This window comes from Myodes glareolus, chromosome 9 (genome assembly GCF_982192425.1).
Source record: "Myodes glareolus chromosome 9, mMyoGla1.1, whole genome shotgun sequence".
In the NCBI taxonomy this organism is placed as follows: Eukaryota; Metazoa; Chordata; class Mammalia; order Rodentia; family Cricetidae; genus Myodes; species Myodes glareolus.
This window is the reverse complement of record NC_142034.1, coordinates 64,867,580-64,939,320: the sequence shown is the minus strand read 5'-3', so window position 1 is coordinate 64,939,320 and position 71,741 is coordinate 64,867,580. Positions and strand designations below refer to the sequence as shown.

Here is a 71,741-nt window from a genome sequence, read left to right as displayed (position 1 = left end):
TCAAAAAATTGCAAATTCGGAAGCTGATAAGAGGGTTCAGTGTGTATAGGTGCTTGCTGCCAAACCTGACAGCCGGGGTTCAATCCCTGGGACCCCCATGATGGAAGAAGACCTGTGTAGATGAAAGTTTCTGTCCTTTCTTGCCCTGCAGTCATTCAGTCCTAAACAAACACTCAGAGGCTTATATTAATTATAAACTGTTCAGCCTATTAGCTCAGGCTTATTATTATTAACTAGCTCTTACAACTTAAATTAACCCATAATTCTTGTCTATGTTTAGCCATGTGGCTTGGTACCTTTTCTCAGTGCAGCATTCTCATCTTGTTTCCTCTGCACCTGGCTGACGAATGATTCTCTGCCTTTCCTCTTCCTAGAATTCTTCTATTCTGGTTGCCCCACCTATACTTCCTGCCTGGCTACTGGTCAATCGGTGTTTTATTAAACCAAAACGAGTGACAAATCTTTACAATGTACAAGAACATTCTCCCTACACTTCTGCATTGCTGGTGGGAATGCAAGCTGGTACAACCCCTTTGGATGTCAGTGTGGCGATTTCTCAGAAAATTAGGAAACAACCTTCCTCGAGACCCAGTAATACTACTTTTGGGTATATATCCAAAGAATGCTCAATCGTGCCACAAGGACATGTGCTCAACTATGTTCATAGCAGCTTTGTTTGTCATAGCCAGAACCTGGAAACAGCCTAAATGCCCCTCGATTGAAGAATGGATAAGAAAAATGTGGTACATTTACACAATGAAATACTACACAGCAGAAAAAATAACAACATCTTGAATTTTGCAGGAAAATGGATGGAGCTAGAAAACATTATTTTGAGTGAGGTAACCCAGACACAGAAAGACAATTATCACATGTACTCATTCATAGGTGGTTTTTAAACATAAAGCAAAGAAAGCCAACCTACAAACCACAATCCCAGAGAACTTAGACAACAATGAGAACACTAAGAGAGACTTACATAGATATAATCTACATGGGAAGTAGAAAGTAGAAAAAGACAAGATCTCCTGACTAAATTGGGAGCATGGGGACCTTCGGGGAGGGTTGAAATGGGGAGGGGAGAGGCAGGGATGGGAGCAGAGAAAAATGTAGAGCTCAATAAATACCAATCAAAACAAAAAAGAACAGTATCACTGACTCCTGCAGGTTGTCCTCTGATCTCCCCACAGGCATCTCTCACAAATAAATTTAATAATAATAAGCATATATATAATAAATAATAAAATGTTTAATGAAAAATTTCAAGATTTTGAGTTTTTTCAGAATTTTATTTTTGCAGTTTTGCTGTTTCAGAATTTTGGATTTTGGAAGACCTGATGGTAGGGACAATTGTGTTTGAGAATGTCACTTTGCTTCATGGTCCCAACCCTGCCCTAAAAGCTCATCTCCCGCTCTGGAACTTGGCTCAGTCCCAGCACACACTCCAAGGCTGAAGGTCTCAAGAGTTCTTTCTTCCTTCATGTAGATTTCAAAAACATAGCAGGGTGAGGCACAGAGCCCATGCCTTAATCTCAGCATGTGGGAAGCTGAGGCAGGAGGACCATCATGGGTTCAAGGCCAACCTGACAACACAGTGAAATCCTGTATCAAAAGACAACCAACAAAACCAAAGCAAGAAGGAAATTCCTGTTCAGCCCCATGTCCCTTCTTCTCTCAGGAGTGACAGCTGCCAGATTTGGAAATGCGGACACAAGTTGTGACACATATAAGGTGGGCTCTGGAGGAGACCTGACATGTGAGACCAGCTCTCAGAACTAAAAGTGGTTCTTAAAGCCAGCGACATTAAACTGAGGTTTGCATGTAAACCCCATCAGGGAAAAAGGCCAGCAATGGTGGTCAGGGATTTCAGACTCACAACAAGGAAACAAAAGAAATCCATATGCATGTGTTCCTGTAAGCCTCCATGCCCAGCGTTTATAAAGGCAGTGACGACGATGAATTGGCTCCAACCCCCACAAAAATGTGAAATCTGATATTAGAAGTCTCAGTTATGATGCACTCTGTTACATATTAATTCTCTTCCTCTGCTTCTTGGGGTATTTTTTTGCTGTTTGTTTTGGTATTTTGAGACAGGGTTTTTCTGCATAGCCCTGGATATCCTGTAACTCGCTCTGTAGACCAGGCTGGCCTTGAACTCAGAGCTTCTCCTGCTTCTGTCTCCACCACCACACAGCTATTTCTTGTTTTTAATGTTTTGGAGACCTGGGAACTGGCTCAGTGGGTAAAAGTGCCTGCGGCTGCAGTGACACACATACAAACATGCAGGCAAAGCATTCACGCAGACAAAATTAATCTGAAACAGTGGTCAAGTCACCGTGTGTTTTGTTCTACCAAACGGGAGGTACTAAACTGTAGTTCCCTTTTGAGGGCTTCATATAGAGTCAACATGGCATAATGGCATTTTAGTCAACGACAAATGGCGGGCATGAAGTTGGAGAATTCCCGCCATCTAGTGCCTTCATCAGTACCACACAGTACCCTTCATGCCGTGATGGCCACATTTGGGGGTCTGGAGGGTATCTTGGATCTGATCCAATATCCTTGCCTTCTTACCCCTCCAGGCTTTTCTCCAGGGCATCGAGATGTACAGTACGTGTGTGCATGCAATCCTCATGGGGCAGGGCCTGACTCAGTCACCCCTTTTGTTTATTTGAGACAGAGAATCACTACATAGCCTTTGGGTACTCTGGAGCTTGCAGACCAAGCTTTTTTTTAAAAAAACCAACAAAAAGCAGCTGTAGTAGCACATGCCTTGAAGCACTTGGGAGGCAGAGGCAAGAGGATCTCTAAGTTCAAGGTCAACCTGGTCTACAGAGCAAATTCTGGGACAGCCAGGGCTACACAGAGAAACCTTGTCTTGGAAAATCAACTAACTAGCTAAATAAATAAAATAAACTAGGCTTGCCCTCAATCCACAGCGATCTCCTTGCATGCTTGGGTTGAAGGTGTGTACCCGGTCCCTCGGTCACTTTCTGTTGCTAATCACAAAGCAAGCCAGCCTGGAGCCATCATCAGTGGGAATGATTGCAGCTCCTGCTTCCCAGGTTTCAGGACCAAGGTCAAGGGTTTGCCCCCAGAGATGCTGAAGTCTGGAGGTGCTGAAGGCGTCATTATGGCAAGAGCATGCACGGGGTCGTCTCAACAATGGAGGATATCCAGTCCTAATCACCTTCCGGAGCGCCCCTCACTTCAACCCTCACAGTGAGCATCACGACTCAAGTCTCAGGGACATTCAGACCGTTTCCAGGCAGCAGACCCCACTCTTGAGGGCTGAATGCTGATGCTGACAGCTGAAGTCCTTGTCACACTCAGTCAGAGTGCCGGGGAACTGCTGGCTGGCTGAGCCGATAGTGGACATCCCAGGGTGCTGGGCCCAGCCTCCCTCTGGGCACTGAGTGTGAGCAGGGTGTCCACCCAGGAGAATCCTGGAGAATAGAGGTGAGAGGTCCCCTCTCCCACTTGGACAGACAGCACAGTGTGTAATCCCTGGACTGTACAAAGCCCAGCTGTGCCCAGGAGTGGGGACTGGTGTGGGAAGTGGGTGTGTGGGAGGAGTAGCAGGCCATGGTCAGGGTCTTTTGTGGTTCTGAGCCCACCCAGATAGGAGGCTCTAGAGGAGGACCAAGGTTAAGCTTCCTGAGAGACAGCCACTCTGATCATCTAGAGCCTTCCAGAAGATGGAGGTGGGGCGGTGGGTAGGGTGGCTCTGGGAACTGAGGTGAACGGAAGTGCCCTGTGGTCAGTTCAGGAAGACATCCTGTCTCCTTGCTCTCAAGTGCATAACAGGGCTCCTTGAAGGTAAGATTTGGAGAAAGTGGCCTTTGGTCACCAAGGATTGGCATTATTTTAGTGCCAAAGTCCTCATGAAGTGAAAGTCAGTGTTTGAGAAACTATGTAAAAGCAAATACAAGGATTCCTCACTAGAGGGGGAAAGCAAGGCAGCATCCTGTGATACAGTGAATGCAGGTCCTCACACTTGACATGAGTGTGCAAGGCAGCATCCCGTGATACAGTGAATGCAGGTCCTCACACTCGACATGAGTGTGCATTTCCCACCCAAAAGCACACAGTGCAAATGTCAGAACACCTACACCCTGGTATACACCTAAGAACATAAACAGATAAACACACCCGAGCACACACAAAGGATACTACATCCAGTACACACTTGAGATGCAGATAAACACACCCTAGCACACATGCCTGAGAATATGGACAGGCTAACACAGCCAATCCTGAAAATCTGAGTACTCACACAGGAAGACACACCCAGACACACATATCTAAGAACACAAACATATAAACACACTACTGCACACCTTGAAACATCGAGTCCCAGGAGAAAGGAGCCTGGAGATTATCCACGTCTGCCTTAGATGACTGTCCCCTCCCCAGGCTCAGACCTGCCCTTGATGCCTTGATGCTGGGTTTGACAATGACCTTTCTGCAGTGACCCCAGAGCAGCAGTTGGGGAGAAATCCTTGGATGGCTGACTGTCCAGGGTGGGTCTAGCTCTGGCCAGAAGGCTGGGACCTACCTGTACTCATTCTCAGGTCCCATAGGGATCGGCAGCAAGAGCCACAGCAGCTGTCTCCAGATCTCAGTCTGGGCTCTGTAAAGAGGTGTGTCTCACTCCACACCACTGATGCCAATGCTGCCGCCCCTCTCCCCTCCACAGCTGGAAACAGCTGCTTAGACCTTCACTGCCAGATCACTGCAGCCTCACCTTGTCCCCGCCTTAGGCATTCTGCTCTCAGGGCCCCTATCTTCTCACCCTCCTACCATCCTACCCAGGGCCCCATCCCTTTGCCATCTTGTTCCCTAGGACCCCTGTCTCCCCACCCTTCCTCTTTCCCCTTCCCCGGGCACCTCTGATCACCAGCACCCCAACCCCCCACCTCCTCTGATTATTTCCTTCCAGTAGGCCCTTATCTCCCCACCCCTCCCCCAGGTTTTCTGTTTGTTAGGAGCTCTTTCCTTTAGTCTATCCACCCCCTCCCCTGCACGGCCTGCTCCCCACCTTCACAAGTGCTTCCCACCCCTCTGTGGCCTCGCTCCCACCGTTAGTGTTTGAGGGTGTTCCCCTCTCTGTGTCCCTGCCCCCCAACACCGCCCGACCCTGTCTGGGTGCTCCTGAGCAAGGGCCACACCAGTGCATTCACAGGCACTGCCCACAAACGACCCTGGGAACTTTTTCTGGGAACTCTTTCCCGTCATACACGTAGCACCATGGGACTGCGTTCAAAGGAGCCTGTTTTTATCAGGCTCCAGACATAAGGAAAGAATTAAGCGTCTTAGGAGGTATGAGTCCAAATCTGAAGAGTCTTGTTTTGGAAGCCTCTCTTGAAAAGCTGGGAAAGGCGATGCCGCCCCTCTTTCTTCTGAACCTGTGGTCATTCCTTTATTTGTTCAGGCTGCATGCTGTGACAGGGATCCAGAGGCGAACATCTGCTTTTGGTGAGAGGTAGAACCCTGGCCCAGATGCCATCAGTTCACCCACCTACCAGGGCATCTGTACTCACCAAGGGCCATGGGTGCAGAACTGAGGTCGCCCAGTCACCCAGGCCGGTTCCCTCACCCAGGTCTGATGTCTGACTTTAGGCAACCACACTCTAAAGACATTAATAAATATTCTCCCCCCAAAAATTGCTCTTTATTTTGAACTGACCCGCCCTATGGGCTCAGTACTGCCTTCATGGGTGAGAATCACCCCTCTGTCCGGGTTTTTACATTATCCACCCATAGTGACCTGGCAACCGTCACCATGACGGCATCAATTGTCACCTCACACCAAAGACTAGCCATGAAAGCACTTCCTCCAGGTGAAAAGGAGAAATTAACAGTGAAATAAACAAATCAAAAACCAGGTTGTAGGGGCTGGAGAGTCGGCTCAGCGGTTAAGAGCACTGGTTGTTCTTCCAGAGGACCTGGGTTCAATTCCCAGCACCCATACGGCAGCTTACAACTATCTGTAACTCTTCCTCCAGGGGATCTGACACCTTCACCAGACATACATGCAGCAAAACACCAATGCACAAAAAACTCATTAACAAAATAAAAATACAATAAAAATAACAAAAAAAAAACCCTTGTAGTGCTTGTAAAAACCTAGGTAAGGGTGTGTTTGGAAGGGGTTAGGTGGGGGCCGGGGGTGGCCATAAACTCTTAGCAATCCTCCTGCCTCAGCCTCCTAAATGCGTGAGTTATAAATGTGTGCCACCTTGCTTACTTAGCTAGCTGTTTTTAATTTCTTGCCATGGCTGAATTTTAGTTTATAAAATCATAGACTAAAGAAAAGTTGTCCAGCCAGATAACTGTGTGAGGTTCAGGCAACCACTGGCTTCTTATAACACATTCATTCCCTCTATATGTGTGGGTAGGGTGCCAGCTCTACCAAATCACGCCAACATACACACACACACACACACACACACACACACACACACACACCACACACACACGTGTTTGATCACAAGTATCACAGGGTAGTTACTCCCTTTCCCCAGTCACCTGCCCTCTCCCAGACAGAACTGGAGATCTGACTTTTCCTGCTGCTTTGATTTGTTCCTTCTCCCTGGGCTCTGGCCTCCAGGAAGCTCTGTCCCCTGTCCCTGGGATCAGGGCTTGTTGGCTTGCGCCACAGCCCGGAGCACTAGATCCACGGCCCCCAGCTGCACAGCACAGTGTGCGGATCTGGGGCTAGCTACAGACCAACTCCTGGTTCCTGCATGTGGGAAAAGCTGAGGGATTCCAAGGGGGAGAGCACTGAGATCAAAGGCCCAGCCCCCGCCCCCATCTCTCAGTTTTCCCCTCTTGTACTGTTATGCCCCTCAGGTGACCAATACCCTTTCTCAGACCAGCCTGTGTGCCAAGCAAGACTTCTGGGCCCATAGTGCTTTCATCTCTCGCTGACGTCACTGCTGTAAACACCGTCCTCCATGATATAAACCATTAAATTAGAAACACACCTCACATGTGCAACAAATCCCAACAGCCCCGTGAATGGGCTCTGCCTGCACCCAGCCCTTTCACTGTAAGTCAACAAAGCAAGAACAAAAAACGCCCTCCCTCCCCCCCGGGGTGTGGCAACCACTGTGACTGTCTCACCCAGGCCCTCACTGAGTTTCTAAGCTGGCTGCCAAGCTGCTGCTACCCCACTGAGATGCTCACAGGGAGAGGTGCCCATGGGTGACAGGTGCTGGTTACCTAGTGGAGAGGGTCTGAAGGCATCACTGTGTCCTTTTCATCTCAGTTAGAGTCCGTGGACCTGGAGTCCCTGGACACTGGCAGGAGTGGGCACTGACAGTAGGTGCTCCTGTTCAGATGAGGACAGGGAGGGGAGCAGGGGGAACTGCAGGGAGCTCGAGGCTGCACACACCGGGGCTGGGTCAAGGGGCTCACCTGGCTGGGATGCGGCACTCCATCACCGCACAGAGGAAAGGGACAGTTCCACATTATAAACATGGAAACAATTGCTTGGAGATGGAAGTGACTGCCGGAGCCTCACAGAGTGCAACACAGGCAACACTGAGGAGTGAGAGCATGCTCTGTGGGCTTGTGAGGTCTTGGAGAATGTTCTATCGGCAGAAAACCTGCTAGCTTGGAATGGGGGGCACGGAGGCTGAACAAGGGGGACTGTTGAACTTCCTTCTGTTCTAGCTTCCTTTCTGTCGCTGTGCTGAAACACTCCAATCAAAAGTAACTCAGGTAGAAAAAGGTTTACCTGGTTTGCATTTCCAGCTCACAACCCACGATTGAGGGAACTAGAATCAGAAGCCATGGACGAGCACTGTGTGCTGGCTTGCTCTCCCCCTGGCTCTCAGGCTCATGGGCAGCTAGATTTCTTACACAGTCCAAGACCACCTGTCTAGGTATGGTGTTGCCCAGAGTTGGGCCCTCCCACATCAGTCATCAGAAAAAAAATAAAATAAAAAAAATAAAAAAAATAAAATAAAAAAAACAAACACCCAGCTCTTACAGACATGGCCACAAGCCAATCTGATCAAGGCAATTCTTCAACTGAGATTTGCCTCTTCCCAGGTGACTCTAGGTTATGTTACATTGACAATAAAAACTAACCAGGATAGTTTCCAGACTTCACTGGGTCAGAAGTGAGGGCCAGACAACGGCTTTGTGGATGAAGGAAAAAGAAAGCCAGATTCTCTGATGCCGTAATAGCTCCAGCCTGCTGTACACACAACTTTCTCAGTCACCTGAGCAAACACTAGTGAGGCCATTGGTAAGCCCTGCAGATGTAATCAAGTTCTGGAGTGAGTTCACTTTGAGACAGGGAGAGTGTTCACTTGGGGCTGGCATCACCACTGGGGAAGGCAAGCCCAGGAGGTATAGCTGGAGGGTCTATGTGGCTGCCAGTGTGGTAGGAAGAGAATGAGAGACTGACAACAACCTGGTCGCTGGACAAGTGACAGCCCGGCTCACTGCGACAGAAACTGAATTCTACCACCAACCAACCTGGTTGCACTAGAAGACCTCAGGTCAGCCTGTGTGAGGGTACCACCCGCCAGCACCTGGACTTCAAACCTCAGCCTTGGGGAAACTGATGGGAAGACCCTGTTGTTTGAAACCACGTGGTTTGTGGCTCTTTGTTCTGGTGCACCCAGAAAATGAATACAGATTTATTATTAGGAAGTAGATGCTGCTGTAGCAAAAACTCTAAAGATGGGCAAGTAGCTTTAGGATTCAGAAAAGAAAAGATCTCAAATATGTGATAGAATAAGCAGTCGGCCTTCCTATACACTAATAAGAAACATAAAGAAGTCAGGGAAAGAATTGCATTCATGATAGCCTCAACACACACACACACACACACACACACACACACACACACACACACACCAAATAAAAACTTTGAAATAAATTTAATCAAGGTATGAAAAATTTCTATGAAATTTTATAGAAATTATTACACTTCTGAAAAATTTAAACCACCAACAGAAAAGACTGGAGAAGACACTCGGTAGCAGGAAGACCTCCTGTGTTTATGGATTGGCAGGATTAACATTGTAAAAATGGCCATTGCACCAAAAGCCGTCTATAGACTCAGGGCAATTCACATCAAAATGTTATCTTAATTCTTCACAGAAGTTCTGGGGAAAAAATCTTAAAATTCATTTGAAAGCACAAAAGACCTCGATCAAAGGAATCCTGAGAAAACAAATATCACTGGAGGTATCACCATACCTAATTTCAAGGTCTATAGTAGAATCCCAGTGATAGAAACAGCATGGATTGACACATAGATTAATGAAATGAAGCTAAGGACCCAGATACAACGTCACCAACTACAGTCATCTAATTTTTGATAAAGATGCCAAAAATACACACTGAAGAAAAAAACAACATCTTCAACAAATGGTATTGGGAAAACTAAATGTTTACATGTAGAAAGTTGAAGCTAGGTTCATAACTCTTACCCTGCACAAAAACCAGCTCCAAATGAATTGTGGACCCCCAACGTAAGACCTGAAACCCTATAAGTGCTAGAGTTAGAAACCAGAAGTGTAATTCAAGGCACAGTCATAGGTAAGGTCCCTCAAATCAGGACTGTGGGGCTGGAGAGATGGCTCAGAGGTTAAGAGCACTGCCTGCTCTTCCCAAGGTCCTGAGTTCAATTCCCAGCAATCACATGGTGGCTCACAACCATCTGCAATGGGGTCTGGTGCCCTCTTCTGGCCTGCAGGCATACACACAGACACAATATTGTATACTAAATAAATAAATAAATTTTTTTTTAAAAAAAAAAACAGGACTGTGATCTCTCTGAAAATAAGGCCAACAGTGGACAAATGGGATCTCATTTTGTACAGCAAAGGAAACTGTTGATCAAGTCATAACCTACAGAAGGGAAGAAGACTTCACTGGCGATACATCCAACAGGTTTACTATCAAGAATATGCAAGAAATGAGAGAAATCATAAACATCAATCAAACAACCCAATCAAAAATGGCCATGCTCGGGCTGGGGAGACAGCTCACCAGTTAAGGGCACTTGTTGCTCTTGCAGAGGACCCAGGTTAGAGTCCCAGCACCCGCATGATGGCTATCAGCCATCCATAGCTCCAGTTCCAAGGGGTCTAACAGATACACACATGGCACACATAGTTAAATGCAGGCAAAACATTTATACACATAAAAGTAAAAAAATGAATAAATCTAAAAAGAAGTATAATATTGGAGTATAAATGGCTAATAAATATTTTTAAAGTGTTTAATATCATTAGCCACTATGGAACTGAAAACTAAGACTACTTTGGGATTCTGCCTCACCACACCAATGGTATCATCAAGAAAACAAGTAATGTTGCCTGGGCCATGGAGAAGGAGAACAGGCACCCACCACTGGTGGGAAATAAACTGCTGAAACATGGAAGACAGTGAGCAGCGTGTATGCTTCTCACTGTACAACCCAGCGATTCCACTCTTGAGTACACACCCAAAGGACTCTACATAACCCAGCGATACCACTCTCGGGCATCACCCAAAGGACTCTACATAACCTAGCGATACCACTCTTGGGCATCACCCAAAGGACTCTATTCACAATAGCTTGGAAATCAACCTAGATGCCCATCAACTGATGAGTGGCTAATGAAAATGTAAATTATAAATACAATGGAATTTTGTTTAGCTATAAAGAAAAATGACATTTGCAGAAAAACGGACACAACTGGAAAATAATATATAAAGTGAGATAGTTCCCATCCAGTGGGGAGGGGTGCTCCACAGGCTGTCCTCATATGTGGTTCCTAGCTTCAGATTTTTAGATTTGTGAATTTAACTGGGAGTGACTGTAGAGATCAAGAAAGTCGTAAGTGACCATGAAGGGCAGGAAGGGAAGAGGTCTTAATTGGGGGGGGGGGCAATAGAATGCATGTAATATGGAAGTAACATTAAATTTAAGCAGCAATGAGGATAGGGACAAGACTGAGTTAATAAAAACTGAGGATGTGTGAAAAAGCTTTATGGAACCTAACTTTGTAAGCTAATGATAAAACATAGTAACAAGGAAGTGGTAAGGAAGGTTTTCTGCATGAGTGGGCAATGCTACTCCCAGAAGACACCGGACGACTAAGGGATACCTCTCTGAGTTATTGGTCAGGGAAGCCTCACAGGCCCCCGGAAATGCACAAGCTATCACAAATGCTCTTGGTTAGCTGTGACTGTGACTTTGGCAAACTGACACAACCTAGTATCGCCTTGGGGGAAGTCCCAGAGAAGGATCGCCTGCCTCAAGCTGCCTGTGAGTATGCCTGTGAGGGATTTTCTTAATTAGGCTAAAGTGGGCAGACCTACCCTGACTACAGGCAGCAGCACTTCATAGGCCCTAGGCTGAGTGACTGCATGGAGAGCTAGCTGAGCAATAGGCATGAGCCCACTTATTTCTCTCTGCTCGTCTGTGGGTGTGATGTGACCAGCTGCTTCAAGTTCCTGCCAGTGTGGCTTCCTTGAAATGATAAGACTCTGATCTGGGACTGTGAGCTTCAAACAAGTCCCTTCTCCCATGAGTTGCTTTTTAAATTTTATGTGCATTGGTGTTTTGCCTGCATGTCTGTGTGAGGGCGCCAGATTCACTGGAACTGGAGTTACAGGCAGTTGTGAGCTGCTGTGTGGGTGGTGGGAATTGAACCCAGGTCCTCTGAAAGAACTGTCAGTGCTCTTAACCACTGAGCCATCTCTCCAGCCCCATAAATTGCATTGTCAGGGCATTTTATCACAGCAATAGAAAGGAAACTAGCCAGGTGGTGTTAGCACACGTCTTTAATTCCTGCACTTGGGAGGCAGAGGCAGGTGGACCTCTGTGAGTTCGAGGCCAGCCTGGTCTACAGAGCAAGTTCCAGGACAGGTTTCAAAGCTACAGAGAAACCCGTCTCAGAAAAAATTAAAAAAAAAAAAATAAGGAAACTAGGACAGCTGCCTACCGTAACTAGAGGATATGACCCTACTGCTGGGAATACCACACACCTTGGTTAAAGGGCATGGTCAAATAAATCTGAAAGTGACCAGAAAAGTCTTCCCTGCTTGCCAGTTTTCATAGTCAGAAAGTTCTCAGGCTATTGAAGGTGAAAAGGCATCAATGGTCTTACTCAGTAGTGCACCTTATGCCACTGACCTGCCAGACAGGATGTGTCCACTGTGCACAGTCACATGACTGTTTTGGGGTTAGCAAGTTTCTTTCTGACTGCATCTGAAGCCTGTGCCACAGGAAGTAACTCATGCCTGGTACTGTAAACACAGTCCAAAGCCCGTGGCTGGCAAGGTCACAAGCCCCAGAATGGGAATGCATTGCTATTTTGCTAAATACTCATGTTGTCAAACTACCTTCTAAATATTTATGTTTCTATCCACAGATTGGTGCTGCTGTGGGCTGTGGTTAAGGCAGAGTCATAACTGGTCAAAATAAGAGATCATTAGGTACTCAGCTACAAACGGGGTATCTGTATCAATCCAGCCCCCAGGCTCAGGGAACACTGCTGAAAAAGGAGGGAGAGGTCGTAAAAGCCAGAGGATAGAGAGGAGCAATGTGAAATACTGTCTTCTGGACATGGTGCGGCCATTGTCTCATCAGAACAGCTATGGTGACCTGCACGAAATCCAGCATGAACGGGGAAGACGCTTGGGAGGTCCCACTCCTGAGAAGTTACTGACAACTGAGGGCTGCCAGGGAGATCACTTTTCTTAAGGAGTGTGGCTGTTAGGACGCTGTCCATGCTCCAGTCCCCCCACATGCGCACACGCACGCTTACACACACACACACACACACACACACACACACACACACACACGGAGGTGGGAGATATGAAAGGTCTGGGGACAGGGAATATATAGATACGTGATGTTGTCAAAGAATAAATAAATTGGGCTGGAGAGATGGCTCAGAGGTTAAGAGCATTGCCTGCTCTTCCAAAGGTCCTGAGTTCAATTCCCAGCAACCACATGGTGGCTCACAACCATCTGTAATGAGGTCTGATGCCCTCTTCTGGCCTGCAGACATACACACAGACAGAATATTGTATATATAATAAATAAATAAATAAATAAATATTTTAAAAAAAAGAATAAATAAATTACAAAAAATGATAACAAGTTGGATGTAGGGCAAATTCTTTTAATTTCATCACTCAGGAGCCAGAGGCAGGTAGAGACAGATCTCTGGGAATTCAAGAGCAGCCTGTTCAACATAGCAAGTTCCAGGCCAGCCAATGGCTATACAGTGAGACCCTGTCTCAAAAAAAATGGGGACAGGGAGCTGGAGAAATGACTCAGTGGTTAAGAGAATTGGAGGCTCTTCCCGAGGACCCAGGTTCGAGTCTCAGCTCATCACTACCTGTAACTCCAGTTCCAGGGAATCCAACAACCGTTCCTTGGTCATCTATTGGCACCAGGAATACATGTGGTGTGCATATATATATGCAGACAGATATTACACAAAAAATAAATTTTTAAAAATGACAAGGTATTTTTAATTCCTTCTACCCATCACCTTTTGTATCATTGCTCTCACTCATTCCTCTATGTATATACACACATACACACAGATATTTAGTAAACTTACCTGACTGTTTAATAAGAAAAAATAAAAAGTATTTTGCTTCTGAAACTGTTTTTGTGGGCTTTCTGACCTCTGTCTCTCAGTCTCTGAGAACAAGGCAGGGCTACCCCTACTGACTAGACTGTCTCTCTGATGCTATGGTTTGTATATAAAATGTCCTCCATGGGCTCAGGGATTGGAGGACTTGGTTCTCAGCCAGTGGCACTGTTTGGAGAGTCTGTTAGGATGTGGTGCCTAGCTGGAGGAAGAGGAACCAGACAACCTGACTCTGCAGACTACACTGAGGAGTCAGGGACAGAGGAGAGCCCAGCATGCAGAGCAGCCCTGGAGGACAGAGACAGCACCATCCTCACTTGGCAATGAAGGAGAATTACCCACCAGGAAGGCATGTGTCAGGCAGGCGGTGAGATGCCAGCAGGGCTGAACTCTCCCTCCTGAGTCAGAAGCCCAGTGGGCGTGGATGGCCACCCAGGTGTTTCCTACTCCCTGAGCATTGTGCACCGCTGACAGGGAGGTGCAGGCTTCGGCATGTCGGGTGTCGTGTAGAGGGTGTCTCCTTGCATCCAAGTTTGTTGTGTTTGGTAGTGTCCCCTGCTCCAACAATCCCTGGGCCTTCCCTCCTGCTCTGGAGTCGGCTTCTCCCTGTGTGCTTCTGGGCCCTCCTGCAGTTAGCGGGTAGCATATCATGGGGTGCAGTGACTAGAAAGACAGGGTACACAGGGTGTCCCGCCGACCATCTCTCTGAGTGTCCCCATCTCATGCTGTGACAGCCTTGCTCTGCTCTGCACACAGGCTCCTCCTGGGTCACCTACAGGTCTCACAGATCTTCAGGGAAGGGCTCTCAGGAAGATGCTGAAAGCTCTGGGGCCTCGTGAATGCCTCTCCATTTTCTATCAAAAGCAGACAGTTGGTGGGACCACCCGAACTCCCGGCACTCGCAAGGCTGGAGCAGGATTCTGAGTATGGTCAGTCTGCGCGACATAAAGAGACCCTGTCTGGCAGAGGTCTCCTCCCAAGAACAGGGCCTATTATGCAAGCACAATGAAAGTATTGAACTATGACAGGCATGGTGGTTGTACGCCTTTAATCCCAGTAGTCAGGAGGCCGAAGCAGGAGGAGCTCCCTGAGTTAGAGGTCAGCCTGGTCTACATGGAGAGTTCCAGGCCAATCAGGGCCACATAGTGAGACCTAAATAAGTGAGACTAAAAAAGGATTTTTTTTTTTTTAAAAAAAGCAAACAAAACAAGTATTACCACACTGATCTGGATCTTCCTTAGGGCCCTGAGGTGTCCCCCTCCCAGACTCCACATTTCCCTTCCTCCAGCCCCACACTGGGGGTTCTGCTCACTGTGCCTCCAAAGCAGTTTCCTGTGAATCCTGGGAGGCCTCCCTGGAACAGTCACCCCAACACTCCCCCACAGAACCTGACCATTCAGTCTTCCTACCCCAAACCTTGTCAGTCTGTCCAGAATCCCCGTGTGGGGAGGCTCAGAAGTGCCTCTGGGTCAAGAGCAAGCAACCTGTGGCTTTTCTGCTCAAAAGGGTCAAGGAAAAGTTTGTTTGGAGAGTCTGTTAGGATGTGGTGCCTAGCTGGAGGAAGAGGAACCAGACAACCAGACTCTGTAGACTACACCGAGGAGTCAGGGACACAGGAGAGCCCAGCCTACAGAACCTCCCAACAGAATCAAGCTTTGAGCACATTCCTGGAACTTAAGAACACACGGGTGTGAGAACGCACAGCACCTACTGAAAGGTGCCTACGACCCACGCATCCTCCCAGTGGCACCCACATGCGCTGCTCGTCACTCAGCCTGTGCTAGACACCAGGCAAGCCTGCCCCCGGCCTTCACGGACGTCCCTTCTGGCCCCGGGTCTGGGCAGTACCTCAACTTACAGACCACACAAATCCCAACAACTGCTGCTCAGAAATGAGATTCTCAGAATGTTCGAGCACGTCTTAAGGAGCTGCTGGGTGATGCTCTCTCTTTCCATTTGAAACATGTGGATGTACACTGGTGTGGGACCCCAGGAGAAAACCTCTTGTGAAAGCCACAGGTTCCCACATACCACCCTCTGAACTCTACCTTTTTTTTTTTTAAAAAAAATTGTATTTATTTTTATTTTTTGTGTATTAATATTTTGCTTAAATATATGTCTGTTTACCATGTGTGTACCTGGTGCCCATGGAGGTCAAAAGAGGGCATCAGATCACTTGGACCTGGAGTTATAGGAGATTGTCAGCCATGACATGGGTGCTTGGGAATCAAACAGACATTTCCACACACCAGTGACCTTGTATCCACACACAAGGGGGGCCAGGTGAAGGGGTACATACCCATAATCCTAGCACTTGGATGGCTGAGACAGGAGGACTGCAGTAAGTCTGAGGCCAGCTTGGACTAGAGTGAGAACCTGTCTCAAAAAAACAAAACACAACCCACAGGATACCCTCCTTCCCTGCACAAACAAACAAGCCCAGAGTCCTAGTGGCCCACTGGGAAGGGGCTTGTGGAAGAAGCTCCTAGCAGAGACGTGGGAACCCGCACTGAAGACGCACAAGACCAAGCAAAGGCAAACAGTAAGGCATAGCTTGGGCCCTCTTCAAGCAGGCACCTAGGCACATTTCTGAGTAGCCTGGGGATCCGCACTGTGTCTGTTTCCCTAGAAGCAGAGACATCTGCTGTGGAGGCACTGTGCTGGGGGCGGGCTGCACTTGCAGCGTTCACCCGTCCCCACACACGTGATGAGAAAAGGCTGTCTGAAAGGGCAAGGCCAGCAGAATGTCTGGTCGTGGTCATCAATTTACTAGATTAAGCGCTGTCTAGGAGTGGTGAGACATGCCTGTGTGTCTGGGAAATGGGGTGTGTATGCTTCCAGAGGGACAGGGACTAGGGAAAAGGGGGTTGCCCTGACTGTGGGCAGCCTAAAAGGGTGGTGGAGGAAGCAGTGTGTGCTAAGGGTGCAGGCCCCCTCTCTCTGAGAGTGCGTGGCTGCCACCAGCTTCCATTATCTTTGACCTACAAATGCAGAACCAAGACCAGTGTTCCAGGAGCTTCCAGGCCTTCAGAGCTGGGGCTGCCGGAGGGTCCGGAGTCTTGGCCTGGTGTTTTCTGACTCTCCAGGGTACACATGGCTGTGCTTGGACCCAGCCCTATGACGTAAGCAATCCAGTAAACACTCTTTTATAAGACATACACCGAGGCTACTAAATTTGTTCCTCTACAGAAAGCTAACTGACGGCCAAGATAAGGTGGTAGGGCTACAGCAGCATCTTAACGGGAATCAATGCCTGTGGCAAGTGAACAGCAGAGTTAGACCAAGTACTCATCCCTCAGAATGACTGGTATCTTCTTTACTGTTCGGCAGAAATGGTGAAAAGATGACAATATGATGTGATTGTGCACGGCAACCTGGGTCACAGTCCCACAACGGCAGCACAAAGCTGGGGTCTCAGTGAGGACAGGGAGGATGGCTATGCCGTGGTAGCCATCCTTACCTGAACAGGGCTTGGCCCACATGCTAAGGGCACCTGGAAAACACATCATACTCATGCATGTCGTGATTCCTCTTGGTGGCCCTCCCTTAGGAAGGTGTCACAGTTCCACAGCACCACGAATGGCTTCCAGGTTCCAGTGCAAAGGACACAGGGCTGGACACAGCAGAATCAGGAGCGCCATGCCAGGGGGACCGCTCTGCAACTCGCTCCGCTACAGCAGCTTCCTCATACGCCGGTTATGCTTGTCCACCGTCAGAGTGGCCTGGTCCACAGCCACGGTGATGCCATCCAGAGCTTCATCCTGGCGCTCGAGCTCTGCCTCAGTGTCCAGTGCCAGTCCCTTCAGCTTGCTCAGGATCTGGGGAAGCACAAATGACAAGCATGTACATATTTCCATCCTTCTCACAATAGTGAAAGCCATGAGGACAGCGTACAGAGCTGCTGCCTGGGCTTGGCCTCCGCACTAGGCCTAACCCTGTGTAGTGGCATTTCAAATATATTTTAATAAATAAAGACTGCCTGAAGATCTGAGAGTAAAACAGCCCCACTGGTCAGCCTTATAGACCAGGTTATGGTAACACACACATTTAATCTCAGTAGCCACTGAAACTGTCATAGAAACTGGGCAGTGCATGCCTTTAATCCTGGCCCTAGAGAGGATTACAAAATGGGAGGAAACAGCTCTTAGATATGCAGTCTTCTTCTGAGATTCCCAGAGGCAGGATCGCAATTTCAGATTGAGATTGAGGTAAGAGCCAATGGCTGACTGTTTTTCTTTTCAGATCTTCAGGTTGAATCCCAATTTCTCACCCTGAGTTTTTATGAATCGTGCTTCAACCCTGTTATCCCAGGATGCAGCTGCCCGCCATCATCAGGTGTGCATGGCCATCCCCAAAAGGCCCTAAGTGAAACCATTGTGGACCTGGGCTAACCGAGTCATGAGGCTGCATGGCTCCCACCGTCAGACAAACACGGGAATGAACCTTGAGCTCAGCACAGCAGTGCGCTGGTCATGCTACAGCAGCTGTGTGTGTTTGTGCCCACAGCTCTCTTGCCAGCAAGGGACACAAGCATTCAGACCCGTGTAAGTCACCAGATGTTGGTAATGGCGAAAAGTCCCCTCACTAGGCTCCCCCTAAAATGCATCCTCATCATTAAATGACAAATGCCTATAATTTAATAGGCTACACCCAACACAAGGTCACTTTAAAAATGTAAGGCTGGCCATATTTACCCTAGGGCAGAGATCACCGAGGGCCTGAGAACAGGTTAATGTGTCCATGGGGAAAGTAACAGACCACTGCAGGCCAGAGAGGTCAAGGAAACCCATCTCCCCTTAGCTACCCACATTCACATCTGTGATCCACGTCATACTCCAGGCAGCTTTATTTTCCTGCAGTTCCGAGCCCCTCACACTGGGGCTACTCTATGCTCTCATGAAACTGGGCTAAGCAGCTAATATTCCCAAGCTGACGGAAAGCATACTAAAAGAAAACAGCGCCCACCACTTTGTGATGACTGTGAACACCTTCTTCTGGGGAAAGAGGACTTGAGGAACCTGAGTCATCGGGACATCTTGGTCACAATCACTGTCTCCCCACAGCTGTTATGGCAGAGATGGGCCCCTAACGTCTGTCGAGTGACTACATTACAACCTAAGACCTTCCCTGACCTCTACCTGATGACATACGAAAGCGTCCTACGAGGGTCTGGCACGGCTACCACACACCTCTGGTGGTCCAAACGGCTCTATCACTCACCTAGCTGGTGCCCCTAGTCACACACTAGGTGCTCAGTTCCAGTTCACAGAGGCACCCTTACTCACAGGCTGGCATTTCCACCAGTTTGGCAACCTGGCCAAGCTGTGTATTTGACTAATAACATACAGCACAAGCAGGAGAAGCCAGGACAGTAAGCCTAAGTTCTTTCCCAACAGCTAGAGTCACACAAGCCATCCGCACAATAAACTGCAAACTTAAAAGGCCTGTGATGGGGCCACCAGTGGGTCTTGGGAGCTCCTCTAAAGACAGACACAGAGACTGTGACAGACTGGGACAGCCCGTGTCTCCCCATGAACACTGCTATCACAAGACAGAGCACGCTACCTGCAGTTCTAGGTCTGCTCCCCCAGAAGTCAGCTCGAACTCTGAAAACATGCTGTGGGGTTAGCTCTGGGGATGGGCGGTGACATCATACAGTAAGTCTTTCCATCTCCTACACTGGCGACCTCACCTAGTGGACACCAGACAACAAAGGAAAACAAGGAAATGAGTCCCCTAAACCCATCCCACCCCTCTCTCTCGTCAATCGTCCTCTCACCTGCCTGCCACTTATGTCACCTGACAAGGCCCCCAGCCTCCAACGGTCAGGCCATACACAGTCCCAGTCTGCTTCTCTACAGACTCTGAGTCTGTGTGCACGTGGGTTCATAAGAGCACACGTCTTTCCAGAGGGTATAAATATACTGTGATGTGCTGATAGCGCAATTCTCAGCCAGCGCCCTGTCCTGAAGGTATATGCGCCATGGTCTGGAATAGAAATGTTTTAGACTATGGCCTCTTTTAAACCAGGAGCCAAGTCCTGCCAGAACTCTGGACACCTCAGCTTCTAGTCAGTCATGTGTGGGTCCTGTAGCCTCTCAGCCATGGCTCACTTAGTAGACAAGACACAGTTTGTCTTGTTTGTGTCTAAGAAGAAAAGGGGGGAAGAAAATGAAAGCCGCCCATGACTCAAAGTAGATGACAGGTTGGCACCCCCCCAACCCCAAATCTGCATCTTTCTGAGCTGATGTGACACCATTGCAAAACACTACACCTGAGCTCATGGGACAGGCCACATCCAAACACACAGGCATGAAGGGGCACACCTGCAATCCCAGCAAGATCAGGAGTTCAAGGCCAGTCTCAGCGACACACGGAGTTTGAGTCCAGCCTTGATTACACAAAACCCTATCTCAAAACAACAAAAATAAAGCATAAAACAAAGCCTCTGAAATGTGGGTACAGTGTTACCTACTGTCTGAGATCACTTCAAGCATGTGTCAAAGGCACACATAAAACAGGTGAATTTCATGCTTAGACTAGGTCCCAGTCCGAGGCTATCTCACGTCTGAGAAATATTTCAAAATCCTAAATAATTCAAAACCAGTATGGTCCTGAGTGCTTCAGAAAAGGAATGTTCAGCCCACGTGAGCTGGATTTTATTACTTCATCTACATGCTTGTGTGAAAACTAAAAATACACGATCAAAGTACACTTCCAGTTTTGTTTCCTGTTGTTTACTTTTTCATTCTCTAGTTATTCTAAACAAAAGCTTGAACTGTGTGCCCCCTGCCGTGCAACTCACAGAACTTAATTTTAGAAAGTGTTCGTTTTTTTTTTTTTTTAATCTCAAACTTTTAAAAAATAAGGTCCAGAAAAGCTGTGTGCTGGCCATGAGCGTTGGAGCTCACTGGATCCAGACTGAGCCAGCTTACAAGAGACATAATCACTAGGCTGGCATTAAATGCCACCGGGGGATGACTCAGTCACAGCACCAGGGCACTGTGAGAAATCACACGTCCCTGAAAACAGGGCAAGGATCTATCTCATCTGGGCCTGGAGGAGGCACTGTCGTGTCCTGGATGCTGAGCTGCAGGACCTACCCAGCCCTCACAGCCCAAAGTGCCATAAAGCTGCAGTGCAGGAAGAAACAATGCATTCTTAAATGACCACAATTTGAGGAGTGAAAAGTGAATGCATCCAAAATACACTTCAAAAAGTAAACAAACAAAAGTCATTGATTGGTCAGGTATAGTACACACAACACAGAAGTCCTATATGTCAGTGTGAATGTCAGCCAGGACAAACATGAATGCTAGCTATATGAAACAGGATCAAGGGACACAGGACATTATGTCCACAAAGATCACCTCTATGATAGAGTCTGTGAAACAAACAAAATATCACCGCATTTCCAACTGCCATCTTCCTGAAAAGCTAGGTCGACTGTCCCTGCCTTGTGCACAGCGAAACTGCAGCAAGAGAGAGGCTATGTGTGAGATGAGGGCGCAGTGCGGCTCAGCCCCAGAATTACATAAACCGGGTGTGGTGGTGTCTGCCTGCAATCTCAGCACTTGGGAGGTAAAGTCAGAAGACCAGAAATTCAAGGTCATCTTGACTAGGCTATGAGACCTTCTCAAAGGAAAAAACAAGAAAAAAATAAATCAGTGAAACTGTGTAGTCTGTGACGTCTGCTTAATAGTCAAAGAATAAAGAATACTCACATGTAATAATCGTGGCCCAAACAGCCGACTGCCTATCCAAGTTTCAGCATTTTATTGTACAAACACTCAAAATACAGGCTGGTTGCTATTTAATCTTTGATTTGGAAAAACTCTCACCATTTTTTAAGTCTTAAAAATAGAACTCATTCCAAATAGGCTGCTAAGACCCCTTGGCCTGTCTGCCAGAATGCACTTGGAATTAATTAATCCTGCCCATACTGAAAAGACATCCAGCAGCTACTAGGTCCGCAAATACAGAAAGTCACAGAGCTAACCTTCTAAGCACTAATACCGTTAGAATATTGGGAGCCTTTTTTCTTTAAGAGAGGGATTGAAGTAATTAAATAGCACCACGCACATTCCATATAACAGGGGATGGAAAGAATGGAGCTCATGAAGTCTGGCCAAACCTTAAAAACAGTTGTTCCCTCTGTGGCCCAGGATGACAAGCTGTCTAGTCATCAGCACATAATGCTGCCAGCCTCTGACATACCCAGGAGCCCCTTGATGGGCCCTCTCTGGCTGGGAGTCAAAGACCAGGCTCAGATGGATGTTCCCACAAGTCCCTGATATGCAGCAAACAAGACTGCCTGCCACTCTGTGCAGACTGCCTAACCGTCAACCCGTGCAGGACAGGCAAGGCATGTAAACATGTGCAGGCGTGTGTCCAGGAAAGTCTGGGAAGCTATGGATACAACACAACAATCAGCTATCAGCAGTCAGCACCACTGTCCACGAGTCCCGTCAGCTCCTCCTCAGTGTCTGTGGTAGGAGAAGGGAACAGTTCAGGTGACTTCAGGCAGGAAGTAGAGAGGGACACAAAAGATCAGGGAAGGAACAGATACCCACTCCCCTCACAACACACACACACACACACACACACACACACACACACACACAGAGCTGTGTGCCTAGGACGAGCACAATTGCCGCTCTGCAAGGGGCTATTCCCAGGGAATCCTTGAGGAGGGCTCTCTAGCCTAACTGGCCTCGAAAGGCCCATGAGTCCTCAAGGCTGCTCTGGACAAGAGCTCACAGCCCAGCGGTATGTGACGAGTGGTCTATCTGCACGACGCTGCCTGGACTGGAGACAAGCACACCAACACAGCCCTGGCTGGTAGCCAGGTCATACCAGGGACACCAGAGCAGAGAGAGAGAGACTTCAGCCTCCTTGCCATTTCTACACTGTCCGTAATGACAGCACATTATGAAACCAAAGTTGACTGAGGCAGTTTCGATGCACTGACCACATGGACGTGCCCATGGACGTGCCCACACACTCTCTCTCAAGGGGTCTTGGCCTCACGATGTGGAGCTGAGCTGTCAAGACAGTCTAGCTTTCTGTGTGCCCACACATGCTGCAGCACACTGGTTGCTGTCTTCACATAGACTCTTAGGAAAGATGCCCTGCTCCACCTTGTCAGAGGACCCCAGGATATGGGGATGAATCTGAGCACCTACAATTATTGTGAGCTGGGCTGTCTGCTCTCAGCTCTTCTTACACTGGCTCACCCAGAAACTGTGAATTTTCCTACAGTGAGAAATTAGCAACCATTTAAGAACAGAGCTGGGATAAATCAAGCTGTCTGCAACTCTGAACGGTTCTTCCAGTTGGGCCATTAACATGCTGTGGAGAAGGTAAGGAGGGAAAGTTGGCTTTCACAACAGTGGAGCCCGAGGGGCTGCAGGAGCAATGCTCTGCTGCAATCCATCACACGCAATGCTCACAGACCACCCTAGTCTCACGTCCCAGTGGCTGCATTCCTAGGGGCTCCTGGTGGTCTGGGGCTGGCAGGGAGGGTGGGTGTGAGGCTCCGCTCTCATAGTCTCCCCCATACCATGGTGTGTATGGGCTTGTTTGTGCCATTTCTGGGGGGACTTAGAGACGGCAGAGTAGCTGAGCTCAGGTCTTCAGGGATCTGTGGGCCTTGAACCACTTCTGGCGGCCGGCTGCCAGGGACAAACAGCTGTTCTCACTTGAGGGTCAGCGTGAGGCCTGAGTACACAGGTCCAAGGCTACACAACTCATAGGTGACCTCCAAGTGAGTCAAATGTTTGCAGAAAGACGGATCTTTACTACACAAAACCAGAGACACAGGGAAGATGTACTGAGGAAGATGTACTGAGGCATGGTTCCCTGGATTCCGAGCAATGGGAGGGCCTCGGACTGCTTCACGATGTGCCATCTGCTCTTACCCTGCTGTATGAAAGGGGACAGTGACAATCACACCAGACACAATGCGTTATAAGGCAAGGGTGCAGTACCTACACCTCCCATCTTGGTATGCGCTGTGTTTGTGCTGCATGACGACAGACAGACGGAAGGACAGACAACCCCTAAGCCTGTTCATCCCTTATTTGTCTGACAGGCGTCAATAACATCAAAACTCAAGAGCTGCTTCCCAGTCGAGACCAAAGCTACTGCGTACTTGTTACCTACTGTGACCAGCTACAGAAGAGTCTCTGGAGAGATCACGGAAGGGAATGCAGGGCTCCAGTGGACTACTGCCACCCCACCTGAGCACCACAGTCGAGAATATGGGTGAGAGCACATGCAGCCTCGCTGTGCTAACAACACCCTAATACCCAGAGTCTGGGGGCCGCTCCCCATCAGCAACAGTCGCTCCTCAGCAGTGTGTCCTCTAACTCAGCTCAACTCTGGTACCTACTGCACGGAGAGTGTTAGATCTCAAGGCTGGGGGCTCAGTCCCCACTATGTCTCCACTCCAGGGGCAGAGGTAAGCCCTCCCCTGATGACCAGCAGTATGTCAGTGTTCTTGGCTTGTACTGGCTTGTTCAAGCAGTTCACAGAACTTAGAGAACACTAGCTTAGGTTGCCTGGTTCATCGTAACAAAGAGATGCAGGAGGCCAGGTATGGGTACAGGGCGGGGCTTCCATGCCTTCTGTGGGCACTCACCCTTAGGTCCTCCAATTGTTCAGCTGTCGGGAAGATGTCTGAAAACGTCTCTAGGCATTTATGGAGGCTTCATTATATGGGGGTGGGTGATTAAAGCACTGGCCATTGGTGACACACTCAACCTTCAGTCTTTCTTCTGAGGTAAGGCTGAGGTCTTCACAACCAGTTTTGCCCTGGTTTTTCGGTAACCAGCCCCACCCTGAAGTTACTCTGGTGGCTGTGGCTACTGGCCAGCAGAGGGATCATTAGCATGGGAAAATACTTCACTTTTGGATTCCCAGGATTTTAGGAGTGAAGCAGAGTATTCCATGCTTCAGTGAATTTCTCCAGCATACATCATATGCCAGGGAACGAATCTCATTAAATGTATAGTGACTGAAATAATAAGTCTCTTCTCTGACCACAGCAGAATCAAAGTAGAAATTTGGAAAGCCATAACACTCATACATATACACAAATTAAACAGCAGCCCTGAATAAGCCAATGAAAGGAAATTAGTAAATTCTTAGAGACAAATGAAAATGAAAACACAACACAGGAAACAAACTGAACCCATATGGGACAGATTGCAGAGTGCCGGCGACTTGACGTGAGGAACTCCATGACTTACCACGTTAGTAGCACGGTCGGAAAGACTGTCCACCGACAAAGGAAGGGCATCAACAAGAGCCAGCATATCTTCCTGGTTAAATGCTCAGACACAGAACAGAGGACCTTCTTCTAGAGGATGCACAGCATCTACCAACAGGGCACCCACACCCTCAAGGTCAAAAGAGTTAAGAAAGGGGCTGCAGAGATGGTGCAGTGGTTAAGAACACTGACTCTTCTTCCATAGGACCTGGGTTCAATTCCCAGAACCCACAGGTCAGCTCACAACTGTCTCTCATGCCAATTCTAGGGGGTCAGATGCCCTCTTCTGGCTTCTGAGGGTATCGGGCATGCACGTGGCACCACAGACATGTGGGCGAACACTCATACACAAAATAAAAAAAAAAATTTCTAAATGGTGAAGCAAGAAAGGAAAAAAATGTAACAGTCTTGGGAAGGCAGCACTGAGATGACTCCCATGTGCAGAGGGTCTTGTCTGACTGCAGAAAACCTAAGACTCAGCTACAAAAGTGAACAGGCCGAAGCAAAGAACTCAGTACAGGACCAAAGTAACAAAAACCTGTAGCTATCTATTGTAGCAGCAAAGGACTGGAAAAGGAAGCTGAGAAAATCATTCAGCTCACGATAGCATCCTAGAGAATGAAACAGCAGCCTAGCACAAGAGGGGAGAGGTGCACTGACTGAAGTTAGAGACTGAAACAAACAGAAAGATTCCCTAGGTGCTGGGCCAGAAGGCTGTCCTGGCCACGGAACCTCCCAAAGTGACCTGGTGCAGGCATGGTCAAAATGCAAGCTGCAGTTTGTAAACCAAAATGGAAAGGCTAAACTTCATGCTCTTGTGGAAGGGACCTAGAATAGTCAAAGCAGTTCTCACACAGAATGGGAGCTGGATGTGCGGTATACATGTGCAATCCCAGCACTTGGGAGGCTGGAGGCTCGGGAGTTCAAAGTCAATATTGGCTACATAACGAGTGTGAAGGCAGTCTGGGCTATATGAAACCCTGTCTCAAAAACTAAAATACAAATGAGAGAAGTATGACACACTTAGCAATTTTAGACGCACATAGCAATTTTACTAAGGAGCTATAGTAATCAGAACACTGACCAGTAGACCAGAATAAAGAATAAGAAGAGTGAGAAACCCATACTTCTATGGCTAATGGACTTTCAGGGCCTCAAGACAACTCAAAGTGGGAAAGTGGTTCACTAGCGACACTCAGCACCTCCTCTCACTACAAACTGTTCAAGGTATGGACCCTGAACTCAGGCTGGCAGACAAGAGGGTCCTCCTGGGCTCTATCCTTACAGGCTATGTGTGACCCTTGCCCATGAAACCTGCAGCACACGTGAGGGTCATCATGGTACATGGCCCTGTGTGAAGAAGACCCATGGTCTCAGTGTGCAGATAGTGTGGGTGCAAAAGTTGAGACAGTGATGCTCTGGCCAAGGTGATGGGCACTGAAGACAATGAGCCATGTTCCACATTTGCTCAAACGGAATTAAAAGGCAGAGATGGCAGACATGAATTTCTTTAATTTTTTTATTATATTTATTTTTGGGGTTTTTTTGTGTATACATGTATGTGGTGGTGAGAGGACAATTTGTTTTTATTTTGTCATTTTTGTTTTGTTTTGAGACAGGGTCACACTGTGGAGCCCTAGTTGGCCTGTGCAGATTAGGTTTCCTCGATCTCACAGAGATTCTCCTGCCTCTGTCTCCTGATTTCTGGGGATTAAAAACATGTACCACCATTTCTGGCATAGAATAACTTGTGAAATTTAGTTTTCTCTTTCTTTCTTGTAGGTCCTAAGGGTCAAACTTGGGTCATCAGGCTTGGCAGCAAATGCCTTTACCCCGAGTCACTTCACTGGCCCACAAATTTCTTGAAGTGGGTTATATAACCAATAGAGAACCACAGCTTCTTTCCAGAAATCTACAGCTAACTATCCAGGTAGGTACAGGTACATGGGGAGCTGGGGTGTAGGGAGCAGGCAGTGGACTCTAAAGATAAACATCAAGCTGCAAGACCAACATGCAAGGCAGCCCTCTGCTGCCGTGTGAGGAGCCCAGCACACCTGCCGAGCATGGCACGAGCTCTTACACAGGGGCATCCTTTCTCTGCTGCAGTCTGCTGTCAGGCTAGGCGTCTCCTGCCCACAATCCACCACATCTGATCACCCTGATCTCTACTGTAGCTTCCCAGTAAAAGGTTAAGTGAGAAGAAGAACCTTTCAACTCAGGTCAGGACACAGAAACAGAGACAGGAAGACTCTGCATGAACCTGGACAGCCCTGCTTTGGGAGAGCAATCTCCATTTTCTGTTTTATCATTTGTCAGTCCATCACCACTAACAATGCATGGCTCTGCAGAGCCCTTGAACCGAATGCAGCCACAGTTCTGAGGAGGAGCAGACACTATGCCAGTTGTCAGTTGAGGGGCTTTGCCAAGTCAACCAGGGGATTGGTTTCCTTCTGGCCTCCTGGGCTCTTTCTCCCTTAGCCGCAGTGACGCGGCAGTCGGTGGCCACAGACCGCGCACCCACTCAGCCCACTCCCGCCCCTGTGTAATCCTGGCCACCTCCCCATTAGCATCCCCAACTGCAATTTAAATCACCAGGACACATCTCAACATAATGGCTTTAATAGCATCTGCAACCAAAACCACAGCTGGAAGGAGGAGGATTTCTTGCATTTTTGTTTTCCCCAGAATTTAACTCATTCCTACTTGTGCGTGAGCTTCAACTGAACAGCCAGGAATTCCTCTCTAAATATGAAACATGTGTTTTACCTTGAAAAGACCATTTCATGTAAAGCTAGGCTGCACCCCCTGACCAGTACAGAGTTCCCACCTGCCCAGTCTGGCATCACAGACCCCCTTCCAGCACCACTGATCTCAGTGTCCCAACACTAAGACCTCTATACATAGTACCCAGTGTTGCCAACACGGACCACTCCAGGACCTCTAGGTACTGCCACAGACAGGCACTGTGAGTCCTACCCCATTCCTGGCCTGGGCTATGTTCATCCTGACATCTTCCCGTCTGACCCTCAACTTCAGGATGAAGGCAGACAGATGTGATGCTCACAAACGGGACGGGTCTCTCGACTACACGACCATCATTGCAGTTAACAAGGGAAGTTCTGCCTTCTGCAGACAGCTGCACACTGTGAGGCTCAGACGTTATCATAAAGGTCGGCATGAGGCACCCTCACATGCAGCCTCCTGAGGCCAATGCATTCTTGCCCAGACTCTCAGGAGAGTCCTCGGTGGAAACTCAGAGATGTGGGCCTTGACACACCAGGCTTTCTCAAAAAATCTCATACAAGCAAGACCATACCCAGAAGGTCTTGAGGACAGTATGAATAGTGATTTACGGAAGATGCTGGTCACAGCTGGCAGTGTGCCTGGGTCATGCTTAAACATAAATACTGGACCACGAAGAAAAGAACAGGGGTCTATGGTTAAAGTAACTCACAGAAAAGATGACTTCCCCCACCTCTCCAAAGAGGAAGCTGCTGAGCTCAGAGAAGTCTGTGCCTATGCAGACACATAACTGAAGTTTACTGAATGGCTGTTTACACTCATCTCTCAGACAGACAGTGTTCTGCTTGAGGATGCCTGCTCCCCAAACAGAACCCTGTATTTACTAACAACTCCCACAGATGAGGGGCAGAGCGGTTACCATCTTAAATGCAGCTGCAGGTCCTGACTAGAACAGACAGCCTCATGGCAGGTCCAGGGCAACGTGAACACTGACTCGGCATTTTAATCATGGTTTTGTTTTTTTTAAAAGATTTATTTAGCTTCTCTTTATGTATATGACTCTTGTCTATATGTGTGCATGTGCACTATGCGCAAGCTGTACCCACAGAGACCAGAAGGAGGCAGTCCAGATGGTTGTGAGCCACCATGTGGTTTCTGGAAACCAAACCCAAAAAGCAAGTACTCTTAATTGTTAAGCTGTCTCCTCAGCCCCCACTTTTCATTTTCTAAATCAATAGGATTACATTTACTCATCATGCATGTATTCATGCATGAATGTATGTTTATATGTACACACGCATGCAACTCATGATCCTACTGCCTCATCCTCACCCTCCTGACTTCTTAACAGCTCTTATCCAGTCGTTGCTTTTTGTTGTTTTGTTTTTAGAGAGTCTTTCTCACTCTCCTCAGAGAAACCCATCCCATCCTACCGGCTCTCTTATCTTCTAAGGACAGACACTGAAACATCTGCAAGGAAAATGGCATGCTGATGAGGTGATTCTTCCAGATCAGGAGCGCCAACCACACTGTCCAGGGTCACCGCAGAGAGGTAAATGTCAAGTATTTGTGTCGAGTGCTTAACTTTCAGCCATCTGAGAAGAAGTAGAAAACTCCTTCCAGAACCTAATGCTAAATATGAGAGATATGAGCAAGCTAATTTACCCTTAAGTGGACATACATGGTTCTAGAGGAGAACATGTGTTCATGTACAGCACACAACATACAGTACCTATATACCATAAACACATGGACACAGAGCATATGCATACTGCACAGTCACACGTAAGTAGACAGAGTACACACATACTGTGCAGAACAGGCACAGCACATATATAGTATGTACACATACAATCCACACCCACGCATACATACATATACAATGGAAGGCAACTGTATGTGCACAGAGTGTGCACAATGCAAGTTTGTATGCCATGAAACTAGAGAGTTTGGACGGCAGCTGCATTCCTGTCCTTCCTCCAACTACAAAAACACAGCAAAGCCTGGGAACAAGCAGCTTCTTTTAGAGCAGTGGTTCTCAATCTTCCTAATGCTGCAATCCTTTAATGCAGTTCTTCACGTTGTGGTGACCCCCACCCATAACATTATTTTCGTTGCTACTTCATAACTGTAATTTTGCTACTGTTATGAATTGTAATGTGAATATCTGTGTTTTCCAATGGTCTTAGGTGACCCCTTTGAAACTCCCCCAAAAGAGTTGAGACCCACAGGTTGAGACCCACTGTCTTAGTGAAAGGCATGCATAATCCAACAAGGGCCTGTCTTCAGGTGGGAGAGGGATGAGGCCCAGGCAGTGAGGACAGAGATGCTGAGCTGGTCCACTGAGGCAGTAGGGATCCTCTACCTGTGTCAGCTCCTGGGCTTCCCCCTCAGAGAGTAGTGGCCAGTTCCTCTGCAGTTGCAGCTGCTCGCCTTCCTGGCCTCCCATGGGCAGCTCTCGGGGCGGAGTGCAGCCCATCAGTCTGGAAGCTGGAACGGAAAGCTGAGGTCAGTGGTGAAAACTGTCGGAAGGCGCAAACCACACACAAGCATTCAGCAGCTCACAGAGGGGCATTTAAGACTGCCACAGGCTTTGGCCTGAGGAGCACATCTGAGTGTCCATATGGGTATGTATGGGCCTTGGCGGCTGGGCCTCTCCTGAGCTGAATGCTTCACATCAAGGTAACACTGTAAACACCCAGGGCTAATTCTGAAAGTATTTCTTGAGAGAAGGACCTTTGATTCACATGTACAATTTTTAAAGATGTGGCATATAAAACACAAGATCTGTTGAACCCTAGTGAAACATACATATAACACATCACCAGGAAATGTGGGGACAGTTGAGCTATTTCACAGAACACTGCGGTTCCAGAAAGCACAGGAAATGGCCAGCTATTGGAGCCAAGTGGAGCTACATGTACAAGCCTGCCCTACTCCAGTCTTAGTGAGTCAGAGCCACCCATCCTGTGGTCAGGCAGGCCTCAGCTCAATGGGGCAGCTCAACAGCTCACACAGATCAATACACACCTGTGTGCTGGATAATCTCTGCACCCAAGATAGAACAGCTGGCAGTAACGGTGTAACTGGTGTGATGCAGTGTGGCTCCTGGTGGCTGCCATGGCACCTGTTCTTTATGTAGAGAGCAATTCCAGCCACAAACCCAGAGCTTCCTAGCCCAGATAAGGTCTGAGACTGAGGTCTGCTCTTTGCTCTTCCCTACAATAGGGAGCACCATGGGCACAGGGCAGGGGGGTGCGGGGGCGGAGAAGAGGGGCACAGGGCAGGGGGTGCGGGGGCGGAGAAGAGGGGCACAGGGCAGGGGGGTGCGGGGGCGGAGAAGAGGGGCACAGGGCAGCAGCCAAGAGCATTTACTAGGCTGGGAGGAAACAGAGAGAGCAGTCTGACGAGCAGCCTGAAAAGCAGTGGCTTTTCCACATCTCTAAGCTAGGCAAGGGAGAGCAGCCTGGAGCTCGCTGCCACACAAGGAAAGGAGGCACAGCTCGGGGGCGCTTGGTGGGCTGAGGGCAGGAACCAAAAAGATCAGTCACTGAGACATGACTGTCTTCCCCAGGAGAGAGACCAGGGCTTCCCAGCACAGCACTGAGTTCCCTTCCTCTGTATTGCTTCCAACTGTCTGACAGGCAGCCTCCTGAGAGACGCAGGAGTAGCAAGAAGTGGCCACACCCTCAGGAGGAAGGCAGGCAGGCAGGGTGAGGTCAGGCCCACAGGACTGTAGGCGAAGAGGTGAACACCCTTTTCAGCTCACCCACACTGCACACTTTAGTTGGTAAATCCAATTTACCAAATAGCAGAGTTAGGGCCCAACACCGGGACAGTGGGTTTCCTACTACATTCTTTTTTTTTTCCTTTTTTCTTCTTTTTCAAGACAGGAAGAGTTTCTCTGTGTAGATCAGGCTAGCCTTGAACTTAGAGATCCGCCTGCCTGCCTCTGCCTCCTGAGTGCCGTGATTAAAGGCATGTGCCACCACTGCATAGCCCCTACTACATTAAAAAAAAAAAAAAAACCAAAAAACCCAGCAACCCAAACTGATTACAAACTTGTGTTTGCCAGGAGCTAATAATGTGGTGGTGGCAGCTACGAACCTCCTCCACCCACATCCCAGGGCTCACTGCTGAGCTCCTCTGTCCATGGGAGTTCTTGGCTGGTACGTCCACTACTTTACAGGGAGTGGACACAACTAACCGGGATGGAAGCTGGGAAAAGCAATCATCAGTCTGAGAAGATAGTGGTAGGTAGGCTTGGGGTGGGAGCCCAGTACAAAGAGGGCTCTTCCAGGTAGGTGAGAGGGCAAAGAACTCCACTGCCTGCACTTGGGGTCCCTCTGCCTTGTGCCGACCAGCTCGTGTATCTGGGGCATGATGATCCTCTCCGCCTGGTCTGTAATTAGTGGTATACACTGTGACGTCACACTACACAGTCTCAGTGCTCCCATGCTGCTGAGGCCTTTCCCCAGAGCCTCTTGAGATCCTTAGTTGCAGAACTCTGAGCCACTGACCATGGCTGCTACCACACTTTAAGCTACGGGAGACTCTGACTGACTGAAGAAGACAACCAGACTGGTTGAAGCTTCCCCAGTGACTGAAACCTCCGGGTTGATACTGACTGACTGGACTTCAATAGCTTCAATAATCATGACTTCAACAAACAGAAAGCTGAAGCGGGACTCTCCTAATGACCCACAGGCACATGGAGTCTGGGACGCGTTCCATGAGCTGTGGGGTCAGCTAGGACCCATCGGAGCCGCAGAACTCTGCCACCTCCAAGGCTGGCTGCTGCTGTTCTGAAACATCTGAGAAGAATTACCGTAGCTCTGGACAGGGCAGTTCCTATCTCTTCCGTCACTACCGATTTGTTTAATACAAGCAGCAGAAATGGCTCCTGCAGCAAGGACGACTGCAGGGACAAAGAGACCTAAGTTAGTCTTAAGTCAGCTAGCGAAGGGACAGACACCGGCCCCCACAGACGGCCCTCTAGGACACAGCTCAGAGCAAGGACACCAAGCCTGACTCAGACAGATCCCCTCCGGTCTACGGAGCCTCACATCCCTCATCTGTACTTGGAAAGCAGCTCCTCTGGTAGGGGCTCCAGGCTGTATGGGGCCCGAGAAGCAGGCGCACAGGTCAGAACACAAAATGCACACTCATCCACAGGGCAGGACAGATTGAGGAAGGAGGAACAGAGGGGGCATATTGTGTTCCCACGGACACCCATACTTCCACAGTGACTCTGCAGCACACAGTTACACTGCAGCATGAAGGGCCAAGCCATTCTCCCTGCTCAACCTCCTGGCCAGCCCAGATCAGAACTGTACAATTCTGAGGACCCCGTCTTTGGACCCCATGAGCACCATTGCAGTACCACCCACGTCTGTATCCCCACAAACCCTGCCCTTGGCCCAGAGAGCCCCATCAGGTGAAAGGTAGTATGTGTATCATCACGGACCCTTGTGAGAGCTCAGCCAAACACAGCACAGGACTTGCACAATTGAGGACCTCATCCTGGGGCGCTGTCCCGGCTAGTTTTTATGTCAACTTGTCATAAGTTAGAGTCACCAGAGAGGAGGAAACCAATTGAGGAAATGCCTCCCTAAGATCAATCTGTAGGCAGCCTATAGGGCATTTTCTTATTGATTGAAGGGGAAGGGCCTAGTCATTATGGGTGGGGCTACCTCTGGGCTGATGTTCCCGGGTCATATAAGAAGGACGTCTAAGCAAGCCATAGGAAAAGCCAGTAAGCAGCACTTCTCCATGGTCTCTGCATCAGCTCCTGCCTCCAGGTTCTTGCCCTGCTTGAGTTGCTACCCTGACTGCCTTTGATGATGAACTGTTACATGGGACTGTGAGCAAAACAAGCCTTCTCTTCTCCCAACTTGCTTTTGCTCAAGGTGCTTCATCACAGCAATAGAAACCCTGACTAAGATAGATGCCTATATCCTAAGACTCCCAGAACTTCCCAGCTCTGCCTTAAAAGACAGTCAGGAACAGGTTATCATGTACTCCAGCAGCGCGTCGTCTATAGGCTTTTTAAGGCACTGTCAAAGCAAGGGAGCCCAGGAACCTACAACCACAGGACCCTGGATCTCTGGGGACAGAGGGACCAGGTGGAGGTAAGAGACTAGGTACCTGGTATGGGTGCTCCCTAGACATGACAAAGAGGCACACTAACATTAGGAGTTGATGACAAAGCATATTTGGAGCTAAGGGCAACATAGGACTCAAAACTGTTAAAACCCAGAGTTCATACCACAAACTCCAGGACACTCTGAATCTATCTATGCACAGAATCATTGAAGACAATGGATAAAATCACCCCGGCCTATGTGGATAAGGCAGAATTGAAACAGTGGTGAGTCTCGTATGCAGACTTATGCTCCACAACTTCATCACTATTCAATTATTCCATGAACTGAAACTCAGAGTCGGAGACACCTGCAAACTCGTGGCACCAAACAAGAGGCAATGACCCTGAAAACCTGGAAGTATTTTAGGCTCACATCTCTAAAGATGCCACGAAGAGGAACAGCAATCAAGCTGTGCTGTCCTAAGACAACATGCCAATCTTCCTGCACTCCAGGACCAGGCCCTTGACACTGGCAGCCTCTGTGGTCTGCAGCAAGCATTCACTACAGCAGTCTCTGGGGAGCTTCCCGGGGAAAGTTTAACTCCCAGCAGCAGAAGCTTGCCATGCTTCAAGACTGCCCCTGTGTGGCCATATGCACACAGCACAGCTTCAGAAGAGGCTGGGGCCTCGGCATTGCCTCCAGTTTCCACTTACCAGTGCTAAGATAGAAGCTGGCTGAGCACTGCAGCACATGAAGGTGTGGGCAAGGTGCCAACCCTCCCACCAACTGTGGACAAGAAAACCACTGAGTTCCCACCTACTTGGAAGCCATCTCCTCTACTAAACCTCAGTACATGTGAGCTTCCTGCACAGACCAGCCAGTTGGGAGGCACGCCCATCCACTAGAAGTGAGGATACCACTTCCCTTCAAGGACACTCAAAACACTTAAGGAGTCCCCAGGATACAAAAAATAACACAGACTGTCACGCTTCTAATGTTCCATTCACACACACACAAGAGCCCCTGTGATGGCCACTTTCCTGTGCCCCTTGCAAATGACAAGTCCCCAGTAACTCAATCAAATCCCAACATGCTGTTGCTAAGAGTATGGCTACGAAGACATCTCTGAAGTCAATGTCTATAATAAGGGAGGCTGGCCTGCACCAGTGGGGGGACTGCTCCGATCAGGAGTGGAAACAGGAAGTACACATATAGCTTTCCTAAAGACAGTGATATCTGAACAGTGAACCACTGCAGCTTGTGTACAAGCCTAGACCCTCTGCTAACACTAGGGGGTTGGCAGAACCCCTGACAAACAAGACCCATTGGATGGATGCCTATCTTGCAGTGAACCTCTATTACTTCATGAGTTATAGAAGCCACCAATCCAGTGACATGAAAACTTTCTTAGGAGGTCACCTTACTTGTAGGTCAATGACACCTCCTCAGTCCTTCCTCCACTGGGATAGCTGCCACCTTCCTAAGACATTACAATGTGTCCTACCTGAAGCCCCACCTCAAAGGTGGCATTTCCTCCCTCAGTCATCCTTCCCCTGGAACAGCTACCACCCACTCATAGTATCTCGTACATACTGGCTTTCATCATCTCCTTACTCCTGCCTCCGCTAGGACAGACCCCACTACTTGCTTCTCTGCTTGTAGCTCACTGGACACTCTTTTTGTTTGCTTGTCTGCACATATGTCTGCATGCCAGAAGAGGGCATCAGATCCCATTATAGATGGTTGTGAGCCACAAGTGGTTGCTGGGAATCAGGATCTTTGGAAGAGCAGTCAGTGCTCTTAACCACTGAGCCATCTCCAGCCCCAGACACTCCAAGTCTTGAAAGCCTCTCTTGGACGCTAAGCATGGCAACTTGTTTTCTCACACTGACAGATGTCCAGCTTCACACTGGAGCATCTCATCTGACACACTGAGGTCATCACCTTGCTAACCCTAATCCAAGGAAAGTGGATACCACGGTGAGTGCACAGACATCATGCCAAAGGTACTATTCCTATCATGGACCTTGGTGCTAGGTTCTGTTGTCCCACTTGACCCAGTGCACAGCACCTGGACTTGAAAACTCAGCCCTGTGTCCAAGAACTCAAGGATACAGACCCCCTACAATGTACATCTGGGTAGTGGTTGGGAAGACCCAACTCAATGCCAAAGGATAGTGGTAGGCTAGTGGGGACATGCCAGGTGTGGTGTGGGTCACACCAGAATGTGTCTGAGAGTGTCACTTCTTGAGTTAGGCTGAGTAGAGGCAAGGGCTCCAGACTTGAAGTTTCCTTTGGCTGACTTACCTAAACCCTTTGCTATTGTTCATATATGATGTAAGTGTCTCCAAGGGCTCATATGCTAGGTGCTAAGTGATGTTGGAAAGTAGTAGCACTTCTGAGAGGCAGAGCCTAGGAGGAGGTCATCAGGTCACAAGGATACTGTCTTTGGGAAGGATTATGGGATCCTAGTACATTTCTGAGAAAGATGGCTGTTGTGAAGGTAAAGCCTGGCACTTGATTCTCCTCAGCATCCTGTCTTGCCAAGTGCTCTCCCCATTGTATATTTGCCATGTGACCCTCACCAGAGACCAAACAGAGCTGTCCAGTCTTGAGCTTTAAGCTTTCAGAATGGTGAGCTACCTAATCTTTTCTTCATACAACACATAGCTTTTGCTATTTTTTGAAAGCAACACAAAATGTATTGACAATACCTCTGCTTACACTAATCAGTCTCCTATACCACAAGGAAATACCCAACCAGCTTAGCAAGAGAAAAGACTGCCCCTAACTCGTGGTTCTAGAGGGTCCCAGTACCTGTGGTGAGGCAGTGCACCAGGACAGGAACAGAACTGCTCACTAACACCAGCATGCAGGAAGAGAGGAGGAAGAAGAGGGCAAGCCTCCAGCGACTGAAGAGCCCTCCAAGAAGGCCTTCCTTCTAAAGGCCCCACTGTCTCCTAACAGTGCCACCCCGAGAGGTAAGCCTTTGGGAGACAATCAAAAACCAAGCTTTGGCATTGCCCTATTCTGAAATCCAGTTATCTATCAAGGACAGGTGTAACTTAGCCATCTGGAAGGGCTGTACAAGCCCATGACGGCCTGTGAGTGAGAGCCCACTGCTGCTGACTGATGCGGATGTTGAACACACACCACAGCACGCTGAGGGAAACTCTGATTTTGGAAGTCGGTACACACACTGCCCTGCTGGCCACTCACCTGCATGCATGAAGCAGCTACCCTCTGCAGGGGCAGTCTGGGCCCAGCTCCTAAGCACCAAGGCATCTTCCAGGAGCTCAATCTTCTTGCTGAACTGCACTTCTAAAATGGGAATGACCTCTGGCATCTTGGCAGATATCAGCCGGTAAGCCACGTCTGGCTTCCCGATGAACCGCTGGCGTATGCTGACCTCATAAGGAGAGTGAACCTTGATATCATCCACATCTTCCCTCTCAAACCTGTGCAGGAGCAATGAACTGGAGTCGTGGATTTCCAAAGCAGAGACCAGGACAGTGAGTTTTCCTGGCTTGGAATGAGACTCTGTTTTCTGAGAAACAATAGCAGGGACTCTGATCACTACCCCTTCCTTTCCAAAGGGCTCACAAGCAGCTACAGAGACACCTTCCTTGGTCTTGGCTTCTGCTGGCGACTTCCAAAGCTTAGAGCTAAAAGGCCACCAGGAAGGAGACTCCAATTCTGTCAGCAATCTAAAAGAGCAAAGAAAACATGGAAACCAGAGACAGTCAGTTTTGAGGTGTAAGGCCTTTGGTTTTTTGTTTGTTTGTTTGTTTGTTTTTCTCCAGGAGACTGCTTTAATCTTGTAGAGTATGTTACCGTCTTATAGTCAATCTTCTCCAACAAACACTCATGAAGAAGAAAGAGCAAAGGATGGGGACCTGAGGCTTGGGGTGGTAAGTACACCTGTCTAGAGGGGGTCCAGCTAATCAAAGATACAGCAAACATGTACATATGACTCATGTTGTTCTTTCCACACTATGCCTTGACCTGGAGAGTTCTGACTCAGAATCCACTCATGGATTCATCAACCCACCAAGCTCTCCAGAGCTGTCTGCTAAAGCTTTCCGCAGTATGGAAATGCTCTGCCAACACTGTCCAAACAACATTTTATATACAGACACGGCAACTAAGAAACTCAATTAATGGTTTGTAGAGCCAGGGAATCAAATTCAGGGCCTTGTGCATACTGGTAAGAGCTCTATGTTTAAGGCCCTTCCCAGCCTGATATAATTAAGTTTTAGTAAAGCTAGTGTCTACTAGACTGCACAGCACAACTGCAACACCAAGAAATAGACCCAATGCATCACATGGAGGCAGGAAAAAGCAAGTATGGGGGCTGGAGAGACAGTTCAGTGGTTAAGAGCACTGGCTACTCTTCCAGAGGACCTGAGTTCAATTCCCAGCAACCACATGGTGGCTCACAATTATCTATAATGAGATATGGTGCCTCCTTCTGACATAGAACACTTACATGTAAAATATAAAAAAAATAAAAATTAAAAAAAGAAAAAGCAACTATCAAAAAGAACAAACAGCAAACAAAAGGCAGGATTAAATGAGTTAAACGGAACAGGTAAGCACTCAGACTAAAAGCAAGTGGCCCAAGATAAAGGCATTATCAGCTTGAAAGGAACAAGAGGTAGCTATGCTTGTTCACAAAAACACTGTAAAGTATGAAAGAACAGATCCACAGAAAACAAAGAATTGAAATGTAAATATAATACACAGGATGTTAACAGCAAACAGATGCGACCAGAGGCACCGTATGATAAAGAATCCATCCAACAGGAAGACTTAACACTAAACATCTACATACCAAAAACACCACTTCGAAATTCATTGAGCAAAAAAATTGACAAAACAGACAATCACAGTTGTAGCCTTCAGCGGTTACATTTCTTTCCATAGCTAATAGGACAAAATGATAAAAAAAATTAGTAAGAATTTGGGATTTTGAACAGTATTATGGTAGCTCTGCCTGACTGATCACAGAATCACCCAGCAACTGATGAACGCACAACGCTTTCAGCTGGACGCAGAACATTGAGGCCAGGAATGCAGCTAGCTGCAAAGCCACTATGTCCACATACAAACACAAACCTGAAAATATTTGCAGATCAATGCACACTGAAGTACATGTACCAAAAAAATGCAAAAAGAAAATCAGAAAACATTTGAAGGTGCTGGAGCAATGGCTCAGCGATTAAGAGTACTTGCTGCTCTTGCAGAGGACCTGGGTTCCAACTGTCTGTAACTCCAGTTCCAGGGGATCTGACACCTTCTGACCTCCAAGAGCACAAGTATGCATGTGACACACACAGACATAGATTCAGGCAAAATACTACACATAAAACAAATCTTAAAAAAAGAAGAAAACATTTAAAGTGAATAACAATGAAAATACAATACACACAAGGAGCAAGCATGACTCCATCTGAGAAAAGTGAGTTTCCAACGTATATATGTGTATATTAGAAAGGCTTACAATTGGATGGTGGTAACTATACCTTTAATCCCATCACTTGGGAGGCAGAGGCAGAGGAACCCCTGAATACAAGGCCAGCTTGATCTACAGAATGAGTTCCAAGACAGTCAAGGCTACACAGAGAAACACTGCCTCAAAAACTCAAAAATAAACAAACAAGCAAACAAATAAATGAAAGGTCTAAAATTAGTTATCTAAGCTTCTACTTCAAATTGGTTGAAAATTAAAACATACACAAAGGAAGTAGAAAAGTGGAGATCAATGAAATTAGAAGCAAGCGGTTTAAAAAAAAAAGGAAAGAAAAGAAACTGGTGTGGGGAAATAGCTCAGTGGGTAAAGGAACTTGCCAGCAAGCCTAAAGATCTGAGTCTGATCGTCTAAACCACGTGACGAAAGGAGAAAACTGACCCCATACAAATGCTATGGCAACATGTGCCTCTATACACATGGATGTGAGTGACCTGTGACTTTAATGCCAGCATTCTGAAGGCATAGGCAGGAGTATCTCTGTGAGTTAGAAGCCAGTTTGGTCTACAAAGTGAGTTCCAGGCTAGCCAGGGCCACATAGTAAGACCATGTCTTTAAAAAGAGAGGTAGAAGTCAGGCGGTAGTAGTACATGCCTTTAATCCCAGCACTTGGAAAGCTGAGGCAGGAGGATCTCTGTGAGTTCGAGGCCAACCTGGTCTACAGAGTTAGTTCCATAACAATTAGGGCTACACAGAGAAACCTTGTCTCAAAAAACAAAAAACAAAAAACAAAAACAAAAAAAAAAAGAAATAGAGAAGGGCTGGAGAGATGGCTCAGAGGTTAAGAGCAATGCCTGATCTTCCAAAGGTCCTGAGTTCAATTCCCAGCAACCACATGGTGGCTCACAACCATCTGTAATGAGGTCTGGTGCCCTCTTCTGGCCTGCAGACATACACACAGACAGAATACTGTATACATAATAAATAAATATTAAAAAAAAGAAATAGAGAAAATAAAAATTTCAGACATAGGACTAGAAATGATTGAAAGTCTTATGGACATTCTTCTCAGTGCCAACAAATCTAACAACATCCCTGAAATGTACAACACTAGACAGCCCAACCTCTGAAACCCAAGCAAGGAAAAAATATGAGTATCTTTAGAAAGAAACTAAATCTGTAACGATGACACCAGAGAGGACACCGTGGCCTAAGTGGCTTCCCTGGTGAACTCTGCCAAAGACAAGGATCAATAACTCTGTCCGCAGTCCATTCAAAGAATGGTGTGAGGGCAGCACCGCCCTCTGCCTCACAGGCCGCCTGCCCCACCCAACCGGCACGACATATGAATCTCAACACGGCAAAATCAGCAAGCACACCCGATGACATAAAAATTACTAACCCACAAGTAAAACAAGAGGAAGATGAGGACAGCGTACAACTGGAAAACAGTCAGTGTAACCATCTCACTGACAGTGAACCCAGAAAGCTGTGGGCCCAACAGAACAGCATCGAGCCAGAAGAATTCCATCACGGGAAGAAAACTTTCTCAAACTGATAAAGGGCACCTATGAAAAAACTTTAGCAACATGTTCTTTTGTTTCTTTTTTCCAGAATGAAAATAGAAAGTAAGCAGAATCCTGATGTGCCAAGCTTCACAGGCATTCCTCAAGAATGACTTTCTGAAATACCTTTGGTCCTCATCCTGTTTCCTGGGATTCTGGAAGTGACGTGTTACCACGTGCTGATGAACCCCTGCTCCCAGCAGCCCCTGGGAGCTCCTAGGTGGGGCTGGTCACTGAGAGACCAGGGCTGCATCAGAGGCTGGGGACCCTCAGCCTCATCTCAACCCCTCCCCCATCCCCGAGAAGGAAGGAGGGCTGAAGGCTGAAGGGATCACCAATGACCAATCACCCCATGTGATGAAGTGTTGATAAAACACCTAGAGACACTCAGAGCTTCCCAGAAGCTGAACACCACCCTTGGGGGGTGGGGGGTGGGGTGCCCAGGAAGGGCATGGAAGCTCCGCCCCTTCTACATACCTGATCTCTTATATGTCTTCATCTGTATCCTTGGTAATTATTCTCATGGTCAACACAAGTTCTGTGAACTGCAAACCAGGTCAAAGGAGCTAATGTACAGTTCTGTGGTGGCCCTCCCTCTGCGAACCCTTCACAGTTAAGCTGCTGGCCTCTATGTTCTCCAACAGAAGGAGTTCTCGGTTACTCTTTACCACCATGATGGCTCTCTCAACACAGGAAAGGGATCCACACAGGGCTCTGTTCACTCCTGAGTGTGTCTACTCTACTTATGTATTATAGAACTGGAGGACTTCCAAGGTGGGCTTGGGGGCTTACTGAGTCAAGCAGGAGCTACAAACGTGGGCAAGCCCCATTGATTCCAATTTCCACAAATGAAAACACGCCGCAACTGTCCTTTGGGGCTGTAGTTACTTAACTGACTACAACTCCCAGGGTCGTTTGTACTCTACAAATAACTGGACTTTCTTATTCAGGGTTGAACAGCATTTCACTGCATAGATCGACCATATTTTCCTTACCCGTGTATGTGTGAGGGACACTGCTGCTCTGACTAGAGATTCCCATTCAGAGCCCATTGTGCTGACCACTGTCACTGTGTCTCTGTGACTGGGTGTGCTCATCACAGCTCTACACAGGAACAGCCTGCTGGGTCTTGCTCTGGTCCTGCCCATCCTTTCTACGTCCTCAGTTCTGCTCCTGGAATGGGAATGCAAACAGCCTCATGCTCTATGGCTATACCTTCTGCCTGACAAGGGGATAAACCCTTTCTGAAGCTGCCAGTCAAAATACCCTCACACGTTGCTCCTAGTTAGGTGTTTGGTCCCAGTGACTAGAAGACTGTTACACTCGTTTCCCCACATCCACTGGGTCTCCTCCCTCTTCCGGATAATCCAACTACTACTGTCACGCCCCCATCTGTCTTCTGCATATGAGAGAACACACAATCTATTTCTTTCTGAGTCTGCTATTTAACCCAGCACACTGATATCCAGTCCCTCCATTTCCCTATAAATGGCACAATTTCATCCTTCTTTATTGCTGAGTAATATTCTACTGTGTGTATGTGTGTGTGTATGCATGCATATATGTGTGTGTATGTGTGTGTGTGCATGCGTATGTGTGTGTGTCACACTTTGTCTATCTCTTGATAGACACTTGAGCCACTTCCTAGTTTGGCTACTCTAAATAAAACCACAACCAACAAGAGGTAAACAAAAGACAAAAGAACAGCAGCATGTTTTTCCTTTATGCACAAGTCCCTCCCAGTAAGTTCTGAGGCTGGAGGACACTCTCCCTGGGGAGCATTACAAGCACCATGGTAGACAAGGAACCAAACATGCTCAGACCACAGAGCCCTGCTCTCAGACATGGAAGGTACCCTCTGTCTAGCCTATCATGGAAACAGGCTCTGTGACACTGACAAGCAGGCACACACTGAAAACACAAGAGGCCAACAGTTGGGGCCTCACACTAAGACATCTGTTCCAACACTAACAGCACAAAAGCTCTGGTTCTGCTGAGATGTCCGTGAGAGTTGAGGGGCTACTGGCGGACGTGTGCAGGAAACAGCAGAGGGCAGGTGGGAGCGATGTGCTGGAGCGGTGACGGAGCGGGCTCCTTAACGGGGAGCACTGTCTGGAGGAGCACTGAATGGAGCTCAGGAGAGCACTGGGCATCTACCGAGACCGGCCTGCACCAGCAGGACCTCACTTCTCTCTGACTCAACTGCTGAGTTTTCACAGAGAAGACAGGAGCTCAGATGTACCCAGTGTGTCCAGATTAAACCTCATTTCCCAACAGAAACCAAAAGTAAACAACAGGAACTCTAACTTGGCAGACTGAGATATGCTGAACCATTCGAGTTCCCGGAAAGTATGCATCCATGTGCACAGAGGCAGAAACAGGCTGTGACATGGTCAACCAGAGCGGAGACAGAATGAGAACTCTATTCCTGGAACACAACATCCTTTTATCACAACTAAGCCGAGCCCAGAGAGACCAGAACTGCCAACTCTGAACAGTCTGCAGATTCTGCTGCCTCTGCTCCCGTGACAAGCCGGACACAGGCCTACCTCCATGGCACGGTCCGACTAAAAGAACCTCTTTGGCTTGATAAGAGGGGAGGATGTGTCTTTGGCTCCCCATCCACAAGCCCTCTGTGAGCACATCCCTAACCACAAGCGGACTACGGCAAAGACCATCATGCCTAAGAAGCACCGAAGGAGCCTGACCACCCCACCACACAGCAGCCTGGCAGCACTGCATGCTCTTTACAGACACAGTCCTTCATCCACAGGGAGCACATGTTCTCAGGCCCTGAGGAATAGCAGAAGTGAAGGATAGTATTAAATTTATACAAGCTGTTTCTAATACACACACTTACACTACAGTTATTTACAGACCACATGAACTATTACTACATTGTAATGGGAATTATGTGAGTGAGCAGTCTCCCTCTCCAACCATCTTCCTGGGTCTCTTTCTGCAGTCTCTCCCTGGCTCTGGACTCTGGCACATTGGGGTTTGCCCACCTGTCAGCCACATCTAGATCTGACTCCATCTTCTCCAGGCCCCTCATGACGCTGTCCAGCTGCTCGCCCTGGTGATGAAGGACCTTTGCTGTGTCTTCCATGCGTCTCTGGGAACTAGCCATCAGTCCCAACAGCTCCTGCCCCCTGGTCATGGGGGAGGCTGTGTTGGCAGCAGTGCCTGGCTGGGACAGTAGCAGCTCCCTCCAGAAGTGCTCGATGATGTTGAAGACAACATTGCGACTGGGCCGCAGTGAGCTGAACCAGTGTTTGGCCTGGCCCTTCTCCAGGACTGTGATGGCACTGAAGATAAAGAGAGAAGACTCCTTCCTGATCTCAGTGATGCTGGAGAGAGGCAGGCCCACAAGGACCTCTTCAGTTCTGTCCGCACTGAACTTCAGTGACCGAGGTGTCAAAGTCAGCTTCCCAGGAACCCATTGCTTCTCAAGGCTCAGGTAGTAGGAGCAAGGCCAGGAGTGGACGCGCACATCACTGCTCATCTGTCCCTAGGTAGCTGGACCACACGCGAGACTGTAGCAGCTGCCTCTGAGGGAAAAGAGACAATCAGTGGGCAGGTGAGGCTCAAATATATCAATTTCCTTTAGATTACAGTTAGTAGGAGTTGGTACAGCCTCAAGGCAACTCTGGGCCTCTGCCCTGCAAGTAAAGGGCAGAGACATCTGAGATCAGAACCAAGAACTGCTCGCCCCACCACTCCCTACAGGAGACCCTCTACTCCTGTGTCCACCAGGCAAACCACGAGGAGAGCAAGCACTATAGACAAGGCCCCAGGTTCTTCCCATGCACATGACCTTGTGGTTGTGATATCCCTACCACTATATATCTGCACAAGGTCCTCCTAAGGATCCTCTTTCAAGTCTCTGTATGTATCCAACTGCCTACAGGAAAGTCTTATAGATGTCTGTCCCCCTCCTGGACCGCCCTCTCAGAGTTACCTACACAGTCATGTGTACACGGATGCATTTAGTGTTGTGTGGCCACAAGCAGTGACGTGTGTGCTAGTTTCATTTTCTTCTGCTTCTGTTCCCGCCACCTCCCCCCCGCCCCCCCGTAATCAGGGTCACACCGGGTCTAGGAAAGTGGTCTGCTGCTGAGCTATAGCCCCAGTCCTTGGTTTCTTTGAAATAGGGTCTCACATGTAGCTCAGACAAGCTTTGGACTTGCTATGTAGCCCAGGGTGGCCTCAAGATCCCTGTGCCTTACGTGGCCAGTACTAGAAGTACTGGCATTGTGCCATCATACCTGGCACTGTTTGTAATTTCATATTTATAATTATATTCATCAAGACAGTCATAAGTCATGAATGACCAACACTTATAGAATATGTTGCTCAATCCTCTTTGTACAGATACCAAATATTAGTCAAGAAAGGAGGTTCCACACTGTAGTCTGTGGTACTGACTGGGTAAACAGAGCTTCCCCACCTCACCCAGCCGTGTTTCTCTGTGTCTGTGTCTTTGACTGTGCCTCTCATTGTCTGTTTCTCTCTCTCTCCCTGTCTCTCAGTGAGCACTCTGCTATAGCCAATGACCTCAGATTGGCCCTCCCCAGTCCTCACAACACAAGCTGCTACAAAAGCCACTGCTAGATGTTTTTCTGTTTGGAGGGCCAGTAGTTACCAAAAGAAGCACTGAGCCTGCTCTCCCAGGGCAGAGCACAGACTTCTTGGTATCCTGCAGCTCCAACACCACAACCCTAGCCTTACCTGCATTCACCTTATAGGATTTAGAAGCCTCCCCCATATGTTGTATCTTTGAGATCATAGCTGCTGATATCAAAAGTGCACCATCACCGGGGCTTGCACCCCGAGGCCTGGAGAAGAGTCCACGTATGGCCCACAATGCTAGAAATACGGTCAGTAGTCGTCCATGCTGCCCAGTGAGACCTGGAGAAGATCTTATCAACGCCATCAGCTCCAAGACCATACCTACCAGTGCCACGATCTTGCCATCACCTACACTTGCCCCACAGGACCTAGTGACAGCACCCTCCACATTCTGTCACATCAGAACTTCAACTGCCACCATCATAAGCCCCAGGGTCCCAGGCACTCAAGTATGCAGGCCGTAAGAAAACACACATTTAGAATCCCACGTCCACTGCAAATTTGCGCACTCACTCTCACACACTGCTGCAGCTGGGACGACGATGGACTACAGAGCTCTGGCGGCACTGACTACATCGAGGACTACACAGGCCACGCTTCCACCTCCACCTGTCAGCAAAGCCCAAACACGGGCCCCCTAAACCCTACCTAAGTAAAAGGCTTTGTCCTGTGAAAGCCACTACACAAAACTGGGAAAGGCAACTGTTATGCCAGACATGGAGACATCAAGGATGCACGGCACCTGGAAAGGACACGGTAGTTCTCTCAAGTGGAGATCAAGCCAAAGGAAGTCCATGGTTGCCTGAAAAATAATTCTCGACAGCTTCCGTAATAAACTAGGAGAAGCAGAATTTCTGAACTGAGCACAAGTCTTTTGAAATAATCCATCAGACATTTTTTTTTTTTAACTAAAACAGAAGAGTCTGGAGAGATGGCTCAGCACCTAAGAACACTTGCTAGGCCAGATAGTGGCACATGCCATAAGCCCCAGTACGTGGGAAGCAGAGGCAGAGACAGGCAAATCTGGTTTGAGACCAGACAGGACTACATTGTGAGTTCCAGAGTAGTCAGACCTTCAGAGGGAAACCCTGTCTTAAAAAACAAACAAACAAACAAACAAAAAACCCTCACTTATTGTTCTCCCAGAGGACCAGAGTTTAGTTCCTAGCATCCGTGTCGGAGGACCAGAGTTCTGAGCTCACAATCATCCACAACTCCAACTTGAAGAGACCCAAAACAGCTCTGGCCTCAGCAGGTACTCCGTACTCTTTGAGACACATGGGAAATCATTAAGGAAACAAACAGTTGCACTACGTGAATTCCAGGGAATTCCAGGGGGAAAAAACACTAAAAATCTCTTTATTAAAGTAACAGCTGAAAACTCCTAAAGATTTCTGTCTTATTCATTGTTCTATTGCTATGAGGAGACACCATGACCAAGGCAACTCATAAAAGAAAGCACCTAACTGGGGCGTGCTTACAGTTTCTGAGGCTTACTCCATTATCACGGCTGGAAGCATGACAGCAGGCATGGCACTGGAGATCAGCTGAGAAATTCACATCCTGATCCATGGCCAGCAGACAGAGAGACTGGGCCTGGTAGAGGCTTTTGAAACCTCAAAACCCATCCATCCACAGGAGACAAACACCCTCCAAGGCCACACCTTGGAGCCAACGGAGCCATTTCATTCAAGCCACAACAACTTCCTTGCCTGTCTATGGTGCTAAGGAATGAACACAGGGTTTTGTTCACACAGCAGATAATCTACCACTGAGCTACACCCCCTGAAGCCTTCAATGAGACGTGGACATCCAGATCCAAGGAGCTCAAAGAGTCAAAAAAAAAAAAAGCTTCTCCAAGGAATATTAGGTCAAAACGTCAAAAGTGCAAGATGAAGACAAAATTCTCAACTACTCTACAGAAATGGACAAATGAACTTTCCTAGATAAGCAGAAACAAAGATTTGCCACCAGCAGACCAAGCCTGTTAAACTGCATCAGGGGAGCAGGATGAGTACAGTGTGCACAGGGGGGCTAAGGGAGAAAGACTGTGAGCTGGAGGTCACAGCAACAGTCTGCGATACATAGCAAGACCCTACCTCAACAAACAAAACAAAATGGGGAAGGAGTGAGCTGGAAAGATGCCTCAGCTGTTAAGAACACTGGCTGCTCTTGCAGAGACCCTGGGTTCTGTTTCCAGACTCCACATGGCAGCTTATAATCAGTCATAGTTCTGGTCAGGGTATGTAACATTCTCTTCTGACCTCTGTGGGTACCGGGCATGCATGTGGTACACAGACATACATGCAAGGAAAATACATATAAAATAAATATATTTAAAAAAATTAAATTACTTAAAAAAATTAATAGTGTCACTTCTTCAATCAAAAGACATAGACTAGACTAGCTCCATGGATTAAGAAACAAAATCACCTTTAATCCCAGCACTCGGGAGGCAGAGGCAGGTAGATCTCTGTGAGTTCGAGGCCAGCCTACTCTACAAGAGCTAGTTCCAGGACAGGCTCCAAAGCTACAGAAAAATCCTGTCTCAAAAAACAAAACAAAACAACAACAACAAAAAAAAAAAAACAGAAGAAGAAGAAGAAGAAGAAGAAGAAGAAGAAGAAGAAGAAGAAGAAGAAGAAGAGAAACAAATCTCTGTTGTCTTAAGAAACCCATCTTAGCTTTAAAGACTGGCAACACGTTAAAGTGAAATATGAAAAAAAGTATTTCAAGAAAACAGGCTCAGGGAGCAAGTAGGCGTTGTCATTCTGCTATCTGAAAAACTAGACTTCAAACTAAAACTAGTCAGAAGAGACAAAGAAGGGTACTTTATTCTAACCAAGGCATCAATCAAGAAAATATTACAATACTAACCTATAACACTAAACTCTGACACGTTCAATTTCATAAAAAACATGCAAATGGAATTAAAGACACAGATAATGAATAACAGAAGGCGACCTCAACATCTTACTTTCTCTAACAGATAGTCCTCTGAGAAAAAAAATTAGCAGAGAAACCTCAGATTTAATGACATCTTACATCAAGTAGTCCTAACATGCACTTACAGAACATTTACCGAAGTACCAGAGTATATTCATCCTACTGAGCGGCACACGGAAGCCTCTGCAAACCGGGTCACAGGCTGGAACATAAAACAAACTTTCACAACACAGAAAAATTGAAATAATTATGCAAGCTATCTGACCATTATGCAACAAAACAAAATAGACAGCAAACAAAACTCTAGTAAGTGTATAAACTCATGGAAATTAAACAGTTCATTACAGAATGAGTCAAAGAAATGAAGAAAAAAATCAAAATATTCTTTAAACTAAATGAAAATGAAAATACCAGACAACAAAACCTCTGGGACACAGTAAAGGCAGTCCTCAGAAGGAAGTTTATAGCCCTAAGTTCCTACATTAAGAAATCAGAAAGAGGATTGGAGAGATGGCTCCGCAGTTAAAAACACTGGTTGTTCTTCCAGAGGACCCAGGTTCAGTTCCCAGTACCAATATGGCAGCTCACAACTGTCTGTAACTCCAGTTCCAGGGGATCTGATACTCTCACACAGACATACATACAGGCAAAACACCAAAGCACATAAAATTTTAAAAAGAAAAGAAAAAATAAAGAAAAGTCATTTTAAAAAATCAGAAAGAGCACAAATAAGTAATTTGATGATGCAATTCTGGCCTCTGTGGATACCAGGCACTCACATGGTACATGGGCATATACACTCAGGCAACACACACACACACACACACACATCAAATAAAAATAATTTTAAAAAACCGAACACCTAAAAATAAGAATTTGGAAAAACAAGAAACAAATCCAAACCCAGTAGATGGCAATAAATAATAAAAATCAAAACAGAAATCAATGAAATAGAAACAAAGAAAACAATACAAATAATCAGTGAATCTAAGAGCTGGGTCTTTAAGAAGATAAACAAGATTGATAGACCCTTGCAAAAGAAAGAAAAAGATGACTCAAATTAATAAAACCAGAAATGAAAACATTACAACAGACACCAAAAATTAAAATATTAAAGAAATTTTAAAAACTTCCACTTCAATAAATTGGAAAAACCAAAATAAAAAAAGGATGGATTTCATGATTTAACTACCAAAGTTAAACCAAAAGAAACCAACAACCTAAAACAGACCCATAACAAAAGATGACACTGAGCCAGTAATTAAGATTTCAGTCTAAAAAGCCCAGATCCAGACTGATTCATAGAACTCTACCAGGACTTCAAGAAAAGCTACAACCAATACTTTTTTCTTCTTTTCCAAAACTTTTCTTTTTATTTGTACAGGTGTTTTGCCTACATGGACGTCTGTGCACCTCATGCAAGCCCAAGGAGACCAGAAGAGGGTGTCAGAGCCCTTGGCACTGGAGTTACAGACATTTATGAGCTGTCATGTGGGTGCTGGGACCTGAACCCTGGTCTTCAGGAAGAGCAGCCAGTGTATGTAACTGAGCCATTTCTTGGGTCTCTCCAATACCACTACTACCACCATTACCAGTACTTCCTCCTCCTCCCCTTTTTTTTTCTGAGACAGGGCTTCTCTGTGTAGCTCTGGCTGTCCTGGAACTCACTTTGTAGATTAGTCTAGCCTTGAACTCAGAGATTTGCAACAATACTTCTTAAATTATTCAAGACCAGAATAATTTTTAAAAGGGAGAATTAGCCTCTCCCAGAAATAAACCCCCTGACTGGCAACCCAATACAAGGTAATCAACTCTGGGATCACACACACACAAATAATAACAATGGACCCACAGGTTGCATTTTATGTATTTGTATGTATATGTAAGAATAATAATCAGCTGGATGGTGGTGGCGCACGCCTTTAATCCCAACACTAATCTCAGCACTTGGGAGGCAGTGGCGGGCCTCTGTGAGTTCGAAGTCAGCCTGGTCTACAGAGCAAATTCCAGGACAAGCCAGGGCTACACAGAGAAGTCCTGTCTCAAAAAAAAAAAAAAAACTAATAATAATAATCATCATCATTATCATCAAAGGAAAAAAGCCATCAATTTGAAATGGGGAGGTGGGAACAGTAAGGTCTGAAGGGATGGGACATGGGAGGGACTGGAGGGAGAAAAGGGGAGAGGATAACTATATTTTAATTAAAAATATTTAAAAAAAATTTTTTTTTAAAAAAAGAGGGTACACAGCTTTTCCCCAAGTTTGACCATCTGGATTTTATATTCAGAACCCATACACAGGAAAAAATTGACTCTTATAAGTTGTCCTCTGGCCTCCATACACAAACAATGGTACCCAGGCACCCACCCACATACATACACACATACATACATACATACATACATACATACATACATGAAAGCACAAGTGCCTGCACACACACAAACACAGACGTACAAAAATTTTAAAAAAGATCAATGTTTAAGGAAGTCTTACACTAGAAACAAAAAGATGATAACCACCATTATGAAAACACATAAATGTTCACAACTCATAAGCTACACCCATTCAATACCAAATAGAAAGAGGATATCAGCATGACAAAAGACTATCAAACCAAAACGATCAATAGTAATAGAGATGAGATGGGACAAAAACAATTAGAAAGAAGCAATACTGCAGGAAGTCACATCAACAACAAAGTCCACATCAACAACAACCTCAATGTGAATGGACTAAAATCACCAGTTAAGTCTGGCAGTGGTGGCACACACCTTTAATCCCAGCACTTAGGGCAGAGGCAGGGGGATCTCTGTCAGTTCAAGGCCAGCCTGGTCTACAGAACAAGTTCCAGGACAAGCTCCAAAGCTACAGAAGAGAAACCCTGCCTTGAAAAACCAAAAAAAAAAAAAAAAAAACCAAAAAAAAAAACAAACAAGTGGGGGGTTCTCGAAATAAAGATGAAAACATCCTGTATTAAAATTCATAGGATATGCCCAAGTGGTGGAAGTGCACCAAAAACTGTCATGTGACCTCCACAAGCAAACAGTGGCATGCATGCACATGTACACGCATGTACAGACACACATACATACACACAGAGAGACATATCAATAATAATAAAATAAAATTTTAAAATAATAAAAATACAAAGAGATCTGAACAAAGATTAACAAATCTTTAGCTAGACTAACCAAGAAAAAAAGAAAGCCCAAATAAGTAAAATCAGAGCTGAAGCCATGTGTGGTGGTGCAAACCCCAGCACTCAGGAGGCAGAGGTCGTAGATCTCTGAGTTCAAGTCCAGCCTGGTCTACAGACCGAGGTCCAGGACAGAGAAACACTTTCTGGAAAAACCAAAGGGAGGGAAAAAAAAAAGGAAAGAAAATAAACTACTCTGACTGGCTGGAGAGATGGCTCAGGGTTAAGAGCACTTGAACAGCGGCCTGCCTCCCTGCACTCACACTGGGTGGTCCATAACCACCTGTAACTCCAGCTCCGGAGAATCTGATGCCCTCTTCTGGACTCTGTGGTCACTGTTCTCATGTGGCATACGCACAGACAAACACATAAATAAAAATAAAATAAATCTGCTCTTTAAAAAAGAAACTACAAGAAAAAATTACATGATTAACAAACTGGAAAATCTAAAAAGAAATGCACAAATTTTAGACATATTCTACCTATCCAGACTAAATTAAAAAAGAAACAGAAAATGTAGACATACCAATAATAAGAAATAAAATGGAAACTGTAGTTAAAAGTCTCCCATAAACATAGCAAGCTCTAGACCAGCCAAGGTTACATAGTGAGACCCTGTCTTTAAAAAAAAAAAAAAAAAAAATCAAGGGCATGATGATTTTTTTTGACTGAGTTCCACAAAGCATTTAGAGAATAAATAATCAAATTCTCAAAAATTAAGAAACATTGAAGAAGAAAGAACATTGCAAAATCCTTTTTATGAGGTCAAGGACGATCGAGACCTCACAAAGACACAACAACAAAGGAAAACTGGGCACCTGTTCCCTGATAAACAGGGCCATAAAAACTTTTAGAAAATATAGTGAAAATCAGCCTGATGCAGAACCACACACCTGCAATCCCAGGACTTGGAAAGTTGAGGTAGGAGGGTTGTGAGCATGGTATACATAGAGAGAAGTTGTCTCAAACAGTAATAAAAAAATAAAACACACAGGAAAAATAATACCAATTTTTTTAAAAAGGTGTGCAAAGTCAATAAACATACATTTAAAAATGTCCAACATCTTTAGCTACCAAGAAAACACAAATCAAGTTGAGTGTAGTAAATACACTGTAATCCAAGCACTCAGGAGGTGAAAAGTTCAAGATCATCCTCAGTTACATGGTTTGAGGTCTTCCTGGGTCATGTGAACTGCCGTCTGAAAAATGAGAAGAGGGGAAAAAACAAAATAACAAGAAGAGAGAGGGAGGGAGGGAAGAGGATGGGAGGAAGATGAGATGCAAATCAACTGTACTGAGGCTCATCTCATCCCAGTCAAAATGAGTGTCATCAAGAAAAAAGTCCATTATATGAATATATGAAAACATAATCATGAAGTTCAGTATTTTACACTGTGTATGCAATTTGCTTTTGTTGCTTTGAGACAGAGTTTCCCTGTGTAGCCCCAGCTGTCCTGGAACTTGCTCTGTAGACCAGGCTGGCCTTGAACTCACAGAGATTCACCTGCCTTTGTCTCCTGAGTGCTGGATTAAAGGTGTGCACCACCACTGCCTGGCAACAATGAATACAACTTTTAAAAAGATTAATATCCCTCAGAGCTAGAGAGATGGCTCTGTGGTTAAGAGCACTTGCTGCTCTTCCAGAGGCCCTGGGTTTGATTCCCAGTAGAATATGGCGGGTCACAACTGGCTATAACTCCAGTCCCAGGGGATCCAATGCCCTCTTCTGGCCTTCTTGAGCACTACATGTACATGATGCACATACACACAGGAAAACATTAATACACATAACCAAATAAATCTTTAAATCGATTAAAATCCAAAATATATAATGATCTTACAAACACCAAAATTGCAATTAACAAGGGTCAAAATATGAATGAATATTGTTCACAAATTATACAAATGACCAACTACGTGAAAGCTTGCCCACTGACTGTATCACTCCAGTAAGGTCGGCTATTATCGAAAGAATAAAGAGGTTCTAGAAACATCCTTCAAAAGTAAGGACATCCTTCAGGAGTAGAGCGCTTGCCTAGCACATGTGAAGCCTTAGGTTCAACCCCTAGGGTTTGTGGTGGAGGCTAAGGACGCTCAGTGCTGTAACCCTTACACGTCTGGTGGGGATGCTAACGAGGACAGTCATTCTGGAGAGCAGCACAAGTAGAAACAGGAGTATTATATGAACCAGCTATCCCATTAGTAGGTACTGTCAACAAATTTCACCAGGACAGAATTCCATTACGAGGAAAGACTATTTTGTAAAAAGCACACAAAGCAAAGGCGACAGCAGCCTGAGGGAAATGTAAAAGCACACACTAAGAACAAAGGGTGCAGTCACATCAAGGCAGTTCCTGCCCAGAGGTCCCTCTGGAGGCCACTAATGCAGAGGAGGTATGCAAATGTCCTTAGTTAGATTGGTGGCTAAATGAGAGACGCAACCACACCTGACTGTATCTGAATGCACACATGTCAAGGCATGAATGTATAGGTCAGAGGACATCTTAAAGGAGTTGGTTCTCTCCTTTCACCATGTGATTCCTGGGGGAAATCGATTCAGGTCGTCAGATTTAGCACTAAGCAAGTTTATCTGCTGAGCGGTCTCACTGGTCCGTTTCTGCTTACTTTCCCCAGCGGAGTCGGCTGAGCTGGTAAGAGAGAGAAAAGCAGGAGCCGCCGAGACTGACTGTGCTGGGGAGCAGAGGTGTAAAGTGACAGACAGAGCAGCTGAAGACAACGAGCCTTCAGGCTGTAATCACTCAAGAGGAAGCTGCCAAGAATTCCAAATGCCAGGAATGAAAGTTGTGACCCTGGCCTCTTAAGACCCAACACTCTATAGTACAAACTGCTTTTGGAGCATCCCAATATCTGAGGCCCATTCAAGACCTGTACCACACGCAGCAGGAGTCACGGATCACAACAGCTGCCATGTACGGGGCCCACCGATAAAGCTCCAAGCAACAAAAACCTTCAACTTGAGTATGTAAAGCCACAGTCTAGCATCTAATAGGGAAAGAGTTCCCTATTCCCAGAGCTTGGAATGAAAAGCCTCTGGATGTACTACATAGTACAGTCCCCTAGACCTTGGGCACTCAAGGGCTCAGGACTGCCAACACTAGGACTTCTCACCTAGTCACAATTTCTGGATCAAGCAGAAGGACTCCAAGTAGCAGACAAGGACACAGAATGACACATCTTGTTTGTTTGACTGGAAGCTCTTGGAGGACAGTAGACCATATCCTATTCAAGGTTCTGGCTCAGTGACTTCCTTGTAATGGGTGTTCGCTTTTTGGTTCAGCTGGGACACCCTGGCATGGTGGAGGCCCATCCTGCTTGGGAGTTATACTGATGGCAGCCTTCACTAAACACTGTATGAAACAAACTGAATATACTAGACTGACATGGAAGCTACTCATCAGGAATGGGAGGAGTCTACTCCTGTGTCTTGAATCCATCTTTCCTAGGACCTCTAGGGCAGTGGTTCTCAACCTATATACCAGATATTTTCACGGCAGTAGCAAAACCACAGTTAAGAAATAGCAAGGAAATAATTTTATGGTTGGGGTCACCACCATAACAAGAGGAACTGTACTAAAGGGTCGCCGCATAAGGAACATACTGAAAACCTGCTACCTGGCCTTGGCTTTAGCATCTGGTAGTCACCCTCAGACAACACATCCTATGCACAGTAGCAGGCAGACACAACAGGGAGAGGAGCAGAGGAAGAATATGCACAAAATGGAAGCACCAGGTAAAAACAAGATATGGATCTGGCTTCTCTAATAACCTGGCTTGAGTTCTTCACAAACATATCCTAGGCCTTTCCTCCATGGCAGCCGCCAGAGCAGACCCGAATTTCCCAGTGTGTGGCTATGGTCCCCCAAGTCACTGCTACACCCCAGAAACCACAGCCTGAAGCTAGGACAGTCCCTGAAGGAAGCTGCCAAACCAGCTCTTTGTCGCCACCACAGGTGGAAGAGAAGAGACCTAAAAGCCACTTTTTAGAAAAGGGTTTCGTAGACAACCCCAGGTTGCAGAGGACAACCAGGTCCTATGTGGGGCCTGACAGGCCTCCTAACAACCTGTCCTTGGCCAGACCAGGGGAACCACCACACTAAAAACAAACAAAACACCTCAAACTCTTACATCAGGAAAGCTCCATGAGAAACAGCCAGGAAGTTTACAGTCTGATGTCACTGGAAAAGTGGAGGAGATTTTCTCAGCTGCAGGAGACACTTCCTTCTCTAGAGAAGGTTGCTTTGTCTTTCTGAGGGAGGGGTTCAGCAGGCAAGTCTGCATTATGAGCCCCTCCCTAGCACGAGGGCCACACCAGTATCAGTGTCTTCTGCCTGGATACACCACACTGAGTCGTAGGCAACAGGTCCCTGAACTAGAAAGCCCATACCTGAGCCTTCCACCATAATGCCTGGAGAAACAGGGAGCAGGTGCTGATACCCTCACGCCTCAGTAGAACAGCCTATACTCCAGGACAACAAGTGGTTACAGGCTAGAGCAATGGCTCAGCTGTTTAAGAACACTAGCTGCTCTTCTAGATGACCCAGGTTTGACTCTCAGCACCCACATAGTGGCTCACAACTATTTATAACTCCTGTCCCAGGGGGGATCTGATGCCATGTTCTGTCCTCCAAAGGTACTGCATTCAAGTGGTGCACATTCATGCAGGTAAAACACCCATAACACAAAATAACAGCTTAAAAAAGTACTGGCATGCACTTCTCAGAACTAGGGGAGCTACTTCAGCCCACTCGTGGTTTCCAAGGCCAAGGTAAGGGCTAATGGCAGGGAGTCACAGAGAACACTGCTCAGCTGCTGAAGACAGCCTTGTCTCATTTCTGGCCAGAAAGGGTTTCCCATTGCTCACAGACAATGACTTATTCAATGACTGGACCCACGTAAGGAAAAAACCCAAATACAGCTTCTCCTACATTGCTATCACTTGTGCAAACACATGTGTGTGATGTCTCCTTACACACCACCCAGCAATTGGTTCTAAAGCATACACTAGCTGTGTTTCTCCAGTCCATTTTCACTGCAACCTTATCTACTTGAAGACAAGTCTTGAAGCCTAAGATGGCCTTCACTCCAGATGCCAACCTCAAGCCCAGGCTACATCTGACCCACTGTCCATGTCAGGGCTCATCATCTTCTCAGATTCATTTTCTCAAACAACTCACAGAAGTCAGAGAAACACTTACGATTACTATTGGATTATAAAGGGCATTAAAATGGATGCAGATGAAGAAACACACAGGGCCAGGTAGGAAGATTGGGTAAGGTTGCCTTGTCCTCCCTAGAACTTCCGAGTGTTCAGCTCCTAGGAAGTCTGCCTATGTGACAGTCTACCCACAGAGGCTTCATTACGTGGGTGTGACTGACTCAACTACCAGCCACTGCTGATCTGCTCAGCCTTCAGACGCTCCTCCTTCTCTGGGGTCTGGAAAGAAGACTGAAGTCCCCTCCTCTATGCTGCTGCCCCCATCTTCCAACGACTGTCCCACCCTGAAATTACCTAGGGGCTGCTAGCAGCAGAAGGCACTTCATTGCCCCGGATTTTAGGAATCATATTAGGAATTAATAGGAATAAAGATTAGGAAATAGGACAACACACTGCCACACTGCTAGACACCACAAAAAGTTTGTATCAGCAACCACCTGCTCCACAAGGTTGCTCCTGCGCAGAGCAAGAGTAGGCAGTGAAATTATCTGCGCACTCCCCAGAAAATCCCCAGGCCTAGCAGTGGGGTGGCAGAGGAAGCTCGCCGTGGTCCCGGCTGCAGCTCCTCCAGCTCTACCACAGCTTTACAACTCGGGAAAAGTTACCTCACCTTCTGGATCTCTGTTTACCCTCTGGTAAAATAACTAAAAGACCTCAGGTCAATACCAGCTCTAGGTCATTCTAAAATTCAAAGACAAAAAAAAAACCCCAAAAAACAGAGAACCAAGAGTTGAGAGGAGACAGCAAGCACTTGTCATTATGACATTACAGACAATAAGTATGAGAACTGTACCCATGTTTGACAAATTTCAAAGGAGAAACATGTGGCCAAAACTTTTCCTACCACAGATTTCCAGGATGTCTTTTCCAGAAAGCCAAAATAAATAGTTATTAAGTGGAAGGGCAGAAAGGAGAAAACTGTTCCCACCTATGCAGCAGAAGCTGCCCACGCGTGTTTAGACCCTATGACCTTGCCTAGACTGACACCACCGACAGAATCCTCAAGAAGGGGCTCCTACTCCCCTTGAAGCCAGATCCGTCACAGGGTCCTCCACCCACCCCGTCCTCCTCAGCATCACTGATCTCACTCTTCTTCGCACCAGGTCAACCAACTTGGTGTGAGGACCATGTGGTAAGTACTTCAGGACTAGAAGCCATGAATCTTAGTCACAATCACTAACCACCACGGGTGACACATTAACCAAGAGGCATGGCTATTCCAATAAGCTTCATCTACCGAATTCTGGCAACTGGGCATGGACTACAGGTTGTGGCAATCCCATTTGTAGCAAAAAAGGCAGAGCTCTCACCTTAAATGGAATAACAGATGCTTCTTCTGGAGCCATTTTGAGTGACCATGGTTCAGCAACACAGATTTAGGTCTCCCCAAATTCCATCTTTCAAAGTGAAAGCAGTTTCATGAAGCTTTATAGTTTTACAGAACGACAGCCATAAATGAAGCAAGTATAAAACTCTTTGGTGGGTTTATCCGAGGGGCAGTTACAGCAAGGTGGAGAAAGCTTTTCTATGGGCCTCAGATGCTATCTGTTGACAGGCTTAGCTGGTAGACGATAGAAGCTAGTGGTCTGCTAAGTTACTAGATGCCAAAGGTTTTTAACCTATTACTCATGGGATACTACTGATACAAGGTGGACAAAGTGGACAAGGAATTCAGGTGGCTAAAGTGGGCCCGAGATAAGCTAATCAGCTCCTGGCAGCTTTCCAACCTCTCCACATCACCCTAGTTTTAATCAGACACGACTTCTCTCCAGGAATTCCCCTTGACAATGCCATCAGTTCACAAGTCTATTAAAAATCTCCTGGTTAAGCTGAGCGGTGATGGTATACATCTTTAGGGAGGCAGAGGCAGGCAGATCTCTGAGTTCAAATCCAGCCTGGTCTACGGAGTGAGTTCCAGGATGACCAAGACTACACAGAGAAACCCTGTCTTGAAAAACCAAAAACAATAAAAACCTCCAAGTTAAAACACACACCACCTCCCTCTCTCAGATGCCATCATGCCCTCCAGCTCCTGCCGCCCGTATGAGACACAAAGGGTAAGAGGACCACGACAAGGCTGCCTTCACCCAACCACATCATCAACCCCATGACCTCTCAAGGCTTCAGTTCAGGCTTCTGGTTGCTGCTGAGCATTTTTATGACACATCTAACAGGCATCTCCAACCAGCCCAGCTGGATGTTTGGTCATCTGCTGGGTACCTCATACTGTACTAGGTTCTGGCTATGTGGTTTGTCTTTTAACAGAAGCTGTGTTGGAACCAAGAGTCTTTCTGGATCCATGTCTTCCTCATCCTCCTAAATACGTAGCAAATCCTAATGTAACAGACTGGCAAAAAACAAAAACAAAAAAAAAAAGAACATATTTTAAAGAGACATTTGTGTCTCTCAATCTGACTATCAGAGTATTGAAACAATGGACCCCAAAGAGATGGGAATCTCCCCAGGAATCTCAAGCTGGGAAAAGAAAAAGGCACTAGCCAGAGGGAACTTGTCTTCCAGAAAGAGGGTTCACGTGATTTTAACAACTTGTTAGACCACCTTACAAGGAGTCTGAAGTCCAGTCAAGGATGGGTTAATGGTGGGGCCACACCTGTGTTGCTTAGATAGGCAAATCTTCAGCCTTCTATTTAATCTCACTCCAGAACTTAGGGGTTCACTAGATCATTTGTCCCAATGTGGCCACATTGAATAAATTTTCTTTCTGTACTTTCCACTTTTAATCTGACTCTATTCAGACCTGGCTCGGGATACAGACTGTGATTCCATCTGTCAGCACTGCCAGCTCTCCACAGTGATATCCTCTCTCGTGGAGTGTCATCCTCTATTGACACAGCCCCCTATCTTTAGCCTTCTCACTTCCTCCTGCCCCTTCGGTCTATTCGTCACCGACCAGTCAGGAAACAGAATGAGAAAACGGTGGGCTTCCGTCGAAAACTCTTCTGAATACTGGGTCCCGAAGGGTAAAGCACCTGTTAGGCATATGGGGGGCTCTGAGTTCTGGGAAGAGTGAGGGAGAGCACTGCAAAACAAATCACAGAAAACACACCCTCGCAAGTTCAGCTCCAACCGTCAAATGGGGCTCTGTGCTTCATTTTGCTGTCCCTTCCTCTCCACCCCGACTCTGAATTGCTCTTCCATCTTAAAGCTTCTGCTTACATGGCACCTTTACCCTTCCTCATGCCCACCACAACCACGGCACTCCCATACCTGAGAGATTTCCCAAGGTAACTCGCTCTGTGCACTGAAGGTGACCTTCACAGAAGCCTTGTACACTCCGTGGGCACCTGATCACATACTGAGTGGGCCTCCAGAGATGCTCTGTTCCTGAATTCTTTGTTTGGTGTAACTTGCCTCCACCAGTACAGGTAGAGTAGGAGTCCTGTGTGGACCCTGAATGTAAGAGGCACAATCACCATGGGAAGTCATGGCAGGCAACCCCTGGGTGTCAAGCTAATTCGCATAAGTGACGTCCTTGGGGGCTAGGCCCACGTCACTTGACTGTTGACTCCTAACACACTGGGATGGGCACAATGGGTCTCTTTCAGCATTTCCATCACACATGTGCCCTTGAGTAGAACTCAATAGCGAGTAAACAGCCTATTTTTAGTTAATTTCCAAAGTAACGGAACACGCAACGTTCTGCACACCTTTCACTCCGGGGCCGAGAGGGAGAACAGTGGGGCAGTGTGTCCAAGCGGGGGCGGCAAGACTGGCTTTTTCCATTACCTGCCCTCCTGCTCCCCTCCTGCTCCGCGGCAGACCCTCTTTCCACTCCCTCACACGTTCCTATCTCCACCCCAGGAGGCTCAGCCATGCTTCTGAGGATATTTCAAACGCCAGGGCCTAGCTGCAGGGCATGCTGTAGACATCCAGAGAGAAATGAGACCATCCACTGTTTCCACCTCATCTCCTCAGGGGTGCCAACTCCAGTCCTTTCCTGTTTTCCTCTGGGGTGGCTCTGCCCAGGATGCGTAGTTTCCATAGGTCTGTGTGGGCAGAGGATGTGCATCACCAGCAGTTCCCAGCTGGGGGTAGGGAGGCAACTTCATGGACACACACCTGTGTTCCAGGCCCCTCTCCAGGCTTCACATATTTGACGGTGTTACTGACACCCGGAGGCCACCACTGAAGACCAGAATTACAACACTAACTAAATAGGGGTCAAGAGCCCATGTCCCAGTCCCTGTGTTAGGGGCTGTGCTGCCCCAGAACTCTTGACAGCACATACACCTGCGGCCCTGATCTCTTTCTCGGGACACTGGTCTCAGATACACAGGAAAAGAAGCAATTTCTACTTGAGTTTTTCATACTTTTATGGAAAAACAAACCACTTATTTTACCTTTAGTCTCACGTCATAGCCCTGAATTCTGGGACCCTAAAACTGTCAGCAGTGGACACCAGAAGAAGGTCCTTTAATTCAGTTCAGCTATGACAATGTCTGCCTCAAGATGGCATCAGATCCCAAGGGAGGGGCTCAATCTCCCAAGAAGTCCCTACTTTAGTGCAGATGCAAACTCAGACTGTGTTATCCCTTTCTGATGACCAGCACCTACCTATAAAGAGGGTCCAGAGACCCCTCCTTGAGGTGGCCTTCCCCCAGAAACTCATTACTCAAAGAAACACTAACTTACATTTACTGTTTTATTATAAAGGGTATTACACAGGCTATAAAAAGATGCAAGAGGTCAAAGTATGAGAAGACCCTGCCCATGCGCTCCCTAGGCACACTCTCTAAGATCCTCTGAATGAGTCTTCTAAGGATTTTCTGGATTTACAATTACAGGGGCATGACTGACTAAACACTGGTCATTGATAACCTATTCAGCCTTCAGCCCTAGGGGCCGAGGGCTGGGTTGAAAGTCCCCACACTCTGGTTCTGCTCATGTTTCAGTTACCAGCTCCACCAGGAATCTATCCTAGCGGATGTCGGATGGTGTTGGGCAACTGACGTGCAAAATGGCATTTATCAGCTCAAATAATCCAAGACTTTTAAGAACTTTATACCAAGAAGTTGATTAAAGATCTAAAAAGATGTTTCCAAATATGACATACTGCCAAAGTAGGAAAAGAAGGAAAACTCCGGGAGAGAGAGGAGGGAACAGGAATCAAATGTATACATTCACGTATGCCTGGAAAAAACGGGCTTTATACCAGAAGATTTAATGATTGCACATAGATGGAATTTTTGGATGACTTGGGGTTTTATTGTTGTTGTTATTATATTCTGGCTTTTTTTTTCTTTTTGAGGCAAGCCTTGATTTGTGGTTCATACTGTCCTAAGAACCCTTGATCATTTTACCTCAGCATGCCCAATGCCGGGATTAAGGCGTGCAGCACGAGTCTTGGCGTGGATATGTGTTTCTCTCCACTTGAATTTCTCTATGCGCTGTCATCTCTTACCATGGCCTAGCTGCAATAGAGTACTACACTTTGACCACAAGAGACACAGTGAAGTCCACAACGGGCGAATTATATCAAACAATCCTCTGCCTCCTGTTTCAACTCTTGTCCGACCTAATCCACATACCTCTCTACCTGAACCTCAGAATCTCCCAAAAGTCACTTTCCTCCCTTTTAATTTGACCCGTTCTACTTCTAGGTAAACATCACAGTCCTTGGAAAGATTCCTTAACCTATCCTGGAGTCTCAGGAACCTCACCACGCCCCGCGGATCCTCACCCTCCGCTCGCACCCCACCATCTCTTCAGGACTCCGTCATCCCTTACGGTTTGGGACTCATGTCCATCTCCTGTCTCAGTGGTGGGCTCGAGTACTGCCTAGCTGCGCGTTAGCAGTACCGCTCACCTGAGACAAGAGGAGTGCGCAGGAGACGCAGTGGCAAGCGCCACTGGACCACCAAAGACAAACGCCAGCCGCTGGGAAGCAGGTCCGCCACCGGGAGAGCGCTCGTGCGCCTGCGCGGGAGGGCGGGCCCGCGTGGGGCGCACGCGCACATCCTGGGAGCGCCAAGGCTTGAGTTCCTGCTGGAATGATGCTCCTCTGGTATCTAGTTCCGGGTTCATTCACTGTGGTTTGTGCTCCAAACAGGTCTTGGTTTTCTTGGCCTCTATTCCCCATTTACAGTGTAGTGAGAAGCAGGGCTGGGCCTCCGGGGTCAGGTTCCCCGGTGGATGGATCGAGAGACTCGCACCTTTGCCGAGCGGCACTACCGGGACCTCGGGGGCCGAGTCCCTGGCTGCGGCGGGCCCGCACCCAGCAGTGTGACCTTCATTCAGTCGCCGGACGCCTTCTCCTACGCCGACTTCGTGAAGGGCTTCCTGCTGCCTAACCTGCCCTGCGTGTTTTCCAGCGCCTTCACCGAGAGCTGGGGCAGCCGGCGACGCTGGGTGACGTCGGCGGGGAAGCCTGACTTCGATTATCTGCTGCAGAAGTATGGTAGGACGCAGGCGGCCTGACCTGGGGAAGTCGGAGCAGATGGGAGGAGTAGACTCCGGGATGGGAGGGTGGCCAGGACAGGACAGACGAGTGGGATCTGGATAATTCGCCCAGAGAGTGGCAGGAGCCCAAGGGGATGAACTACACGGACTCTGCCACTTCTCTGCCGACCCTCTCGCTGCAGGAGACGTGGTTGTACCGGTTGCCAACTGTGGAGTGCGGGAATACAACTCAAATCCCAAGGAGCACATGCCCTTCCGTGACTATATCAGTTACTGGAAGGAGTACATCCAAGGAGGCTGCTCCTCCCCGAGGGGCTGCCTCTATCTCAAGGACTGGCACCTGTGCAGGTAATGGGGCAGTCTGGCTGGCGGATGACTACAGCCCTTTCCCTAAACGGCGACTGCAGGCCTCCTTGGTAGAGCATTCCTTCTGCACTCGGAGGGGTTACCTCTCCAGCAGAGGTCTAGTCTGTCTCAAAGCTGGTGGGAGGGAGCTTCCTGGGAAAGGTCACCAACCAGCCCACGCGGACTGTCATGAGGAAAGTAAGTGTTGTGTGGACTTTGAATGGGTCCAGGTGGCCTCTTCTGTATAATGTCTGAGCAGGTTCCTCTCAGATCCTCTGGGGCTGTCCTCTCCATGACCCTGCTGAGGAAAGGCTTAAGTTCCTTCCATTGTTGTTCAAGGGATTCTTGCCATTGCCTGGCCCATTCTAGGTTCTCAAAAGGAGCAAGCGACCTTTCTACAACCGCTCTTGCCCCACTCTGAGAATCCCTTAAAGAGGCACTCAACACCTGATTAGCCTCCGCTTCTCTCACACATCAGCTCGTGACAGTTTTACTTAAGAGATTTTGACTTCGTGATGGTGCAGGAGTGCAGAGCATTTAGTGAACTACTTCGAGATTTGAACTTTGCTGTTTTCCCAGGCTGGCCACTTCCATTTTCTCTCTTTGTTGGACAGCATCAAGAAGCGATACCCCCACCCAGCCCATGGGTCTGCTGAAATGATCACGCCTCTAGAGTAGGCTCTGTTGCTGTGATATGCTACAGTGGCCGTGCATTTAGGCACACTGCTGCCCTTTTATTTTTGGAATTGCTAATACTAAGGTCTTGAGCATCTAAACACATGCTGTTAGTACATTTTTAAATTTATGGTGTTTCCAACTTGGACATGTCAGTACATAAGACCATTGTCAGTGTTTTGGCTGTACCTAAGACCTCCAGCCAACGTGATGCTCACTTTGAGAACAGCACCACTCCCTCTGTGGTGGCCCCGGGACCACGTGTTTTCCTTGCCGGCTGTGCCTTTCACAATCAGTCCCTCCATGGTGGCCCTGGGACCACGTACTTTCTCTGCCCGGTGTGCCTTTCACAAGCACAGACGGTTGTGCTCAGAACCCCAGCAGAAGGCACACTGAACAGTTGAATTCCTGTATCACTTGTGTGCAGAATAAGGCTCAAGACTGTAGAGTGGGATGGAATTCAGGCCCCTGCAATTTCCACAACTGACGAGATGCAAAAGAAACACCAGCCTCTGGCTACCCTGTCATTCTACTTCTTGTTTGGGCAAAAAGCTGGCCTATGCAGGAGCTGGGTAAAGTATGACCAGACACTGGTCCTAGATATGTATAATGTTTGAGCAGGTACAGATGGACTCACAGGCCTAATACTGTCGTGTGTCGAAGTTTGAGATTTTAGGTAAACATTTCAATTGGGTTGTTTTGTTTTTTTGTGTGGAGGTAATGAATATTTCCCAAATATTATACTGGCATATTTATGCTAGAAAATTGGTTGTTGTATTTAAATTCAATGTTTGCCTGTACTTTTGTCTGGAAGACCCTGAAACCATAAGGGCAGAAAAAGGCAGAGTTGCATAATCAGGAGGCCACAGGGGAAGCAATGCCTGAGCAGAGTTTAACAGTTTGCTGAGTGCTCAAAAGCAGGTGATCCTGATGTTTGGACCTACAGATAATTTGTTATGGGGCTCTGCCTAACTCTGTCTCTTATTAGGAGTTATAGGAACATGAATATAGATGCTTCTTCCAGCATGATGTTGATGGAATTGTGCCTTCTCTGAGACTGATGTTAATATGATCCAGTGTTTGGGGACTCAGTGGTGGGTTTTGAGGCTCTCACATCTGGGGCTGTAGCCTGGATTTGCCAGGTAGTGTTAAGCTCTCTAGTATTGGTGAAGAAAAGGAGGAGGAACTGGGATTATGCTCAACATTTGTGCAAAGCCCCAGTGACCACAGCCGCAGGACTCCCAAAGTCATTTTATCTTCAGCATTCTGAACTGAGCAACTTGAGGTTCAGCTCAGGCCCTCAGAATCTGCTGCAGTCAAAAAGTCCACTAGGACTGGGTGATCTTGGGTGGCCCTATTTGATGCGGGTGGGCCTGCTGGGATAGGACACAGAGTAGATTAGTGCTATAACACCCCTGTTCTTTCCTCAGAGACTCCTTGGTAGATGACTGGGAAGATATATTCACCCTGCCTGTTTACTTCTCATCAGACTGGCTGAATGAGTTCTGGGATGTTCTCAATGTGGATGACTACCGCTTTGTCTATGCGGGGCCCAGGGGCACCTGGTAAAGATGAGGTGGGAGGTGTGACCATCTGGGGCATCTGCCTAGAGGCCTATCAAAAAAGCCAGGGTCCACACAGGACTCCACAAGACACAAACCAGAAGCCCTTGCTGTAGGTCTCCCTTCCATGCGGACATCTTCCGCTCCTTCAGCTGGTCAGTGAACATCTGTGGGAGGAAGAAATGGTTGTTCTTCCCGCCAGGACAGGAGGAGGCCCTTCGTGACTGCCATGGTAACCTGCCCTATGATGTGACTGCCCCTGAACTCCTGGACACTCGCCTGTATCCCAGGATCCAGCACAGCAGTCTACCCCTTGAAGTCACACAGGAGGCTGGTGAGATGATATTTGTGCCCAGTGGATGGCACCATCAAGTATACAACCTGGTAAGACAGTGCACATGACCCTGCTTCTGCCAGGCTCCCTCCCTCTACACCTCCAACTGCCTCTGTAGAAAGAAAGCAGCACTAGTCCCCTGCAAAGGCTGGACACAGGGCAGGAAAGCCACAGTGAGACCACGGAGAGCTCATCCGCTTGCCCTGTTCTAACTTGGACCCTCCAGCTCTCATCCAGATGTCTTAGCCCCATCATGAAATGGGGTCAGCCATTTCCTGGCTTCTGAGGCTGGGTGTCTCCTTTCTACCTTTGCCCACCGTTGTTTCATTTCTGGTGCTGTGACAAAGTACTCTGACACAAGCAACTCAGGGGAGAGAGGGTTTATCCCACGTTCATGGCTATGGGGAAGCCAAGGCAGGAATTTGACAACTAGTCACATCACAGCCAGTCAAGAACAAAGAGGTGAATGCATATATGTTTATTTTCTTATTTGTGCTCGGCTCAGTTTTCTACTCTTCCACAGTTCAAGACCCTCTGCTTAGGGATTGGTGGTGCTACCAACCGTGAGCTGGGTCCTCCCACATCAGTGAAGACAAGCTCCCCACAGACACACCCACAGGCCAATCCAATGTAGACAATTCCTCACTGAGACTATCTTTTCAGATAAGTCTAGATTGTGTCAGGGTTTGACAAACTATCACACCCACCAAAAGCACCAAGCCTGGTGGATGTGGAATGGTATTTGATTTGCTCACCAAAGGTGATGCCTGCTGTTGCCTCATGGAGCTTTTCCTCTGCCTTCCAGGACGACACCATCTCTATCAACCACAACTGGGTCAATGGCTGCAACCTGGCTAACATGTGGCGCTTCCTGCAGCAAGAACTCCGGGCAGTACAGCAGGAGGTCAGAGAGTGGAAGGACTCCATGCCTGACTGGCACCACCACTGCCAGGTGGGAAGCAACCAGCCCAGGTTGAGCCAGCTTTGAGTCTAGTACGGATGCCAGGACCAGGCTTCATGACTCAGACCCTACTGGCCACTCTCCTGGCTCTGTCCCTTTGTCTCTGGGTCCCATCTTAACCCTGACACCTGGGTGTGTGGGAGGGATCTTTGCACACCAGAGCAGTCTGAGTCTGGATGTGACACCAGGCCTTACTTTCCTTTTTCTCTTGGCCCAGGTCATCATGAAGGCCTGCACGGGGATCAATTTTGAAGAATTTTACCATTTTCTCAAGGTCATTGCTGAAAAGAGGCTTCTTGTCCTGAGGCAAGGACTGAAGGGGGATACAGGGGCCAGCACAGGCCTCGGGCTGGGCCTGCAGCAGGCTGCATTTGATGTTGGCCGCCTTGCAGATGTGCTGGCCTCTGTGGTTGCACATCTCGACTTTCAGAGAGTGGACACCAGTGCATTCTCACCACAACCAGAGGAGCTGCTTCAGCAGCTGGAGGACAGCGTGGCTGCTGCCGAGGCCCTGTAATACTCCATAGATCATGATGCAAGAAGAGTTCTGGAGGCAGCCTCTTGCCCTGGGGCCCTCCTGAAGTACAGGCTTCCCTTCTTTGAGGCTTAGGATGTGCCCCAAGGCTGTGCAGGTGCAGTTCTGCAGGGTGAGCAGACATAGCCTTGCTCATCGAGGGCTGTTTCCCGGCATCTAGGCCCTGAATCTTGAGGAAAGTCCAGCCATAAGAGCGTTTAACTCACAGGGCTAGACGGATGTTCACCCATTTGGCCGATCGCCTGCCAAGAGCTTGAATTGAGCAGCGATCATGAAGCCAGGTTTCCTTGGAGCCTTCTCGCCTCCCCTGGAGATCCTAGAGCTCTGGGGAAGGCCTCCTGGGGATGTTTTTGGAAGAGCCACTTGAGGCTTAGAGCACCGACTTCAAGGCGTATCTAATGGTGCCCTGCAGAGTGGCACTAATGCTAATTTACCCTGTGAGCTGCAGGTTCTACAGAACTAGGTACGTGTAAGAACTGGATAGGGGCAGGGGCACCTGTATCTCTGCCCTGCCTGCCCCACGAACTACTGGGGAGCTGCGGAAGCTCTGGCTAGGAGGATATCTCTTGGTGTTAGAATCAATGGGAAGAAAAGTTATTTATTTATTAATACCCTCAAGCTCTTTGCCAGCTAAATAATAACACCTCCTGTTTTAGAGCTTTTACCAGTGGCATTGTCCAGGGAGTCCTCAAAACATGACCAAGCACATAGGCTTGCCCAGGCTCTACCTTTGAGCTCCTGGCCAGGGGTATAGTACCTGGGACCCTGGGTCCTTTCCTATGTGGAGACATAAGTGGCCCAGCAACTTAATGGGGCATACTCCAGATTTGCAAAATTAAGAAAAGTAAACACCCTGGGCCATGTGTGACAGACACTAGCTACTATTTTCTCCCATTACCATCATAACTAAAAATGATAGTAAGTCCCCAGTCAGATTAACAAGCCAGGAGGAGGCACATGTTACACAGCTCAGCAGGTAAAGGTGCTTGCTGTGCAAGTCTGTTGACCTGCATTGGAAGCCTGGAATCCATGCGAAGGTGGAAGGAAGTGTTGGGGGAGAAGGAGCCCCTTCATCTACCTCACAGACTGCCAAAACCCTTGTTTACACCAAGGCTGCCACACTTTGATGCTTGTGTAAGGCCCTGTGCTCAGTTGCTGTCTGTCCAGCCTTGGAATGTTACCGCTCTTGTTGCTGACTCTTACAGCCAAAACTTAGTTTTAGGTGACATATAATCTCCTGATTTTGCCTTTGCAACTTCCTGTTTCCCCAACCACCCTGGGTACAGCCTTAGTTTGCTGACACTTGTTCCCACTGTGACACTGCTACTTACAAGATGTAACGTCCTTTGGAAGATCATTTTCATTGACAGCTAAATATCCTCCACCTAGTTACCCAACACTTGTAATGAGACATCCTAATCCCAAGAAGGGCTTCCCTTCTGCAACACTATGCTCCTGGATCCAGCCCCAACTATTGATCAAGGTGTTCAACTTCTATTTGCAGAAATGGAGACAAGCCCCCATTCCTCGGGTCAGAATCTGACTAAGGGTGATGAGTGGGATCCATAGATGTGCTAAACAGTTGAGGTGGAATTAGAAAAATAAGCAAAATGCAAGCAAGAACACTAATGATTTAATATGAGGGAGAGAGCTGTAACCCCCACCCATCTGGCTTCTGTTTCCTGTAGTCAACATTATCTGTGGTCCAGAAATACTAATTAAATGAAAACAAATATTTTGACCACATTCATACAACCTATAGTGTATTATTATAGTTCTATTGTGACTCTTATTGTCCTTTATAAATTGTGATAGGAGCCAGGTGGTGGCGGCGCATGCCTTTAATAATCCCAGCACTCGAGGCAGAGGCAGGCAGACCTCTGTGAGTTTGAGGCCAGCTTCGTTTACAAAGCGAGTTCCAGGACAGCCAGAGCTGTTACAGAGAGAAACCTTCTCTTGGAAAAAAAAATGAAAAGTTTTAATTCTAGATTGAGTTTCTACTAATTTCATCCAGTCCTAGCTGAAATGAATATCTAAGAATTAACTCCTAAACTCATTTTCGACTAAAGGAAAAGGGGTTAGGTGGAGTGGGCTCTAAATAAAAGCTTAGACCTTGATTTCCCTTGCAAAGTTTTGTCCAGAGTTTACCCATGATTAAATCAACCTATGAACAGGTTACCTTAACCTGTTTGTTCCATTTTGTCATAAATATAATTTAGGTTTGTATGCCAAAGTACTTTATAGTACTGTATTGCTCTGTGTACTGCTTCATTTTGTCAACTTATTACAAACTATACATATCTCAGAATAAAGAATCATAATTAAGAAAATGCTTCCCTAAGATTGGCACATGGGCAAATCAGTGGAACATTTTCTTGATTAATGATTGAGGTGGGAGAACCAATCCACTGGGGAAGGTACCACCCTGGGCAGGTAGGACTGCAGTGTGTAAGAAACCAAACTAAACAAGCTAAGAAGAGCAAGCCAGTGAGCAGTACTCTGTGGCTTCTGTTTCAGTTCCTGCCTCCAGGTTCCTGTCCTGTTTGAGTTCCTGTTACCTGGAAATGTAAAATGATATGAACACATTCTTACCTGTGGTGGTTTGAATGAAAATGGGTGGTCCTTATAGACTCGTGTATTTGAATGCATGGTCTCTAGTGGGTGGAACTGTTCAGCAAGGATTAAGAAGTATGGCTTTATTGGAGGTGTAACTGGGAGTGGACTTTGAGGGTTCAAAAGTCCATCCTATTCTCAGCTTTCTCTGCCTCTTACTTTTGGGAAAAGATACAAGCTCCAGCTCCATGTCTGCCTGCCACCACGCTCCCCACTATAATGCTAATGGACTCTGGAATTGTAAGTTCCAACAAATGTTTTCTTTCAGAAGTCGCCCTGGTCATGGCATTTTGTCACATCAATAGAAAAATAACTGAGATACTCCCCAAGTTACTTTTGGTCAGCATTTCATCACAATACTGAAACCTAATTTTCATCACAATAGAAACCTAAGATACTCTATTATAGTTCTTAGATAAAAGCAGATTTCATAGACATTAGCTTTCTTTTGGCACCAAAGCCATGCATCTTCCTGCTAACATGATTCAATTTTGGTGTCTTCATCGCAGTGGCCTGACTTTAATTCCCAATCAGAGAACCACGACAAGTTTTAGTCAGCCATTTGAGAAGCTTCAGCTTACTACTGTATAATCTTTTTTTATGTCTCATCAAGAATGCCTTTAACTGCTAGGTGGTGGTGGTGCACACTTTTAACCACAGCACTCAGGGTACAGAAGCAGGTGGGTCTCTTGAGTTTGAGGCCAGCCTGGTCTACAATGTGAATTCTAGGAACCCTTTCCTTTTCTTCTAATAGCTTAAGATAAAATGAAATGTCTATTAATGGAGAATAAAGGTGGACTCTGACACTCTATCATCAACAACATGTAGAAACTATTTACTTTCCCAGAGCACCAAAACCATACAGATGTCAGTGTTGCATGTCTTCTTCAATTGCTTCTCCCTTACTTTTTCAGACAGGGTATCTCACTGAACTTGCAGTTTACAGAGTCAGCTAGTAGTTAGCTACAAGCTCTAGGGATCTGCCTTTCTCTTCCCCACTGGCACTGGAGTACAGACCTGCATTGCCATGTTCAGTTTTTTTGTTTTGTTTTGTTTTGTTTTTTTAATGAGGGCTGGGGATCTGAACTTGGGTCCTCATGCCTGCATACCAAGCACTTCGCCAATGAACTATTTTCCCAGCCCCAAGAAAGCATCTGGGCAAGGGATGTAAAGCACCTCAGTTGGTAGTGTTGCCTAGTATACTTAAAGTCCTGGGTTTGATTCATAGTATTGAATAGATGAAGCATGATGGTACACCTCTATAACCCCAGAAGTTTAAGGCCCATCTGGGCTACCTGAGACCCTATCTCAAAGGAAAAAAAAAAGAGAGACAAAAAAAAAAATGACCTAGCATGGTGACTCATGCCTACAGGAAGATCTCTGTGAGTTCCATGCCAGCCTAGTCTACATAGTGAATTCCAGGATAGCCAGGGCTATTCAGAGAGACCATGTCTTAAAAAACAAACCCAACTGTTTGCTGCCTGTGAGAAACATACCCAGTGGGCAGATTCAGACAGGA

At 47.2% G+C, this 71,741-nt stretch overlaps 2 protein-coding genes across 7 annotated transcripts; one reads left to right on the top strand and one right to left on the bottom strand.

The window, feature by feature from the left end:
* Positions 1-16,923: 16,923 nt before the first annotated feature.
* Snap47 (synaptosome associated protein 47) lies at positions 16,924-62,822 on the bottom strand. Of its 6 annotated transcripts, XM_085694997.1 has the most exons (7): positions 62,605-62,715; positions 48,467-48,543; positions 43,772-44,314; positions 36,948-37,435; positions 32,471-32,560; positions 30,008-30,132; positions 16,924-17,446 (listed from the first exon to the last, which is right to left on the bottom strand). In XM_085694997.1, the coding sequence occupies exons 3-7, from the start codon at positions 44,266-44,268 to the stop codon at positions 17,300-17,302; spliced, it is 1,347 nt and encodes a 448-aa protein (XP_085551123.1). In that variant the 5' UTR covers positions 44,269-44,314; positions 48,467-48,543; positions 62,605-62,715; the 3' UTR covers positions 16,924-17,299. The 6 variants fall into 6 exon arrangements, with proteins under 6 accessions (XP_085551123.1, XP_085551122.1, XP_085551124.1 ...); XM_085694996.1 differs by lacking the exon at positions 48,467-48,543 and having other exon boundaries at positions 62,605-62,733; XM_085694998.2 differs by lacking the exons at positions 48,467-48,543; positions 62,605-62,715 and adding an exon at positions 62,479-62,501.
* Positions 62,823-62,930: 108 nt separating this feature from the next.
* On the top strand, positions 62,931-69,939 carry Jmjd4 (jumonji domain containing 4). The gene is made up of 6 exons (XM_048440058.3): positions 62,931-63,195; positions 63,380-63,545; positions 65,648-65,782; positions 65,896-66,163; positions 66,919-67,065; positions 67,292-69,939. The coding sequence occupies exons 1-6, from the start codon at positions 62,931-62,933 to the stop codon at positions 67,589-67,591; spliced, it is 1,281 nt and encodes a 426-aa protein (XP_048296015.2). The 3' UTR covers positions 67,592-69,939.
* The last annotated feature ends 1,802 nt before the right edge of the window (positions 69,940-71,741 follow it).

What these genes read in the sequence shown, in the direction of transcription:
- Snap47 (XM_085694996.1), bottom strand. Translation starts at nt 44,268, where the DNA reads ATGAGCAGTGATGTGCGCGTCCACTCCTGGCCTTGCTCCTACTACCTG. An exon ending in CTGCCCTGTCCAGAGCTACG is followed by an intron (nt 30,133 to 32,470) that starts GTAATTCTTCTC and finishes TTTCCGTTCCAG; the next exon opens with CTTCCAGACTGATGGGCTGC. An exon ending in AAGCCCAGGAGCTGACACAG is followed by an intron (nt 17,447 to 30,007) that starts GTAGAGGATCCC and finishes GTGCTTCCCCAG; the next exon opens with ATCCTGAGCAAGCTGAAGGG.
- Jmjd4 (XM_048440058.3), top strand. Translation starts at nt 62,931, where the DNA reads ATGGATCGAGAGACTCGCACCTTTGCCGAGCGGCACTACCGGGACCTC. An exon ending in ACCATCAAGTATACAACCTG is followed by an intron (nt 66,164 to 66,918) that starts GTAAGACAGTGC and finishes TCTGCCTTCCAG; the next exon opens with GACGACACCATCTCTATCAA. An exon ending in ACTGGCACCACCACTGCCAG is followed by an intron (nt 67,066 to 67,291) that starts GTGGGAAGCAAC and finishes CTCTTGGCCCAG; the next exon opens with GTCATCATGAAGGCCTGCAC.